At 42.5% G+C, this 60,948-nt stretch overlaps 2 protein-coding genes across 3 annotated transcripts; one reads left to right on the top strand and one right to left on the bottom strand.

Annotated features, from left to right (window-relative positions):
- The first annotated feature begins 563 nt into the window (after positions 1-563).
- On the top strand, positions 564-2,791 carry SMIM32 (small integral membrane protein 32). Its single transcript, XM_059483714.1, has one exon. The coding sequence runs from the start codon at positions 762-764 to the stop codon at positions 1,080-1,082; it is 321 nt and encodes a 106-aa protein (XP_059339697.1). The 5' UTR covers positions 564-761; the 3' UTR covers positions 1,083-2,791.
- Positions 2,792-7,566: 4,775 nt separating this feature from the next.
- Positions 7,567-29,843, bottom strand: SMAD5 (SMAD family member 5). 2 transcript variants are annotated; one of them, XM_059483379.1, is made up of 7 exons: positions 29,707-29,843; positions 19,686-20,300; positions 18,208-18,459; positions 16,949-17,068; positions 16,095-16,316; positions 13,284-13,540; positions 7,567-12,376 (listed from the first exon to the last, which is right to left on the bottom strand). In XM_059483379.1, exons 2-7 carry the CDS (start codon positions 20,086-20,088, stop codon positions 12,233-12,235), a joined length of 1,398 nt encoding a protein of 465 aa, XP_059339362.1. In that variant the 5' UTR covers positions 20,089-20,300; positions 29,707-29,843; the 3' UTR covers positions 7,567-12,232. The 2 variants fall into 2 exon arrangements, with proteins under 2 accessions (XP_059339362.1, XP_059339363.1); XM_059483380.1 differs by having other exon boundaries at positions 19,686-20,218; positions 29,707-29,826.
- Positions 29,844-60,948: the final 31,105 nt, after the last annotated feature.

The following is a 60,948-nucleotide window of genomic DNA, read 5'->3' as shown; positions in this document are numbered from 1 at the left end:
GCAGCAGCGCGGAGCCTCCCGAGGCAGAGAACCGCGACGGCAAATCCGGCCGGATCTCCGAGCAGGCAGATGCCGCTTAACCCCGGATTTATGTGCATCCCACCTCTGCAGAGCCGCTGGAAAACCACCGTGCCTCCCCTGGGCGGACAGTGAGCGCTGCCAGCCCAGCCGGGGCTGCTCCGTGCCCGCCGCCAGCCGGGCGAAGAGGCTCCCTGGTTCTCTGTCCCCCAGTCCATGCCGGAGCGGTGGCACCGGGCTCGCAGCATGCTCAGCTCATCCCTGCTCCGTGCCCGCTGCTGAAGAGGCTCTGTGTCCCCCAGTCCATGCCGGAGCGGTGGCACCGGGCTCTCAGCATGCTCAGCTCATCCCTGCTCCGTGCCCGCTGCTGAAGAGGCTCTGTGTCCCCCAATCCATGCCGGAGCGGTGGCACCGGGCTCGCAGCGCCTTCCCCGCACATCCCGGCTGACCGGCAGATGAGCCAGCGCATTTCCCCAAACGAGGAGTGCTGGGGGAACCAGGGCCAGGACACGAGGTACCTGTATCATTTTTGATTAATACTTGTGGGTAAATGCTGTAAATATGAGGCAAGAAGATTTAAAAGAAAGTCGCTGAGCCGTGCAAGTGAATTAATTGGTTTCAGACAACATGCGGCTGGGTTGCATCCTTTTACAAGCAGGAACATTGTTCCTTTCCTATGCCAAAGACTGACTGCGTTTGCCCTCCTGTTTTACTTCTGCTGTGGAAGAAATTTAAGCAAGAACATGTATAGTGAATTGCTCAATTCCACCAGTGCCACTGAAGCTCACCTAATGATTCAGACCAACACGCCCTACCTGAGCAGCACCCCGAGACCCGTGAGCTCCTCTGCTCTTTACATGTCGACAGCCAGGGTGTTAAAAGAAGGGGAAATAAATAAGCCAGACCTGGTGACTTACATCATTCTATTTTTCTTTCTGTTCTTGACTGTGACATTCATTGTGTTCTTCATAAACTGCCAGCTGAAAAATTCTTTTTTTGCTACTCTTCCTTACGACAGATCGCTCAGGGAGGCGAGGAACCCGTGGAGGACACAAGCTGTCTGACACCTCTCATGCCAGCAGGAGCAGGCACCACAAACCCTGTGCAGTGAGGAGCTGGTGCCATGTGCCAGTGCAAGGATGGGAGCCCCTTTAGAGTAGTGGGCAGGAGGAGATTGCTCAAAATTCTGCTGTATGCCAACCTGAGTCGCTGTAAATAAAAAGCTCTGTTATGAACTGAAGAGAATGCTTTAGCAAATTGATACAGTTTTTGCAAAAAATCGCCCCGTGATTCCGGATTAAGCTCTGTGTGTATGCAAATGTCATCATCCACCCATTCAGTGTCCGTACAAGGATAATTTTATTAACAACAATCTCTGATTTGGGCATCTGGTGGAGCTTGTTCCCCCATGTTTAGGAAACCAAGCATCAAATGTAAAAAAACAGTGTATTTACCTAACAACTCCACAGAGATGAGTTTACTTTCTAGACCCATTTCTCCCAACTGCATGGTGATGCTGTGGGAGGCCTGCCAGGCAGGAGGAGAAAATGAAAAATGTTTATTTAGATTTTTGATTGTCATACTGTTAAGGGTGTTTTTTGATGTTTGAATGCATCATCGATCAAGTCTTAAGTTACTACTTATGTGAAACACTTACTACCTAATGAATTTATTTTCATCTTTCATAAGCTGCAAAGGAAATTATTTGCCACAGCATGAAACCAAAATAATCAGGCTGGGAAGAAGTAGGGAAAGAAAATTAATATATTTAATATTATGCAAACTAATGAGAAGTGTGAGCAGAGTGCTCCAAGTTTGATACACAAAGTGGGTAAGTTCTGAAAGCCATAGAACACAGCTTTATAGGAATAGTAGCTTTGCTTTACCACTCCTTGCTCTTCCTTTAAACCTAACCCAATTGGAACTGTAAGTGATCAATATGACAACAGCTTGATTCAACACTGGTCACTGGCAGCCCCTACCATTTCTAATTCCTATCTGATTTTGTTCTAAAATCAGAACAAAAAAAGCTCCTGCTTAACCCTGGTAGGTGACAAGCTATTTTGTAGATGCTGATTTCTTGTAAACTTAATTACAGCACAATTCCAGATGAAGCTGCATGAATGTGGGAAGAGTGTCCATAATTCCCACAAACAGCAGGCAAAGGGCTTGGGTTTGGGGTTTTTTTGGTTGTGTTTTTTTTTTTTTTTTTTTTTAATCAAATGGCTCAACATACAGGAGAATTGCAGCTATCCAGAAGCACCTGGATACAGTGTGTTTCTGGATAGCTAAATCCTAAATCCTATTTAACTAAAAAATAGTCCTAAATCCTGTTTTAGCTGCAGTTTTGGGTATTGGATCATCTGAAATGGGTTCAAAGTGGTGTCAGATGCTGCTCCTAACCCTGTTCTTGACCTGCAGAGGAGCTGTGTGTATATATGTGTAGATAACTTATTTCATCCAAAGGAGGAAATTTTACAATGCAATTACACACACATACAGGCTTGCACTCAAGAACACAGACAAGAAGTGTATATATGGAAGTCTGTTTGCAAGCTTCTTCTTTTATAACCCCAAAATTGCACAGTTGATAACACTTCCATGTCATTGTCTTTGTTACCATGTTTTATTTTGCTCCAATAAGCTAAACTACTACATAACAGATTTCAATATTTTATTCCTTGATATGTGGCCAATATTTCCTATGAACCAAATTTAACTGCTGTAATTCCAATTAATGCAGAAAGCAACAATAAATGCAAGTGTATTTCTCTCAGCCCTTTTTGAATAAATCAAGTTTTATCAAATCAGGCATTTCTTATTTATTTTTAAGTAATGACAGCTTGTTTTCAGCTACCAGCCATAATGAGTTTGGTCTAAGAATTTCTGCTGGCAAAAGCCTCAGAACCTGACAGAGCACATGTTGCTTTGCACTCTTTATTTAAACATTCAAGAATAGCTCCAGAATAATCCTGTTTTTCTCCACAGCCTGGTTAGAGTAATACTACAGAAGAACCTGTCATGCTGAGAGCGTTAACTGATTTTCTGGGAATGCTTTTATCCATGCCCTGTGTTGCTCTCATCAATATCCAGGATCATTTCAATTGCAGAAGAAAGCTTCATTAATGATATTCAGAGTCATAGAATCCCAGAACGGCTTGGGTTGGAAAGGACCTTAAAGATCATCCAGTACCACCCCCTCTGCATGAGCAGGGTCATTTTCCAATGCCAGGTTGCTCCAAGCCCCTTCCAGTCTGGCTTTGAGCATTTCCAGGGATGGGGCACCACCATAATTTTAGCCAATGTATGAAACATATGTGTAGAAAACTTTGTGTTTTACCAGGCTCAGAATTCAAGCAGGCCAAAAAATCCACTTTCCAACCACAAGCACACCAGGGAGGGACTGACAGGCATTGTTCACTTGCTGGAACTGTTTTATTGGGTGTATGACACATGTGGGATCCTACATGGATCCTCCATCCCTTTCCCTCACTCTGCCAGTCACTGCCCTGCCCCTGACACAAACACACCGATCCCTGTGTCTTTGACCAAATCTCATTTTCTCAATGTGCCTTTTTAGAGCCTCTAACACACCCTTCAGCAGCCTCCCCCTCCTGATGGCTTTTCCTCAAGGCAGATTGGAGGCCAATACACTGAAACACGAAATATGAGTGAAACACCAGGAATCTGGGCCACGAGGCTGTGAGAAGCAGAGTGGTCCCCATTCAGAGAAACTCTTACTATTATAGGCTTTGCTTTCAAAAGATGAGCAGCCTCTGTAACACTTCGAGGAGCATTCATACACTTCACATGCACAGCTAAGTGCTCTGCTGAATCAGGACCTGAGAGTTAAAGAGGGTTCTAACCCTCCCTCTGGGCCAGGGAAACAACTCATCACTTTGAAGATGCTTTGAAGCTGATTCCACCCTTTCAATGGATCATTAATATTGTGATATTTCATTCTGTTGTGATATTTCTTTCTGTTTGAATGCACAGGCAGTGCCATGGGGAGTTTGCCACAGCCCTGTACTGAGTAACCAGGGAGGAACCAGCAGCTCTGAGCTCCTCTGGGAGAGCATTCCAAACTGGGAGCTCACCCATCCCGTTGCTCTACCTGAACACTGGGTTTGGTGACATTTGGGGCTCCAGCAGGACCCATCTTTCTTCTCACATTTCCTGCTGCAGGTGGGCTTCCCCATGAGCATTGGTCCTCCTGCATTTCCCTCTCCCCTTAAAAAATCAGGAGCTGAGGGTTTTCTGTACCCCATGCCACATGGCCATGACAGTTTCTGCTGGAAAGAGCTCACCTGTAGGACTCACAAGTCAGGGAAACTGCACAGCAAGACAAAAGGCAAAGAATAAAACCTAAGAGCTAAATACTCCATGTTGTCTGGTGTGTCAGCCTGGTAATCAAGCCAGTGCTGCCCAGCAAGGCTGTGTGGCATGATCACACTCTCCAAACTGTATTAAACCACTGGAGCCACTGCAATTTGTAACTCACTTGCTGTAAGATTTTTCTAGCAGGTTCGAGCCTTGATTTCCTGGTGACAAGCAGCTGCCCCACTCCCACAGAGCAGAGTGTGGCCAGAGCTGACCCCAACAGATCAAAAGGTTCAGTTCAGCTCTGCCAAGGCACTTTCCCCACTGAACACTGCTCTGCCCATGCTCCTTGCTCTCCTACACATTTTGAGAGCCAGGAGCTTTACTTACCTGATATTTGAAACATTTAAAACAATGGAAGATACATCAGACTGAGATGGTGGAAGGAAAACCTGGATTATGCTCACAGCATGTTTGTGTTTAGGAGGTTCTCTCTTCCAGAAACTGCATGTATAAGTAGAGAAGTTTGCTCTAAATCCATTAATCCATACAGAAAGTCTCCAGGGCAACAAGGTACACAGTCACATCTTTTCAAGGTTTTTTTTTCCTCTTCTTGCCCTCCTGGTATCATCAAAATCTTCCCTGCAGGGCTGAGCATCTGCATAGAGCACCACTGTTGAATTCTATTAATGGACACAGCCTGGTCACTCCTAAATTTGCACTTTTAAGTTCAATATACTGCATTTACCTCAATTTCTTAGAGGAAACTTAAGAGTTGCTTCTATTAATTTTTTTTTTTAGTGACACTGCTCGCCAGAGATCTGAAATCTCAGAAAAAATAGTCTCCATTTGGTTCTTACAGAACAGAGCCCATTCTGTTTTGTGTCTGAAGTCAGTCATACACACAGCTTTGAGCTGTCTCCAGTGGCTCCTGAGTTTGCCATCAGTAGTTTCTCTAAGAGACTTCAGAAAATCAGGATTTGCAGGAGTGACTGGGTTACACAGCACTTATAATTTAGTCCTGGAAATAAATTCTGTTATTGCAGACCACAAAGTTATTTCTCAAAAAGAGAATGGGATAAAATATAAACAACAAAATAAAACTGACCTTAGAACAGAAAAGCTGCTAATTTAAAAGGTGTGGGGTTTTTCTTCCAACACCTTATGGAAAAAAGGAGCCCTGCAAGAAGCTGGAACATAGAATGGCTGGAGATGACCCAACAGCTTCTATCCCCCAGAAAGTCACCCTTCAACTCCCTCACCTCACACCTCAATGAAAAAAATTCATTTTTACAGAATTTGTCTTTGGGTGGGGAAATGTTATTTAAGTACTATTAATTCTGAACACAAGTTGGAAGCTTAATTTCAAGACCTAAATCTGAAAAAAAAATTGATTTCACATTAATCTCCTGGTGTGTATAAATCCCACTTGTCTTTATGAGACTTTTACCTTGCCCCTGCTGTCCCACATCACCTGTAGCAGGAACATTTCCGTGCCATGGTCACTCTGTATGCAATCCCCACTTGAAGTGCAGCAGCTCAGTCTCTGCTAACTCAGAGCATCTCTTTGGATGTCTGAGGCAGGGGCATGCAGGAGGTGACAGTGACAGAGCTGCCCAGGACACCTGGGATGTGCTGCAGGAGGTGACAGTGACAGAGCTGCCCAGGACACCTGGGATGTGCTCCCCAGTCCTGCTGCTCCTCCCTCCAGCAGAGCAGGGGCAAATCAAACAGCACCAGAGAATTCAGCAATTAAATATGAAACTGACTGAGCTGGCAGAAAGCTGCTCTGTACTCCAGGACAAGAAAGATCTCTCCTGTCACAGGGTAAAGGACACCCAGTGTTTAATTACTTTAATTTGCTTTTCACATAGTGAACAGAAGCAGCCTCTGACTTATTTAACACATGTAGGCTGGAGAGGGGGTGGAAGAGGGCTGTTTTCACCCAAAACTTTTTTTCCATCTGTAAAAATCTCATGAATAAAGAATTTCAGATGTTGCTTTGGCTACCTACTCCCAGAGTTGTTACTGCACCTCCAAATTCCCCAGAAAGACCAGTAAGATTAAAAAAAAAAAAAAACCAAACCTTCATTTCTACATTATTAAAATTTTAATAAACTAAGTATTTTGTTTGCTTGCTTTTTGCTTAAAAGACTATTCATAAAAATCCACATAAAGCTTCTGGAAAGCCAATAAGCCACTGAAACTTCATCTGAGATCCTGCTCAAAAATTAGCCTGTATTATCTGTGTAATACTAACACAGTAAATCTTCTGGGGATTTTCATGGCAATCATTGTCTTGGAAGCAAACCCATGAAAATAGTACAGTATCAAGAGTTTAATTAAAAAAATACATTTTTACCTGAGTGACTGGATTCTCATTCAGAGGAAAAAACTCTTATTACTGGGAAAATGTCAGAATTTCAGAGCATTACTGCAGGTGACAGTCTGCTGGTAAAATTAAATCCCAAAGCAGGAAGCCCAGACAAGATAAAGTTGTATCAACATTTTCATTTCAGTTTTATACTAAAGAAATCACTTGTCATTGTGGCATTGGGATTCAGTGTTTTTGTACTCATCCCGCCAAAAAAAGATTTAATATATGCACACCACTTTTCACCCTCTATTTCTGCAGTATCTTGGTAAGCAAGGGAAATGCTTTCTTCCCCTCAATCTTTAAAAAAGAAGCTAATATACAGTTCACTAAAGTTCTAAATGTACATTTTACTGCAGCAGTACTGAGTTACAAGAGATATCTGAGCAGCCTTCAATCCACTGAAAGGCTCTTGGTCAGCAGTTCAAGCTCAACACATTCAGGCACGATGAGTTTCAAAATGTTATGGTTGGCCACAGTGGAAAAAAAACCCCAACCACCCCCAAGTCAGCAGATTGCTGAGGTCTCACAGAAATACTTCAGTTGGTAGTACAAAAAACAGTTACATAAGTACTATCAAAATGATACCATTTTGGCTGGCTGCATTCTACAAGAATAAAGAACTCTTTAAAATGAAGTTAGGAAATAATTTAAGTCTCTGTTTCTGAGAGCACAGCAGCTTTCACATTACCAAAAAGCTAGAGAAAAGAATTTTTAAAATGCCAGGATCACCTTTGTGTGAGGAGGAATAATATGGACATGGAGAAGTATCAGCAGCAAGTTACATGTGATAAATTAACCCTTGTAAAAAAATACTTGAGACACAGAATTACAGAAAAAGGAAATCAGAAGAATCTGTGGGGTTTTTGTTTTGTTTATTGAAATATGAGCAGCAGTATGCAAAAAATATCTTTAAAAACATAACATAGCAAAACCTAGTAATTTTAAAATTAACAAAATAAAAAGATGTTTAGAGTTAAATGAAAAAAACCTCATTGCTAGAACTGTGTTTTCTACAATGTAAACAAAAGCATAAAGGTTATGCTTGCAACAAACACAGAAGCAGGTTTATGGAGCAGCACAAGAAAGCAACATTATATTGTAATCTGATGGTTTGGTCTATTGATTTGAATTCAGAATGGGAAACCCTCCTCAACAGAAACTTCACAACTCCAGAAGAAAGTTAGTCACATGTTTGTCATTTGAAGCAAAACATTTAGAAAATGGTTTGGTTTTGTTTTTGGTTTTTGTTTGTTTCTTTGCCTTTCCAGAAACCATCACCAGCAACACTTTGAGCAAGTAAAACAATATCCTGAAAAAGTGACTATTTCAGACTAGTGAGGAAGCCCGACAGATTTCAATGTCCTCTAGAGTTATACTGCAAGAATCCAAGTTAATCCTACACCCAAGAATTGACAACTTTCACATTTTAATACTGTGGGGAAAAAAAAAAAAATCATTGCTTCAAGCAAAACTAAAAGAATTCCAACATTTTAAACAATTCTATCCTGAATTGTAACACCTGGGCTGTTTCATCATTCTTTTGCCTGTTGGGCTGTTCTGTCAGATTTGTCTCTCACTGGTCAGTTAGCTAGGTGGTTTTATTTTGGTCCTGTAGATTCTATAACCCAGTGTCAGCCCTTCATGCCTAATGCAGTTGATGAGTGTGACACACAAGGCACTGCCTGGCTGCCAGCAAGGCCCAGGTGTGTAAGGAACCAGAGCCAAGCTGCTGCCTTATCTCAGGGGCTGTGAAAGCACTGCCAGGAAAGCCTCCAGGATAAGCCTGCTCCAGGCTCTCTGCTGGTACTGCCAAAGCTGTCAACAGTGCTGGGGCTGGTGCAAAGCAGGAAGAGGCACAGAAAGAAGAAAATACACTATAAGAGCCAAATGAGTTTTTACAGAGGACTAACACTCAGTCTAAGCTGGGATACACTGGAAATGCTCCATGCACCACTCCCACACCACTGGCTGAGTCCATCTCCCCATCCCTCTCTCCAGACCAAGGGGTGATTTCTGGAGGTGCTGTACACCAGGAGCAGCACTCCCTGCTCTGGTGACACTTTACACTGTTGGCACCAAACAACTTTCTATCCAATCTAGCCATGCACCCAGATCTGAATATTGTATCAGCAGCACAGATGAACAAAACAGGATTAGCAACACCATGAACCAGTAGCACAAAAAAATCTGCTAACCAGAAAGCTCCCAAAAAGCCCTACTAGGAAAAAACACAGACAAATCTGACTGGGTTTGCTCCTGCAAGCCTGCCCTGCCAAAACCAGCAGTCACAAGGATATCCCAGCACTGCAGCCATTGCAGTTCCAGAATATGCACACAAGCAGAAAAATGCCAGAGCACTTCAGTACTTAATGACAGCATCAGAAGTGGGTTAACTGGATATTATTGCAGAAATTATGGTTCAGTGCATGGGTAGCCAATCTAACCACAATACTAGCACTAAACACCAGCTCTGGCTCACAGCACCCACTGCAGCACCCATTCTTGAGTCATTCAGTTGGCCACACAGAAGCATACAAGTGAACAGAAAGAAGCCAGGTGAAAAACATTTTGGATAAAGTAAAATCTTGTACCTACAACTGCAATCTTTCCTTAATTCAATGTGCCATGTCATTTATTACATAAGCTAGTCAAGAAATATAATATTCTGTAGTGTTAAATATACATATTCAGCAGCTTGACAAACGTCAGGCCCCAAGAAGAAAATAGAAGCAGGATCCTGTGGCCAACTGACTTGGCATCTTATTCAATCAAAAGAACTGTCTGTGGGCTGTAGCTCCAAAGAATGAAAGGGAAGAAACCAAAGCTAAGTGGCAGATAAATGTTACTCCCCTTCTCCTGAAGATGCACTCATCTGTTTTCACACATACTTGAGAAACTGTTTAAAAAAACAAAACACAAAAAACCAAAACAGTAATACAGAAATTCCTGTACAAGAGAACATTAGGGTTCTGCAGAAGTGTTACAGTTTATTCCTTTAAGGCAATTCATAAAAAACATTTTAATGACACGTAAACAATTCTTATCCTCTAAGATCATTTGTTACTTAGGTACCATACGATGCACGATTTCCACATTTGAGGAGAAACTGTCGTTCAACAGAAGACACAAGAACTTGTTTAAAAAATAATTTTCTCAGGATTGCAGTAATTAACTGCAACACATCTTTTAATAAGTATTTGCATAATAGTTTTCAGCCTCTCCCCCAAACACTGAACCCTTTTCTGAAAAGGTGTTCAGGAAAGAGAAAAAGCAAGGTGAGTTTAAAAAATATAATAAGGTCTTTCTGCATGCAAAATTTTGTATATAATTCACTTCTAATTCTCTTAACATGTTTCTCTCAGCCTCTTTTTTATGATATAAAGGATAGAAATATGCATATGCTATGTAATTGATTTTAGTGTTCAGTACAGTGTTTAAATTCTCTACTTTGCCAAATGCAAACATCACTAAGTTCAACCAAGCCAAGTGCAAGGTCCTACACCTGGATCCAGCAATCCCAGACACAGCTACAGGTTGGGCAGAGAGCAGCCCTGCAGAGAATGACTGGGGGGTGATGGCTGCTGAAAAGCTCACCATGAGCTGGCACTGAGCACTCACAGCCCAGAAAACCACCAGAATCCTGGGCTGCATGCCACGGAACTGGGCAGCAGGGGAGGGAGGGCACTGCCCCCTCTGCTCTGCCCTTGTCAGACCCCACCTGCAGTGCTGAGCACAGCTCTGGGCCCCCAGTGTAAGAAGGATGTGGAATTCCTGGAGCAAGTCCTGAGGTCACAATTCTGGTAAAAGGACTGGAGCACCTTCCCCTAAAGAGAGAGGCTGAAAAAGTTGGGGCTGTTCAGCCTGGAGAAGGAAGGTTGAATGGAGACCTCATGGGAACCCTCCAGCATCTGAAGGGGCTACAGGGCAGCTGGAGAGGGACTCTTTGTCTACAACTGTAGTGACAGGACAAGGAGTAACAGGTCCAAACTGAAAGAGGGCAAATTTAGCTTAGACATACAGAAGAAATTCTTTAGTGTGAGGCTGGTAAGGCACTGGCACAGGCTGCCCAGAGAGGCTGTGAATGCCCCCAACCCTGGCAGTGTTCAAAGCCAGGCTGGAGAAGGGCTGGAGCAGCCTGGTCTGGTGGGAGGCGTCCCTGCCCATGGAGAGGGGGGGTGGAACTGGGAGATCTTTAAGGTCCCTTCCAACCCTTAACATTCTGTGATTCTTTAGATGTGAGAGAGAAATTCCATTGTCATATTAACACAGTCCTTCAATCCCATAAAGATGCCAACCACAGCTACAAGTCTTCTGATTGAAGCCCTGCCATCAGGGACAGGATCAAGAGCACAGTTTTATGCAGGCTACAAAGAAGTGATTACTTTTGGTCATTACCAAGAGGTCTGAATTAAATTACATGATCTGGAAGTAAAAGCTTCTGCATTCAGTTACTCATTTGCTAAGCCACTCACAGTCTTCAAAGAGACTCAAACTCATACTTGAAAGTGAATTAAATACAGTGTAATCACTAATACTGCATAATGTCTACTGAGAGACTAAAAAGGCCTAACACAGATCAATTCCAGACAGGTAAAATAAACAGCTAGAACACCAAAAAGAAAACAAAAAACTTATTCCTTCCAAAAAGTAGTAAGCACTGCCATTTACAAATAGTAGTGTTTATGTTAAAATAGAGAAAGGTACCTAAAAAGAAATAGCCTTGGCAACCAAATCCAAACGGCATGAGTGTAAATCAAAGCAAAACAAGAATCACTACTCCAGAACTGTGCAGGATGTTTATCTTGGATCAATTACTACTTTAAATGGTGGTTAAAAGAGATATTACAAAACCAAAGTGGGAAAAGGCTAAGAACTGCTATTCTGCATTAATATACAATGTGTTTATGACAGCATTTTCCAATAGAAAATACAAGTGTTTTTACACCACTCCAATATTTGTAAAAAGTATATTTCATGTGTACATTAAAAAAAAATCACATTGTACAATCTGAGGCAAATTAGCCATAATAAAGTCTAAGTTTGCTTATGACAGATGTCAACCTTAAGATGTTAAAACATTAAGCTAAAAATACAGCTTGCAAGCTGGAGCTGCACATGTTGAAATAGTTTCATTAAAACACATTAAAAAAATCCCAAATTATGATATGTATTTATGTTCTGAAGTCAGTCTTCATTAATTCCTGTCCCTACAGGACAAAAGTTTTCCAGTTAAGACATTTGTCTGTTTAAGTTTTAAGGGGAAGAAGGGGAAAAGTGTTCTGAATTTTTCAATAGACTATTTTTTCCCTTAGGGCTCAACTGTCACTTAAGCATCACAAGAACAATTTGAAATGTAAAACTGATTAGCTATACACAATGGAATTGGTCACAAAGGGATCTAAAAAAAAAAGTTAAATCATAAGATCCATTCTCCATATAGCTCACAGTATCCACTGGAAGTTTCTCTAGAATTAGAATAAGTTCACTAAAAATAAGGCTGAAGGTGGAATTGCAGCACTATGAAACAGATGAGATGGGATTAAGAGGAGAACCCATTTGTGTAAGTACTTTATCCAGCCACTGGAGGGGCCCATGAAGATGAATTTCTATCCAGCACGGGGTGCTCGTGACATCCTGCCGGTGATATTCAGCTCCCCAGCCCTGGAAAATGAACAAAAGGGTACTGAGCAATTTGAGGACATGCTTGTCTTTTAAAATATCTACCAACCAGAAACAGGAAGTCATGATCTCAAGATACTTATCTGAAGGTAATTCTCAATCTAGTCACAGTGATCTAAAGGAACAAACCCGAGGCTGGGAAGGAGCAGGAGGGAAGCTGCACCGGGAAGCCTCAGTCATGTCTTGCATGCTACAGCCTCCTGTGGAGCTCCTGAGGATGACTCCTGGCCATGGCCACATCTCTCTTCCCTTTCACCCCCCTGCTCCCTCTCCACACTCTCAAACTCAGCAGTATTTGTCATAACTGACAAAACCAATGAGACATCTTTTGGACAAGATGCAAACAAAACACCTGGAAAGCCCAAGTTGGGACTCCACACTAAATCTGAGACAGACAACATCTTGATTAAACAATGCTCAGGAAACTCTCCTGTGACAATAACAGCACCTCAACTTCAGGAAATCAAACCATGTCTTTTTTACATATCCAGGGATTTTTTTAAACTAATAATCAATTTGAAAAAGCTGAAAATTTTCTTCAATCATTTTGCTCCTTTCTACTCCCATTCTTTTAGTGGACTTGTTATTCATTTTACTCCTTTAAATTTAGACCATGAACTTAAATCTCCTTTAACAAAATTACAGCAACCATAATGAATAAATTCCTGTCCTGAATACTAAAGTAACTGAATACACAGCCAACATTCAATATAGAATCTGTGCTTTTCCCTTCTTGCATTGATTTCCTTCTCCCTCAGTTAATCACTTTAAATATACTTATAATTGAAAAGAACCCCATCAGGCCAGAACAGCTTTGCCACAGTGCTAATGGAATTATTGCTAAATACCCAAACCCACAATAAACTTAAATACTCTCAGAATAATTTACCTTTACAAAACTCATTCGAATGGTGCACATTTTGGTGAGCTCATAGACTGCTTCAAATCCATGATTGACAGACTGAGCTAGAAGCTGAGCAAACTCCTGATTGTTAAAAATCTTCAGGCTGCATCCACTGGGAATCTTGCATACAGTTGTTGGATGAAAGCCATGGTGGTAGTTGCAGTTCCTGCTCTGTACAAATATGCTGCTATCACTTAAACACTCAGCATAGACTTCTCCACCAACATAGTAGAGATGAACTCCTTGAAAACAAAGATAAGAACATTTCAAATTACTTTGTTGTCTCTGACTTCGAGGTAGTTATCTTAAATTCTATTTTATTGGGGGAAAAAAGAATAAATTTCTGCCTGAGAGGTTTTCAGGAAAGCTTTTACTTGCATTATAACACACTGTCTCATTTCAACACAGCAGGCTCATGATACACCAGCCACTAGATGTCCTTCTCTGATCAATTACAGAATAGAATGAAAAAAAAATTACTGCCACATTTCAGTTGTTATTTCAAGCTATTTTTCTAGAGAATTTATATGAATTTATTATTAAAACCCCAGTTTTATACACCTGGCAGCTTCTGCCAGTGCCAAGTAGAACAGAAATAGGTGTGTCTTGGGAGAAGGGTCAGTGATGGGACATGAATGAGAAAGAATATCCACAGTCTGCTCTGATTTTCAGTACATTTTATCAAGCTGAAGGACAGGTAAGTCCAACTAGCTGCTCCAATTAATTACCATCAGGGTTTACACACCTTAACATCAACAAAGCACCCAGATCTATCATATCTGCCTGTGTTCAGCTATGCACATGTTTTGAAGTCTATACAATATTATTATTGGCTAAAAATTAATATACAAAAGCTGCCCATCCCATCAGCATCCAAACTCAGGTGCTCCCTGCTGCTTCACTGAGACACCTGCCTTCCCTCCCCTATCCCAGTTTTCCAAGCTTTGTTTAAGTCTTCCCTGCAATACCCTGAGAATGCACTAAGGACCATCCCGTCGTGTGCCAGAGGAGGCTGCAGCAAGTCAACAGATCAAGTTAATCTTTCAGACAGCAGCCACTGCTGTGAGCAGTGCTAGAGCCACTTGGGACTAAGGTAGGAGGGAGGTTGCAGAGGAACTGTTGGCTTCAACAACTGCAAGCAGCTGTCACAGAATCTGGGGTGGGCAAGACTGCATTTCCACAACACAACCCTATTTATTTAAAAAGACAGTGACCGCTACTTGCCAGCTACAGTAAAAAACTAGCACACAGGATTGGGTGGCTCTAAGGAGGCAAAACTTCAAGACCTTTCAAGCAAAAGCCTTAAATAAACAGTATTTTATCTTTAAATAACCTTAATTGTTGTCAGAAGAGTCACCATAAAGCAAAGCTTAAGTTCAATAATTATTATTAGAGATGCAGCCATTTTAAAGCTCATTACTATTCTACAGTATGATGATGGGTCCTGGTTACACTTCTGACCTTAGGCAGATGCACAAGATTTCTCTGCCAATACCACTAAAAGGGGTGAGCCAAAACAAAAGAGCCTCACAAACCACCCACGCCCCACAAATCACTTGCTCTCCTTTATAATATTATTTTATTTATAAATTTTTTTTTGGACAACTGCATCACAGGGCCAAATTTCCAACAGACACAAACAGAACTTCTGGTCTCCAAATTATCTGCAAAATTTTGTCATACTTATAGTTATTTCTAATTAAAAGATTGTTATGGGAAAGAATGAACTTTCATCAATCAAAACTCAAGGCCAACTTTACCAAATGTGCTTAGGTGGTAAAAAGGCTTCTAAACATGTGCAGGAGAAACAGGGCTCTCTTCTCAGGACTGAGTTAATCGCAAAAAAAAAATTCGAAAAAGTGTTCTACAATTTAAGATAATCCAGGCACATTCCATCAAAGATGAAAACAGTGCATCTCTATGTACTATCAGCCAAAACAGTACAGGAAAACTAGAAGATCTTGCAAAACCTGCTGTCTCCAGGAATCCCTCCCACACACATCCACGCCCCATGGATTCACTCAGACAAATGAGCCCTTGCAGTTTTGCATTAGCACTTCAAAGTCCTGCTGCCAACTCACCAAGATATTTGAACATACTGTAGACAGAAGGTAATACCTTACAACAACAAAACAAAAAAAAAATCTTTGACATACTGCAAAGGTGTATGCAGAATTTAAGAAGTAGATATAATGTGGAGTATCATGGCATATCATGTTATGTTTCTTGGTGCTGAAACACAGACTACTACATTTACCCTAACAAGCAAGCCCCAATGGCAATCTAGTTTGGTAAGGAAGGGGTAATATTTAGTCTTTTTAATTAATGACAAAGAAAAATGCATGCAATTCCTGACTAATTAGAATCAAACCATGCCTAAGTTGTTTTCTGATACTGCAGAGGTAGATAATGTATCACATCTCAGATTACCTCTAGCATTTTCATCTGAGAATTATCACTGCTGCAGTGTAGAGAAATAAAACCAAGGACTTGGTTCATAAGACAAACCCAGCTTTACCTTTGCCATAAGACAAACCCAGCTTTACCTTTGCCATAAGATAAACCCAGCTTTATCTCTGCCATAAGACAAACTCAGCTTTACCTTTGCCATAAGACAAACCCACTTTACCTTTGCCATAAGACAAACCCAGCTTTACCTTTGCCATAAGATAAACCCAGCTTTATCTCTGCCATAAGACAAACCCAGCTTTACCTTTGCCATAAGACAAACCCACTTTACCTTTGCCATAAGACAAACCCAGCTTTACCTTTGCAATAAAACAAACTCAGCTTTACCTTTGCCAATGTGCCGCCGAGTGTTCTCGATCGTTGAGTTGCGATTAACGTTGGAGAGCAAACCTAAGCAGAACCTGTTCTTGTTATTGGAGGGATCTGTAAAGCCATCTACTAAGACACTTGTGGAAGATGCATGGAAAGCCTCCCCAACACGGTTATTTAACTCATAATACACAATGGAACACCAGTGTTTGGGTTCTTCATAGGCAACGGGCTGAACATCTGAAAAGCAAATGGAAGGAACAGTTTAGGGAAGAGTTAAAACACTGAAGCTATAACTGTCAAGCAGACCTTCCAAAACATCAAGCTAAGTAAAATCTGAGTAAACAATTATGATGGGCAAGAAGTGTCCTGATTATAACCTTAAAGATTTTGACCTTTGTGCATTTTAGCTGGCCTGTTGATTTTAGTGTTTTTTCCAATTCTAATCCTGATATTAAACAAAAACAACCTTACACGTACACACACAGAACAGACTATGTGATAGCACGTAAAACATAACTCTTCTGCCCACTTTTAAAAAATCTGTTATAACTGGTATTAACTCAATTTTCAGAGCCTTTGTGCAAATGTTATTCCAGCAACAGGCAAACGTAGCAGAAAAGAAATGAACAAAAATTCAACTCACTGTAAGCAATATTATGCATCTGAAACTTTGAAAGGAAAAGATGAAAATAAAAAGAAGCAATTTAAGTTTATTTCTCAATTATGTCTCCTACAGCCCTAGTTTGCCTAGGAGGACTGCTTCCATCTACCAGCAAGATTTACTGGCCCATCTGAAGTTATTAATTCAGTTTGGTCATGAGTTGCAAGGCACCAAACTATGTAATTTTACACCAGACTATACAACTTACCTCTGGTAGATATATTTGGCATGATCTGAGGGATCATTGTATTGCTTGTGTCCATAGATTGTGAATTATCCTGCCCCATTTGTTCATCAGGGGGCATATATGCAGGAGGTGGAGTATCAGCTACAAACATGAAAAAAAAAAGAATAAATTTCAACAATTTAGAGTATTTATTTATACATTCTACAGTTGTAAACATACAAAAATATTCCCAAACAAGATGTTAAAAAATTTGGCCTCATTTTCAAAGAAATCTGAACACAGCCATCTGTCTTTACAGTAAACTCCTGCAATAGCTGAACCTATGGAACCAATAACAAGATTGGAAACTTGAAAAAAAATAAGAGATGCTCTTTTTTTCTTTCTTTCTTTAATACCTGCACTCCTGCATTTGGGCTTGATGACTCTGCTTCCCCGTTTTTGTCACACAAACATGAACTTTCTTGCCTACCCTCTTCTCAGTGTTCAAAAACAAAGCAGTAGAAGAAGTAACTATTTGCTTAGTGTAACAAAGGCCTAGAAGAGTTTGGGGGATTTGCTGCTCCTGCAGGCTGAGTTCATTACAGAGGTGTGGATCTGTTTTCTTCCATCAGCACAGCACTCAGTGTGGCAACACCCCACTGTGCCCCATAAATGCATCCACCCAGTGATCCCAGTACTTGGCCAACACAGATACTCTCTGACTGGGACACTTCTGGGGAACTGAGCAACCAGATTAAAAAGATTAGGCCACTGAGCTAGTGGAAAAATAAAGTCTTTACTAAATTCCTGGCTGTATAAACCACACCAATAATCAAACAGAATCAGTAAGATTTCTTTCCTTTGTCCCTATCAATTGTTTTTTCTGTATTTTTCGACTCGGTTAAACAGATTCAGTTTAATCCAACTTGTTCCCAACAAAAATGGTACTTTTTTCCAGTTAGACACCATGTTTTACATGTTTTTATTCAGTGAAAGACATCAGTAAACTTCCTGTTCAGCATCCTGTATTTGCTCTCTTTTCATTGCTAATTCTTCTTCTAAAATATGGATTAGTTAATCTGTAGTGAAGCTGTGCAAAAAAACCTCACCAGTATTACATCCATGACAAAAAGCAGTTGGAAAAATAAAACTGACCAGTGACAAAACTAGGAAATAAATCCCATAAAATACAAAAGAAAAAGCCATTTAAGGCAAACATCATGAATTCCTGAGGTCACGGGTCACAACAACATGTGACATTTCAGTGATTTTTACTGACCTGCCATTCAGGCTGCACTCACCTGGCAGCTGAAAGGGACTGGATGGGCCAGAGCTGGCTGGGGAGCTCGGGTAAGTGCTGCTGGCTGGAGAAGGGGGGTAGGGGCTGTTTGGTGAGATGGAGAATGGAGTGCTGTTGGGCTGCTGGAAGGAGTCCGGAAACGTCGCGTTGTGAGGCATGTGCGGCTCGTTGTGGCTCAGGTTCCTGAACTGAACTAGCAGGCTGTGCTGGGGGTTGAATTCACTATGTCTAGGCACTAGCACTGGAGGTAGAACTGCAAAAAACAAACAAATCCCAAATGCATTTAGGTCAGAACCTGAAATATAAGGTAAGAGATACAAATATTCTGCTCATCATGATAATTTCAACTCTAGCTGGGGTGGAAAGAGGAGGAGGGGATGAATCTGGCATGCCTTTGCCCCATCCTCTCTCCTTTATTTTTTACATCATTCTTAATGAAAGATTCAAACTTTACTCTTGCAAGAATCACAAAAAAACACACACATTTCACACAACTCAAAGATGACCTTTTTAAAAAAAATAATAAACCAAACCAGGCTACATGTGGCGCACACACTGAAACACTGATGCAGAAGTGCAAAACTTACATCTGCACACGTTGCAAATCAGAGAAAATGAGAATACAGTCTCTATTACTACAGTCAAACTATACAGTTACATATTGTCCTTTCCACTGATGAGAAACAAAATCTGCACTGCCATATATTTTAACTTCAGCACTGCTGGAGTCTGGAATTTCAGTGCTGCAGCAGTGCACTTGAGCACTACAATCAATGCAGCAGTTACAACCACTTTGGGGAGCAAGGGAAGCAACTCCTCACCACACTGTCCAGAGCAACATTCTTCATCTCTCCCACTGCAATCCCAATCCTCCTCACCTTTCCCACAGCACATTTAAAGAGCAGACTCTCCTTACCTGACACACACCTTTCTATAACTGATCACATCTCCTGCTTCTATTCATCTCTGCTATCTCCTAACTGGAAGTCATGTGGGGAACTCTACCACCCTAAAATTTTATTAATTTTATTTTTCATCTCCTCAGTTCATGTCACACATTGATTAAATAGCAAGCTCCTGAAAGACAGCCACCTTTCAAGGACTGAGATTTTGAAACAAGTTTCTCCAGTTGCAAGGACTGAGATTTTGAAACAAGTTTCTCAAAGAAAGTGAATCTGAAAGTACACATCTCTGTTTTCTATTTCACAACAAAGGAGAAGTTTGCTACTAACTTTCAGAAGTCTGTGAGTAAAAGGTGATTAATTCCAAAGAAAACAGTTCAGACCATTAGTACAGAATGGACCACACACCTCCCCAAAACCCCGCCAGTAATGTGCACTTTCAACATTCCTCTCCCAAACTGCCTCACACCACTTTCAATTGGTTGTACAGCACCAGAGGAGGAGGAGGATGAAGTGAATAGTTAAGTGGTTACCAAAGATTCTGTTCAGTTTTTCAGACGGTAACTTTCAAACATACCTGGGCTCTCCACCCTCTTGTAGTGGTATGGATTGATGCAGACTTCCTTTTGCTTGGATCCAAAAGGAAATTCACAAATATCCAAGGGCTTCAGCTCGTGGTGGCTCTGCAGATCCGGCCAGCGCCACACACGGCAGTAGATGACGTGGGGAAGGCCCTTCCTGTGAGACACCTGCAGCCGTCCATCCAAGGAGCGGGGGATTGTAACGCACTTGCTGGGCTGCCCTGGGCTGCTCAAGGCTTTCTCCAGTTCTTCCATAGCACCCTTTTTCTTTTTCAGCTTTTTTACCAAAGCATCAACAGCTTTTTCTGCCCATTTTTCCTCTTCATCTCCTTGTTTCCAGCCCAACAGACGCTTTACAGCTGGGCTAGTAAAGGAGAACAAACTGGCCATTGACGTCATTTGACACAAGTCTTCAAAAAGTTTGTTGGGTTTTGTCTGTTGGGTTTTTTGTTAACTAATTTGTTTTTTTCCAAATAAATGTCAGTTTACACCCAAAGCACTTATTGCAGCTGATGAGCCGTATTATTTCCTGGAGGATGACAAATGAACATAGAGATGTCAGTGATGAAGCCTTCGCATCAAAAACGATGATGGATTCCTCCAATTTAGTTCTAGTAAAAAGATAATTGAACAAGGAATTATAAACAAGTAAAGGCTGTGGTAAATAAAACAAAAGGCATATATGAGAAGAGTTCCTGTTTCAACCCTAGTATTGCACCTGATTTTGTACAAAATCCCAGCAGTACTATGTACACTTAAAAAAAGTGATCAGTCCCCAAAGCTTGCACTGCTGATTAGTGGGAAAAGGGACCATCAAGGGATGATGGTCAGTGGGGACAGCACAGTTCCCATTAACACTCCTTAAATTGATTACTTTCTCTCAGAAGATAGGCCTGAGGACTATGCTTTAAAAATAGCAATATATCCCTGTCATGGTGCTGTGTTAAGAGACTAAATTTGCTATGAACAGGGAAGAGGCAGGCTGGAACCACCAGTTCCAAGGCCAATACTGCATGGAAATACTCAGCTTCTCAAACAGATCTTTATTTCCAAAAAGGAAAAAAAAACCCTAAAGCATCTGCTTTTTCTTGAGCTCTAATTAGTCACCCCATGTTTCTGAGAATATGAAAAGAAATTGGGAAGAAACTGCAGACAAAGAAAACAAAGCACAATTAAAAGAAAACCCAGTAAAAAGCACAAACCAAACCTTCTCCAGCCACCCAGAGAGGTGGTCAACCTTTTTTTAGCTGTAGCTAATTTTATGCTGCACTTCCTTATATCTTTTAAGAAGAGTATTTGAAGAGCGTGATATTTTTAGCCTTGGCAAAAAAAAAAAAAAATTGTTTTCTTCTCCCCAGAAAAAAGAAGCGGGGAAAAGACATGGTGAAGTAAGCATTAGAAATGTGACCTTTACTACAAAGTGCCTCGGAAAGGAGAAGAGCAGAACAACTGGCTCATGAATGGTGTTTTACCACTCACCAGCCCTAATGCAAATCCTCCCCCCAGCAATTTAAGGAGTACCGATGACAAGAGGAAATGATGTGCTGTGGCAACGAACTGATAAGAACTTGTAAAATCCCTTGTGAATACTAAATAAGCAAGTATAGACAATGAGCAGCTGGCAAAAAGCAAGAGCAGAGCTAAGAGAAAGGATGTCAATAACAAAAGATGCTTCCTCTCTTGCTACAGAGACTGCCAAACAACATTGTCTCTCCACTTTTGATAAACCACGGTGAATTAGAACACCTACCCCAGCCCAAGACACCAAATCTGCACATAAGAGAAAAAGGGGGTGGGGGGAGCAAAATGTTAAATATCTCTGTGCTGGTTCTCTTAGACTGCTATCTTTAATCACAAAGATCTTTTTTCCTCTCATCTTTGATAAACTAAAAGTCATCTGATAAGGCTTTTTAAGTGTCTGGGCACATTTACAGGCTCACTCAGGCACTTGGACAGATCCTTCTATGTAACAAAACCATGTGCTAAGCACCAGCAGCCAAAGCTACAGCAAACATCCCCGGGCAAGGCATTCATGTCCCAAGTGTAACCATCCTATATTTTCTATTATGGAGTTAGAGGGTGAGGAAAGCAGGGAACAACCCAAGGACACCAGGTGTTTCTTTACAGGAAAAAAATCCATTATCATGTAGTAGCTTAATCCCATTGGTACTTCTTTGATTATTCAACTTTGTTTCAGTAATATGGAAAAAAATCGGAAAAGCAAAACAAACAGTCAAACTGTTTGGAGGTCTTTCTTCCTACAGCTCTCATAAAAAAACAAAATGGAAAAAAAAGAAGAGAGAATAGAAGTCTCCCACTGCTTCAGTAACTCCCTAGAAGAAGGTATTGAGAAAAAACTAAAGGAAAAAACTCCAATAATTACGTATCACCTGTTTTCTTCAGAAGTATCACCATGTCTGCACTTTCAGACTAATTTAGATCCCTTGGACTATTCCACATGAGAATCTTTGCACCCTTCAAAGTAACAGGAAATACATAAAGGGAAATAAACTTGGCCAGGAACTCAGACTGAATTTTTTCTTTTACTGAGGATAAAAGTTTACTGTTTCAAAAAGTAAAAGCTGTTTATGGTTGCAACTAACTTACTTTCAAGCCTCGCATACATTCAATAGCTGCAAGATCAGCAACTGCTCACACCCCTAGAAAAGGAAATGAACCCACCTAGAAGCTCAGACCAGAGACAATTAAAATGTTCTATTTTTGCTTTCAGCTATGCTTTCAAAGAATCTTACACATCATCAAGGCAGAAAATGCACTGGAAATTCCTCTAGTTAAGCTGAACTCAAAGGAGATCTTAACAAACATCCCCTGATCTATCCCATTACAGGAGCCCCATCTGTATTAAGAAACCAAATTTAAAGATCTACAATTCTATGCTATGATCATGTAAAATTTCATTTTGTTTTTTATTATTTGGAACATAATGGATAGACTAGGAAAGATACTTTATTTGTTTTATACAATTCCAACATCATTTAGCCACAAGCACACTCATGGAATAAACAAGCTCACTAAAAGGAAAGGAAGTTGGAACAGTTCTATAAGATGATATTTTACAGTAATTTGTATTTGAAGAGCAAGTGGCAAGGGAATTATGATAAATGACTGTCCTAAAAACTATCATTTTAGAAATAATCTGCTCACAGTAAGTAACATAATTAACTCTAAAAACTTTACATTTGAGGCCCATAACAAAAGCAAAGCCTGGTAAAACAAGTATTTCAGAAGCATCAGAACAGATCGAACTGTTCTGATCAACAGATCAAAACTGCTTCAACTTCTTCAAAAAAAGGTTCCACATACATGCTTGTAACTATAACCACTGAAAAATGAAACTGTTGAAGTCCTTAATATCATCCACTGTAACTCCATTTTGGCCACTTATGAGGCTTTAAAGACTCTTCATTAGAAGTGTATTTGAACCTGATCAAGAAAATCAAGGCCAAGAAAGAAAATGCAACAAAATACTAATAGGCTTTGAGAAGTAAAAAATGACACTGAATTTATCCCATTGCACACCTGCCCAAAGCTCATTCTGGATGGCAAAACACTGAAGGTTTACAGCTTTTGCCCTTCTTAAGAAAACAAGGCAGAGTTAAAAAGGTTCATGAATCATGAGCTGGCTTCATGAGCTATTTAAGGCCATAAAGTTGTAGGTTCAGGTATTTAAGTAGAAACCAAATATTTCCATGTAGAAATTGCAATTCATGCAGGGTTTTTAGATTTCTGAATGTGTGGCATAAACCACATCGAGAACATTTACTTGCATTTGCTGTAATTTCAGCATCTAATCTGTGAAAAGTTTCTAAGTAATCCTGCCATCTACCAGGTACAGCTTCCCCAGATCATCTGTACTTACAATCAATTTCTTCTGAGGCTTAAAAGCCCAAGTTATGAGCTGTGATTGCAGTACCACAGAGCATCACTGAGCTTTGAATACAGAAACAAATGCTTTAAAAAGTCACGTTTTCATTCAGTGGTGCACAAATTACTCTTATTGCTGCACCTCTAGACACAGCTGGTAACAACTTTCATGGGGAAAAAAGCTTGCTTAAATTTCCTTAAGAGGCAGAGGGTCTATTATGCATTACCTTCTTTTATTAAATAACTTTTCAGCTGAATTACAAGAGAATATCAACTGAAAACCACACTGTTACATTAAAAAAGCTACAAACACTTTTAGGAGTGAGTGTAATGAATTACATGGAGTAGCATGGAGGGGGCTTTTAAAGGGCAAGTATAAAAGGAAGCAATCGTTGTATCAAAATTAGAGTTTGGGGTATGCATTATTTATACTTTAAAAGTTCTTGTTAATGACTACAGCAAATGGAAGGAAACTAGTTGGGTGAACAGCTCCATTGTTTGAACCCCCTCCTTAATACTTCATCCAGCCAGATATAAACCAAGTTGGCCAACAACAGAACTTATATTTCATTTAAGCAGATGGGAGAACTCTATCACCCTCCATCTGCCATCACAAATACTGAACAACTTGACTTCCCTTTATCAATTCTTGTGAAATTTCCTTAGCCTACTCCATCAAACTGGCAAGTTCAGTAGGTCCGTTTGATGCCATACCAAGGAATCTCCTTCTGGCTAAAAGGACCTGAGCAAGAGTCACTGCAGAACAGAAAATGTCACATTAAATATGGTGAACCTATTTTCATGAGATGCATTTTGTATGTAATGTATTCTCCAATTGATTCCAAACTAATTTCCCAGCTGCAAAATCTAGGTTTGAAGTACCATTAACCAAGCAAACCATAATCTCAAACAGCAGGGCAGTGAATGATGCTTTCACATGCACAAGAATAAAATGGGTAAAACCATTTTAAAATGGGTAAAACCAATGACCCTCATCCCTTCCTACAACCAGCACTAAGGCTGTGTTCAAATTAAGGACTATTCTCTTCCCACTCATTTACTTGTTTGCAAATTCAGGAAGCCTCCTGCAGCATCATACCCAATGTGAAACAAGGAACTTCACTGCTGATGATTAGAAGCTGTTTTGAGGCTCAACTTCATACAATAAACAAAGCACCACTTATAAGCAGCAGCACAACTGGGAGTTCATTAGAGCTGCTGCAGATCTGCAGTTAAAGCTGTTCTGCAGTCAGCCCTTGTGCTCAACTTTATTGCCCTTCAAACTCAGAAATGCTCAAGTATTTTGACTCCATACACACATTAACATACATAGTCATACAGAAGGCTCAGAAACTCAACTGCAGTGGTATATTATAGTGTGTTATGCTATATACACAGATCAATACCTTCTTTAAAACTACAACCTCACACATCATTTCACTTGGTTTTATTAAAATCCTTCTTTCCTTATAAATTTCCTGACAGGAACTGTGCAGGATTGTGCTTGAGTTTTACTATCATTTTCCCAAGCTCACATTGTAGCCCAGCACACAGTCCCATGCAATGGCACATACTAAGTCTTGTCTTTAAACCAAACACAGGAGAAATGTTAGTTCCAGTTTCTCCATACACATCAAGCACAGAACAAATCCTAAGATGACACTGTGGTTAAAAACTTGTTCAATGAACTTGAAGGGCTTGCATCTTTCAAACCATTGCCAAAGCTTCTCCACAAAAAAGATTTCTCTTCAATTACCCTGTGCAACATCTCAGCCACAAGGAGTACCACCAATGAAAAAACTTCTTTTGCCTCTTATCCCCATAAGTTTAAGTAAAAGATGAAAGAGCTTTTATAAATTATATCAAAAAGGAACTTGTGGTATTTTCATGAGAACTGGCATCCAGCTGACCAAAACCTACGGTAAGTGCTTCTACCCTAGCACTTGATTTCTTGCTTCAAGCATGCCTTGTAAGGCAAAATAATCTAACTGATAATATATGTAAACAAGAAGAGAAAAGAACTATCTGGTATCTTCAAAACTTTTACTAACCGTGACTGCCCTGCAAACAGAAAAATCTACTGACAATTGCTGACAGGGCTGTCTCACACAATACTTTTGCTTTTAATTTCCACATCTGTACACCATCTAACATAGCTTAAAAAAAAAGCTGAAGCATTTAGCTCTGTCAGCTGAGAAGTATTTAACCAGTACTCTCTTATAAAAAACCTAACAAACTCTGAGGCCAAGCACAAGCAGCAAGTAATACAATGTACATGGAAGATTTAACTCAGATAGCAAAGTGATGCTTCTGCTTCTTCCTAAAGTTTTCTCAAAAAATAGTAGCAGTGATAATGATTTATACCACAAAAGAGGTCCAGGCAAAGAGATCACTAAGAGAGCTCCACTGCATTTCCAAAGCATCCTCATTTCCATCTGATGTCAATAAAAGCTCAGAAAAATTATAACTGAAGAACAGAATTTGTTCTGCATCATGGCAAAATTTGAATTTAACTCTGATGCAGGGGAAGGGAGAGGGAAAAAACACCAAAACTTGCAATGCCTAAATTGGTCTATTTCTCTAAGCATCCACATTTACAACAAAAAAATCCAATGCTCCCATGCCCCTGGTCTCTGCAGCTGCACTAATTACTGAGCAATTAGCTTATGCAGAAATACTGAAAACTATAATTTCCATCTTAGAAGCAAAACCTGTCTTCCTTAAGTGTTTTATCAGAACTGTACATTTTCTCACTTTTCTGTTTCAGCTAACTGGCACTTTCCAGCAGAAGCATTATGCTGGAAAATGCCACCATCAACAGCAGACAGCCCTGAAACTGCCTCCTGTTTTTAAGGTTATTTAAGATCTACTCTAACCAAAGCAGATAACTACAACTTACAATCCATTTCTTAATTAAAATTCCAGAGAAAAGCACTGCTACATTTCACTACATGAAAACAAAGGCCTATGCCTCCACTGGTAGGTTGGACATGGACAAGCAAGTGGGTGATTAGGAATGACCTCAGTACTACACTTGGAAACAAAAATGGGAAAATAAAGGGTATCTTGTGCTTTTCACAAACCCTAAAGTATGCTGAAAAATTAACAAGCTGGACAAAGCCTTCTAAAAATGTAAATGCTCACGTGCAAGACCTTCATTAGAGACCAAAATTCTAAATACTATGAGTTGGCAACAGAAAGTATAACCTGGAAAATGGGCCAGCCAAAAAGCTTTAAAAGAAGACAAAAAATAAAGATGTATATGTGTGTGTGTGTGTGTATACACTTCATTCCAACTGAATTGCATTAAGCCTGTGACAAGTTTACAAAAGCTACAGGATTGGAGGGAACACTGACAATAGTAATTCAGCAAGTTTTTTTTTCCCCTCGCACAGAATGAATGAATGGCAAAGTATTCTAAATTTGTCAGTTTGTGACATCCACTGACCCAGAATTCAGAGACACTACTTCATAGTTGGTGTATCAGTAGCAGGGACTCTGACAAAGATCCTCTGTCAAGGATGACAGTGCTGGCAGCACAACCTTGGTGGTAGGTCAGTGGGGAGAGGGACTTGGCAGGCAGCGCCCTGCACCGCGCCAACCCACGCTGGTCAAGCGCGCCCCAGTGCCAGCCAAACTCCTCTGCGTGGTCACAGGAGCACGGCTAAAAAGGCTTCCAGAAAACAGGGCAGGAACTTGCACTGTGACTAATGATAACGGCAAAAGTGTTAAATTACTGCTCAGCTTGCTTTTAATGAGCTGCTTATCGTTAGCCGTGAAGATATCTCAAGTGCACTCAGCTCACACCAGAATAAATCTTCTCATTTTGAACACGAGCTCCTTACCTGTTATTAAAAAAAATCAGTAAAGATCTTTAAAGAAATATTAACAGATTAAAATAAAATTCATTCCACCAAATCTAAGAGAGACATTTGAAGAAATTCGTACTTAAATTAAAAAAACCCAAACAAACATGAATATAACCAGCAAGGCCTTAACTGGAAGGAAGGGAAGACACAGGATTGCACAGAATTGCCACAGGAGTATTTCTGCAGGTATGTAATTCAGCCAAGAGCAATAAAAGAGTCCCTAGCACTTTCCTTAGACACCTATAAAGAAAACAGAGGACAGTTTTCTGCAATTAAATATGTCCTCCAAAGCATTAAAGATCACAATATAATTTGTAAAGAACTTTCAAGTAAGCCCAAAAAGTTCCTTAATTGAGCATGAGCATTCCAGCTTGGGAGACATTTTTTTCCAGCTCAAATAATATTCTGTGATCATAAAAACTCTGCACAGATCGCCGACTCCAGGTGCAAGATTAAAAATCTGACTTCCAACAAGTACAAAATAGTACAGGGTCAACAATTACAGTTGTTCCTTCAAGTTCCATTAGAGGTTAAAACTACAAACCTCAAAAAAACCCAAAAAAACACCCACCACAGCTGTACACAGCAGCACACCCTGCTGTGATCTTTTGTCACCAATAGAAAGAAATGAGGAAACCTCTCTTCCTTCTTTTCCATTTGTCAGCCCCATCATGATTGTCCATCTGGGCTTCCACCTGGAAACTCCTCTTCAGAAAAGGAGAAAATTCCTATCTCACGTGTATGTCCTCCACATTTGAAAGGAAAAGAAAGGTTTGTAAAAGGTAGGTATCCCAGTAAGCACGTGGTTTCTTGGGGTTTTATTTTGCAGAAATAAGTGGCATTAGTCACTTAGCTGCAATTTCAAGGCCAAGTGAACAAAATTATAATATCAGAGGTAAAAGTAAACCACTATCAAACGGTAGGGATTAAGACATTAAATCCAACACAGACAGGGCACTCTCAAAAGTTACAACACACTAATTATGAAACATCTTCAATTAAGTTATTTGCTGCTTCTATTAACTTCCACTACCACTAGCTGCCAAATTCATAAAGCATTACAGGTTTTGATGAGCACAGGCACATGCCTGCAAGTGTTTGCACCTTTTTCTTTACTCCAGTCAAACTGTGATTCCTCAGAGGACCAGGAAGACATTCTGAGCAGAACTTCTGTAACTGACACACGCAATGAACTACGCACATTTCAGTTTTCATTCTTTTTAAAGCCACCCATGGCAGGCTAATTACCTGAAACTAACGAAGGAATGAAAACAGCATGAGATTTCATCTAAACCCATCATACACTGACAATCTCATTTCCCGTGACAGACAAAACTTTGCTGATGCAAATTCTGACAGTTAGTCCTTGGAGGTTTTGTTACAGCAGTGAGCCCAAGTGATTCACTGCATGGAATTTCTAAATCCCTACCTATTCTACCAAGAGACTCAACAACCATTCTTGAACCTATTCAATAATACATTCAACACTACTGCTGAATCAGTTCCTCCCTATCTCACTTTCCTGTGAAATATCACTCAATCACCTTAAGGTCACATTAGAAACCCCACAACTGGAACAAAGCACAGATCATTTGATTTCCAGTCTTGTGCTTTTAACCGCAAGAGCATATTTCCTCTATTAAATTTACAACCCGCAGAAGACAAAAATTGCCATTCTAAATCACCGAAGCCGTGCATCTGTTGTCAGGCAGCTGTCAGGGCTACACGAGAAGAAGGCCAAGGTGGACAAGTGTGAGTTTGTGATCGCTGTGTGTGTGTGTTTGTGATCGCTCTGTGTGTGTGTGAGCCCGCACATCGCCTCCCGCCTCTTCACCACCGCCTGCAAACGTGTTTGTTGCTCTCCCCTCGCTCGCTCAGGCCTGACTCCAGTTAAGAGAGTCCTCGAATCCTCCCCAAAAAAACAAAAAACCCGGAAAAACCCAAACAACAAAAATAAGACACAACCCTCTGGAGCCTCTGCCGAGCCCGGCGGTGCCCGCTCCTGTACCGGCACCACGCGTGTCCGAGCAGCCCCGCGGGCGGCCCCGAGCTCTCCTCTCCATCCCGGGGCTGCTCCTTCCCCCGCAGGCCGCTCCCCGTGCCCTCCCGCCCCGCTGTAACCCCCGGTGTCACCGCGGGCCCGCCCGAGGCCTCGGCCCCGTCTCCCCCCGCTCCCCCACGGCCGCCCGGAACCCGACTCGCAGCGCCGCGACCCCGCGGCCCGCAACCTCCCCGCCCCAACCATCCCGCCGCCCCGACCCACCCGGCGCGGAGCAGGCGGCCTCCCCGGGGCGGGTGTCCGTGAGGCGCCGGCTGGGCCGCGGCCGCCGCTGCTGCTGCAGCGAAACTTTGCCGGGGGAGGCGGCGGGACGGGAGCGGCGGCGGGGCCGGCGGGGCCAGCGCCGGGACCCGGATGTGCGCGGGGCGGGGCCGCGCGCGCGCCACGGCGGCGGCGGGAGGAAGCGGGAAAAGGGCCGGGCCCGGCCCGGGTGCGTGTGGGAAGAGGCCCTGTGGGGAATTAGCCCCGCGCTGTGAAAAGGAGCGAAATAAATGTAAATAATGAATCAGTGAATAAGTGTGCGGGGTTCGGTGAACAGAAAGTAACGTGCCGCGTAACGGAGCGGTACAAAAGGCCCCCAAGGTCTCGCTGCGATGGCGGGCGCTGCTGGGGCCGAGGGCTGGCGCTCTCCCGCAGTGCCGTGCGCTGCTGCCCTGGGCACCGGGGCTGTCCTCACAGAGCCACCGGCTCACCTGGGCTGCAAAAGAGCTGGAGGTCACCGAGCCCAACCTCTGACCAGCACCGCCGTGCCAACCAGACCATGGCACTGAGGGACACGCTCAGTCTGTCCTGAAACACTTCAGGAGCAGAAGTTCCACCTCCCTGGGCAGCCCCCTGCAATGTCTGAGCACCGTTTCTGTTAAGAAATTCCTCCTGATGCCCAAGCTGAACCTCCCCTGGAGCAGCTTAAGACTGTGTCTTCTTGTCTTGTCACTGCCCAGGTGCAGAGCCCGGCTCCTACCTGGCTACAACTTCCTTTCAAGATGGTGTAAAGAGTGGGATGGTCCCCCCAGCCTCATCACTGAGTGTTAGCCACAATGTCCTCAGGCAGTTGAGGTCCTTCAGGGGGCTGTGTCTCTGAGTAAATTACTAAAATACCCAGTGAAGCTTCAAGAAAATGTGTCAGCAGTGTTCAGGATGGCACTAGAAAGGATTTCACAGATGAAGATTTTCCTGCTGGGTATAATGCCACTATGGGACAGACTCTTGCTGTCCTCATTGTGTGACATGGAAGTGAGCACTGCTGCCTCGAAGCTGCTTTTGGACTGCACCGAAGAAAAATTCAGAGAGTTATTGGGCCAAAACCACGTCCAGTGCGGCACAGCAATGTCTGACCTTGGTTAAGCATACTGCAGGCACAAGTGTTTCTTGTCATTTTTAACTGAGTGAATTATTAGATATGAGGGTATTTTAAGGAAGAATGAGCAATGAGTGCAAGGCTGACCCACACTCAACTCTGCTCTTCAGGACCAGGTGGAACCATTCACCACAAACTATTGTTGAAGTCTGAACTCCAATGACTTTGAAAAATTTAACTTTATATGGGAAACAGGAATGTCCACAATTAGAGGAAAGTATTTCACACTTCACTCATTTCACAACACAAAGGCTGCTTTCCTCGGGCTGATCATGACCAGCTTCAGACATACTACTGAACCAAGCTAAATCCTTGTCTGATAACTACAGAAATTCCTATGGAAGAGTTTCTTCCTATGGTCAAAAAAATTGTGTAGGAACAGATTTATGTGGCAAACCATTATTTGTTCATAAATTTGTGCGCCTGTTACAGAACATGTAACTACAGTTAGAAATCTGGCATGCCAATTGTATCTGGCATGCCAACTGAATCTTGCTATCAGATTCCTTTTGGAAAAAAAATAGAAGCATGCAAATATAATTGAAAGTGATCCTATATACATATAAAAATACATATATAATTAAGTTACAAAGAAGCCACATGCAACTCTGTGTTTTATTTGTGTGACTTAAAGGTAAAACATCTACCAAAAAGTAAAAAGAAATCAAGAAAAAGCAATGTAAAGTTCATAGAAATAGGGAAAAATATCAAATGAGCTGAGCTGAAATTTCGATTTCACGTATATTTGAGCTTTGAAGAAATTTTCTTCTGGTTCAAAACTACATGACTCTTGGATGTAAACAGGAGTTCTTAAGAAGTCAATTAATAGCCCAACAGGATATGTCTACTAAAGTTCACGGCAGCAGTGAAGGAGCAAGGCTTTGGTGTAATTTAGTCCCAGAACAGAGCTAACCTTTGGGGACTCCTCTGTATCTCTGCACCAGCAATTGTTCTGCTTTGGCCAGGCAGTCCAAAATATGGGACAAAAAATAAAACAATAACTGTTGGCCTTTTTCCAAATCTTTTGTGTAACTTAATTAATAAACCAAGTAACAAACAACAAATTGGCAGCAGGCATTTTAGGTGTTGTTCATGTGCCAACCATCATGTCTCTGGAAAACAATATGTTCTCCTCTGTTGAGGAGTTACAAAACACTTGTATAGTGCTGGGTGAATCTACATCACAGAGCTCCAGTGCACTTCCTGCTGTGGAGGTTTCAGGGCTTCAGGGATGAGGGAAGCTGAAGGTGTGCATGCAAGAGTGTGGGGAAGACAAGGAGAACTCTAAGATTTCCAAAATTAAGTTTTCCTAAAAATTCTCTATTTAAAACTACAGGCAATTGAGACATGTCTGCCTGCAGCACATCCTTTTCAGAAAACAGTGATTTTTAAGCACAATGCAGAGACTATTTTGAAGTGTGATAGCAAGGATTATTATAATCAATCTGAAAAGTAGGTTTCCTTTTTATTTAATGCCATTTTATCATAGACTAATGTTGAATGGGTAACCCCCAAATGTCTGAAGTCAAATTACTCTTTGATAATTGATGAGACTGATAAAATACAAAACAAGTGACATTGGCTATCTGATGATTCAAGTCTGTGTGCCCTTAAGGCCACAGGAAATTTAACATCACTTTCACCTATTCCTACATGGTCTCCATCATTTGGATCACTAGTGCCACATTCCAGTGGGTCCACTCTAATAACATATCTAATTCAATAAAAGGACAACAAGGAGACTCAAAGCACCCTGAACACATTTTCCAGAAATCATGTGATTTCACAAATTCCTGAATTTCACAACTCATGGAGACATCGATCCTATTTTATCACTGTCAAACTCAGATTTTCCAGCACACAGATATGCAGCTGTGTTAATCCAAGGAAAAATGATTACCTGAATGTTTTAATAATTAAATTATGTTAGATTCTGCAGAGACAACTGCACATGTTTATACTTTGGGGCCTGCCTTGTAAAGTCAGCTGAAGGACAAGTACATGTCTGATTCCTTTTGTGCACAGGCTAATGGCAATGAGGGCAGAAAAGCACCTTCCCACAAAGCTGAGTTACAGTAGGTGAGAGATAACCTCAAAGTCCGATCAAAGTACAAAACAACCAACAGAAGAATTGCCTACAGCTATCAGGCCTTCCATGGTTGAGAAGTGTGAAGTTCCAGAATTGTCTTAAATTCCATTATTTTCGTTTTACTCTCCAGATTTTGAATACTATTCCTATATTTCTTAATGAAATTTTTATTTGGTTAGAAGTGAATTATTAAGAAAATCAAATAGATGGTTTGAATTATAAGGAAATAGTCTTGAAAAAAAGTTGCTTTATTACAAAACTTTGGCCTTCCTGTAATTTCTTAAATGGCTGTATTGTTCAATCTCATTCTCTATCAACTTTCTAAATTGCTGGGGGAAGAAGGTGGAATGTTGTTTAAAAAAGAAAAATAAATATATGTAAACTGTTGCCATGTCTCTACCCACATTACGCATTTGCAAAGCCACTTTATGTTAAAAGAATCCTGCAGTGTGAAAGATGGCTTGGATATTTAAACCAAATCTATCTAAAAAACGGAATTGGGGGAAATGGATAGGATAGCTCCAGAAAGTTCCACTCTCACAGCTGTCAGCTGAGAAGAAATGGGGGAAGGGGGAAATGCTGAGAAAGGAATTTATTTTTTTTTTTTGGCAGTGAAGAGAGGAACATGCCATCCCTGTTTGAAAAGCTTCAGGGTGGGAAAGGCTAAGGAGGGGCTAACATACTACACATACTTTTATGTGTATTTTTGAGGCAGAAAAACAGTGTTGTGTTTAAGCAGAGTTCAGCAAGTGGAGAGGGAGGTGACATTCACTCTGGCCATTTGGTTCTCTTAAATAAGCCCACAATTGACAGCAGGCTGAGAACAGGCACAGGAGGTGGTGAGAGGCTGCCTCCCAAGAAGACAATACAAATGCTGTGTACCTTGCATCACATATGTAAGAAAATGGAAATAACCTTTAGTGTCTGGAGGAAAGATATTAAAGTGTTTATCTGCAAGGCCCTCAGAGGTGCAGGCTCCTGTGAAGTTACACTCATGGCTCACAGCCTTTGAATCCCCAGAGCTAATTCTCAAATTAAGTAGCCTGTTATTGTTACAGCCACACTTCTGGGTACCTTGCATGACAGCTCACAGAGAGAAAGGGAGAGAAGAATTAGCCTTGTTTCCTGAAGCTACAGATAGAAGACATTAACATGAAATTGCAGACCAGGGGAGGGAAGGCAAGCCAAAAGTATTCTTCTGAGCGAGTTTAAAGCTGCAAACTTCTCTTCCTAGACTGAAAGAAGAACTGGGCTGAGACACATACCTGAATAATGCTATGGGACATCTATGGAGATGTTAGAAACAAAGACATAATTATGTAAAAGTTTTGTAAGTTCAGCTCCACTGCACAGAATAAAATTGTGAATATACTGGGTATGGTATATCCAGTCCAACAGACCTGAGAGTCACTTAGGATGCAAAACCGAACACATAATTCAAGAAAAAAAGCCTGAAAAACATATTAAAAAGAAAGGGAAAAGGACACTGCAGGAAGAGTAAGATGTGGATGAAGGTATGAATAAGAGCATTTGCTTGAGAACTGTCACAAAGTCCACATCAGAGTGGGAACCACCATTCGTTGACACCTGTGGATAGAGTCCAGTCAGGGCAGAGTAGTCCTAAATCAGATCTTCTTCTTGGAATGGGGTGAAAACCTTCCCAGAGAAATGGAAAAAAATGTCCCAGCTGATGAGCACAAAGTATTATAGTGCTCTCAGAGAGGAAACAATAAAGAAGATAGTTTTAAACAGCTCAAATCCTTTGAATATTCTTCTGGTGTTATTTTTCTGGACCATCCCCAGCTTGGCCTCACCATCACATCAGCAGCACAGAAAAATGCAGTGCTCTCATTCTTCTAAATCAGTGATTTTCAACTATTTCCAGAATATGACCTCACATTACAAGAGCACTTTCTGGAGTCTGACACCTGCTACTAAGCTCAGAAAAAAGTTGGCCCTTGTCTCCTCAAAGCTGTCTGCAACAACCAGACCATTTCCTATGGATAACAGAGAAGATGGAGCACGGAATTGGGATAGAATATGTAGTACAGAAATAAGATGAATCTGACATCACAGTGAACTCCTTACATGTACCATAACCCTGTGAACACCATGAGCTTTTTGCTTTGATGGAAACAGGCTTCAAATTAGCCATGAAGAAAATTGTGTCTTCCCTTCCTAAAGGTTTACTCCATTCCCTCCATTTGTTTTATATCCTACATCATTAGCCAGACATGGAGATTTCTGGGTGAATTCCTCAGCATTATCTCCTACATGGTCCCAGTTTTTCCTAGGGCTTTTCAGTGTCCAGCCCAAGCACTGCCTTCCAAGCATGGTCCCTTTTGGTGGTCCCTGGCATTTGGGTGGGACACCTGCTCACTCCAGGACAGTGAGATCTGACATGCAGCCTCTCGTAATCACCTCACTCAACATAATCATCTGCCGACACAGTCATGAGCTGTGTCATCCAGCAATAGAAGGACCCAACATCCACAATAACTGTGCACTGAAAACTTGCATTTGTGGCTCCATGGCCAAAACCACAGGAAAACTATTTTTAGCACAACGGAGCTCTAAATAGTGGAAGCACTGAAAATTTAGCTCACATCATGAGCCAAATTCTTCTCCTGGTTACACCCACTCTATGGAGAAGCTTGAGTATAGTAAACAGAGACACTCTGAAACAGAAATTAATTTTTTTAAGTGAAATTTTGCTTATGAGCAAAATAAGTATTTAAAACTTTAAATAAAGAAGGGTATGCATCCTCCAGCATTTCCTCTGGAAATAAATGAAAGGAGAAAGGAACTGTTTGAAACAGAAGCTCTCTATTACAGTAACTGTATCTGTTGTGATAAAGGTAATTCTTCCCACCTGTATATTTGTGAACCATAGAGCTGACATCTCTCCATTCATTACACAGCCACTTTTGGCCTAGACCAGTGAAAAGAACACTGAGTTTATCTTCAGAGAAGGCAACACTGATGAGTGTAACCTATGAGTAACAAATCAGGTTTTAATAGCTAGACCTACACTTAATTACTCACAAGCCAACTTTCTAACAGCCGTTTTATCACCTCAGGATTTCCCAACACAAAACAATTAGTGATGGCATTGCAGAGCACTCGGGCTTTCTCATGTAGGAACTGACAGGACCTGACTTTCTCCTTCTGGGTGTAATTCCAACGGAGTCACCAAGTTACAGGGTGCTGAGCCATTATAACATGCATTTAAATTTTGTGGCACACTTAGGGACACAATTTTGTTTTCCAGCCTCATGACCAAATAGTTTGGTTTAATAATTTCCTCTGCCATATCAAGATCTGCATATACAAGCATAATAATGTCTATTGTAAATTAGTGCTTTTGGGCATAGTGTAGTACAGGTTTTGGACAGTGTGTTCCAAGCTATTTACTTTCTCTTACCAAAATTTCCACCGATTTTTTGTTGTTTTTCGGGGGGTTTTTTTTGTGGGGGTTTTTGTTGTTTTGTTTTGTTTTTTGTTAGGAGAAGAGGGAACTATATCATCTTCTAAACCCAAAAATTTTTGGAAAAGCCAGTAAAATGAGAAAATCATAAAACAGTAATATAGTAATGATAACGTTATTTCTCACTCACTATCTTATTGTTGATGAGTCGTCTTGCACTCTTTAAGCACTGCCCTATCACATGTGTTTTAAAAGGAAGTACAGGAAGGAAAATCAAAAGGCAAACAAGTTTTTAATTTAGTTGCATTTTTTCTAATCCAATACAAATTAGTATTGTTGTTGTCTAAATACCTTCATATGTAACACTGTAAAGGGCAAAAAATAAATTCATAAATGCTCCAGCTGCTTAGCCAGCCCTGTGTAAGGCACTAAAATAGTTCACAACCATAATTACAATTCGCCACATCTTGGGAATGACATTTAGGATTCTCGAGGCGCTTTTAGATAATTTTTAGACTCTGCGTAGAAGTTCAGCTGTCACAAAGTCAGTTTTATTTTGTAACAGATTTTATCCTTTGGAATGTTGTGTTTGGAGTGAGCTGAAGATATGGAAAAATACATGCAATATAGTTTGCTTACCCGACTGAAATATAACTCCTAAAACAAAGCTAAAGTGTTTTTTTTTTTCCCCTTAATGTTCGTATTCCAGCCTGTGCTTGTCCACAGCTATTTAGACTTGGAAGTGGGGGCGATGGGGAGGGCAGGAGAAAAAACTTTCCCCTACTGCACTGCTCTGACTCCATTAGTGGAGTCAACGAGAATTCCTGCTCTCTCTGCAGTAATTAAATAAATATTTAACATTGCGGGGTTCAGCTGGAATCCCAAAAGTTAACAATAGCCTGAGCTATCGGTGTCGCTATCTCAGGGGTTCTGCTTTCACAGGGGTATATTTAGATCTCGGCCACATTACGAATAGTCGAATAGTACAACCCCCTCTCCTAAAAAAAAAAAAAAAAAAAAAAAAACGAAAAAAAAACCAAACCAAGAAGCTCGGTAAAATCTGGAAACTTTTATAAAGTGACGCCATCTCCGCGGATCTCCTTCCCTGCTGCACAACGCACTTCAAAGCGGAACAAATGGAGTGGCAGCCAGGCTCGCGTAAAAAAAAAAACCAAAACAACAACCAACCAACCAACCAAAAAAAAAAAAGGCAAATCAAAAAAAAGCAGTAAGGAACGAACCCAGCATTACCTTCCAGCAATTACTGCAGCTCCATTTCCTCCCCCTGTATTTTGTCCCTATCTCCCCTGCAGGGAACCCCGGTCCCCTCTCCCCGTCCCTGCGGACGGGCCCGGCGCGGCGGCACCCCCGAGCTGCCGGCGGAGAAACCTCGTCCCCGCTTTGGAAACTTTCTGCAAAACTCGTGTGTCAGGTCTTTTTTCCCTTCCTTCTTTCCTGCTGTAATACCGCCCTTCGCTCCGATGCAACGCAGCCATCTTTTGTGCTGTGCCTTTCCTACAATCCCTGGGTTTTGCCGGTGCAAATCCTGGCTTTGCCCCCGAGCACGCTGATCCCCTTTGGTGATTAATTTATCTGGTTTGCAAAACGGGAACTGCAGTCACGGTGTATTGATTCTTTGCATTGAGTCTCTCTGCAGAAAAAGAATAGGCACAATCTGAGTTTTTAATGGATATAAATGTGTATATGCATGTATAATAATATAAATACATATGTATACACATATTTAAGGTATTCACATGCTATGTCTGTGCTCACGTCAACACATACACCTCAAAATTGGGAAGTTTAATCAGGATAATGGTGCTTTTCATGTAAAAATTATAAAGCATGAATGATCTTTATACCAGGCCTATGTTTGCATTTTACTACTCTGTATGTATAAGCAAGATGGCAGAAATGGAGAGTAACATTTGTAAATGAAAATACAGGTCTGCAAAAGACAGATTGTTCTGTGTGTATCTACTGAGCTAAACACCATAAAAACGGGTTAGTCTTGTTGACAGCAGAGCTCACAGGGGTTCCAAAGTCCAGTCAACAGGAACAGTTTAACAGCTGCACCCCCTAGAAGAGCCGCTTAATACAGAACATCAAATTTATGCAATTAGATGCTTGCAGAATCAAAACATTTATTATTAAAATAATGCTAATCATTAGCCCTTGCTCTTCATGAAGATGACGAGAGCTGTGAATGACCAGCTCAACCCTCTCATACCTCAGTTTGGGAAAAACATTGTGTCTCCCTCACACTGCAAGCTTGAGTTCCCTTGCCAGAACATCAATGTTCTGACAAGATTTGAGCCAGCAGTGGAAAGGAAGGTTATAACCCCCTGTGAGGTGTTGGCTTGTCAAAGGAAAGTCAGACTTTGCAGATTACTGCTGGTTTTCTTTGAAGGATTCAGCCAGAGTGTGAGAAAGATAGCATTCTTCTTGATGTATTCAACCTGGATTTCTAAAAGGTTCTTGGCAACATCTCCCACTTTTCTTAGAGGGAATTATCTGCCAGGGAAGAGGAGGTAACATCTAATAGGTATAACTGGTCAAAAGGAAGGCAGCAAAGAGTGGTGGTTTCTGGTTCATTTTCACAGCAAAGGAAGGGGAATTTGGCAGGGAAGAGTGCCCATTGGTGCTGCTCAGTGTGCCCCTGGGTGAGCGGGAGAAGGCCCTTAGATGAGCTGTGGATAACGCAGTCATGTATGAAAGTGAAGGTGAGGACTTGGTGTGAAGAACTGAAGGACGAGTTTCCCATCCTGAGTGGGAAATAAAAGGTAGATGAAATCCAGTCTAGATATAAATGCAAAGTAGCACACGTGGGGGTGAAGTAACATCCCCGATTACATGATCTAACATATTATCACCCATGCTATGTTTTGTAATAGTTCAGTGCAGGTATTGGATGAATTTTCGATCACCAAGGAATGCACTGAACATCAGAAATTGCTACAAAAGCAGTAGCCAACAAAGAAAAGATTGATTCCATGCTGGGAATTCCTGGTGCACCTGCATCACAGGTTCCAGACAGAGGGCCAGTTCTCCATCTCAAGGAAGGAATGCTACATCTGGTAGAGATACAGACAAACCAAAAGGAGTGGTCTGAAGATCAGATGGGTCACATGCAGGGCAGGCCTAAATATTCTCTTCCATCTGGAAAAGAAACAGCTGAAAAGAGGTATTAAAGATATCTGCACAAAGCCCAGATTGAAAAGGTGAAAGAAAAGCCTTTGTCTTCAAGTTCTGGAAGAAGAAAACTTAGCTGCAGGCTTTTGAGAAGAAAAAGGTCTTTCTTTACTCAAAGTGTAATAACGAGTTCAAATTTCTGCCCCCAAACATTGTGGATATTAAAGCTTTACATGAGTATGAGTTCAAAAATCAAAACTGGTGACAGAGTAAATTCACGAAAGCAAAGCCCATTAAAAGTCATTAAATACAAGACACTGGTCTCTGGCTCTGGAAGTCCATGGTTGCAGATTGATGGGTGAGGATTCCAGGCCATCACTGGAGAGAAAATGGTAGCAGGCAGAACAATTATTTGGCATTTGAAGAGTTTTGTTTGATGGAAGAAAAATCCTTTTGAAACAGTAGTGCCAGTGAGGAACATCGAATGGAAAAGCAACTTCCAAAACTTGAATTTTGACAATGATGAGATGGGATTGCAGCTGAACTTCTCCTTTTGTCCATTCTCCTCCTTCTCTAAACTGGCAGTAAAATACAATGTATTTCATGAGATACTTCAACAAATTTATATAGACCCATCTCAATTTATGACAATTTATATAGACACATCTCTTCAGTGGAAGAGATGTAGGCCACAGATTCTTTGGTCCAACTCAAAAGGATATCTACTTGCACATATACATATGTACTGTATACATACTTGAGGAATATTTGATTATTAAACTTTCTAATAGGAAAACATTTTCATTGCGATTAGAAATACAAAGAATATTAGGTTCAGCTAGAAAATGCCACATGTCCAAAATCAGTCAGATATATCAGGGGCAATTTCAGGGCTCAAGCTTTAAATTCAACCCCTAATTTTGATTCCAAAGACTGCTCTAATGCAGAGGATCTTGGGTGTATAAACACAGAGCAGTTATAGTTGCTCTGCAGTTCTCATATTTCTCTACAGTTCTCTACATTTTGGGTTTTTGTTGAGCAAGGAGGTTTTTCCATTCTAGATTGCCAAAGAGCTGTTTCTGAGAAAGCCACACAATTCAACTTGAAATAAGCTCTTTCCTGCCTTTCTTATACATAACTCATCACACCCAGATTTTAATATTTGTGTTCTTGTTTCAAACCTACTCTTCTAATTTATTGCATGAGCAATGTCTTGATTTTCATGCTGTTGAATGAATTTTTTGGAAAAATTCTGGTTTTAGTGCCAGGTATTATTAGTGGGATAGTTGGAACTGCTGATAGAAGGCTATAAACTTTAGTTTTAGGAAAATACTGATTAGTGCTTACATTTAAGCATAAGAATAATCTCCCATTTATTCAGTGAAGTATTTATGGCTGTGCTTTACTTTAAGCCCACGTTTAAATTCAATTAACTTCATTTTAATAATGGACTTAAGTGCTGTGCTCTCTCAGGATAATAAGACCATTGGCATTTCATTTAGCTGGCTAGGCTTGTTTTTAAGTAAATTTTGTACTCTCAAGCACAAACTGACAAACATGCAAATAAGAGTTACCTTTTTGCCTAAAGACAGAAAATGATAAACCAAGTAGTTTTCCAGTCCATGAGGGGAAACACCTAGGCAAGGAATAGATTTTCATTTCCCTGATACTATCATATTAATTGTCTGGAAGTGAAACACTGCCTTGCAAGGAGCCTTTGTGCCATCTTTGATCTCCTTCTGTACTTGAGCAAAGAGAGACATAAGTGTTGTTTTCCATTGAAATGAAGGACGTTTGTTTGCTTGTTTTCTAGACAAAAGCAAATGTCTTTGAGACATTGTGGGCCATAGCTCCACTTGATAGAAACTGGCACGTCTCTCTCATTCCAGGGGAATTACACTAATTTTACACCTCAGAGTACATCTCAGAGACTTTCCACGTCATGTATGAACTTGAATAGAGAGATTCTGTATCATGAGGTGAGATCCTAATATGCAAGTGTTTCACAGACATAAAACTATGAGGTCTGGGAATGCTTGACAGTAGCTAGTAAATACAGTATGGTCTAGTCATTAAGTGGGACCAATTGTTTATAAGCAGAATAAACCAGTTGGTAGGCAGAGCCAAAAAGCAGTTTTCTTTACCATGGCACTCCTAATTAACAGCTTTTCCCCACTGAAGCAATAAAATGAAAAATTATGGTTTTATTAAGTCTTATGTGGCTCAAAAAAACCCTTTCAAATGTCATTAACACTTGATCCGTTCACCAGAGAAGTTAACCGTTTTAAAAAAGAAGTAAAAGAATAATTGAAAAATTTGAGCATAAACCAGCTTACAGAACTGGCAAGGCTATTTCTGATGCAAATTGTGAACTGGCCTAAAACAATGCCAATTTTACCACCATTCAATGTTAAAGGAAATAAATTGTGTTATGTTGTCATAGTTACTTCAATTAATGTGAAATAAAAGACTTTCAGTATTTTCTAATGCTGTTAGTGTTTATGGAACCAGACCAAAAGCAAGCCCAGCAAAATTGGAATTTCTGGTTTTCATACAATTACTTCTATGAATAATATTAGCAAAGGCTCAGTATGAAAAAATACCTTGAACACATGAAGCACACTTCCATTTTTATATTATAAACATTACTGCAATTATTTTCACATATAGGAAAATATATTCCTGGCTGAAGGGCAACAATACTGAACAGGTATTGGGAGAATGTCGGACAGGAAACTTGGTACCTTCAAAACCAAGAGTTCTGAGTGATTCACAGCCAGTTTAGAGCAGCTCACCTCTGCAAGAACTGGCAGGTGGCTGTGGGTACAGCCAGCACCTGAGCTGCCACAAACACTTGGGCATATCCATTGTGTACCCCAGGGAGATGGTCCAGCCCAGAAAGGTGGAAGGACAGTGGCCTTTCCCTCCTCCAGGCCAGTGTTGCTGCAGGAAGTTCATAGACACAAAAATGAAGTGAGACTGAGAAGTTGGCATGAGCACTTGTGGGTTTTCCCTCAGATTACAGCATATTGGTGCTGCTGGTGGCTCACAAATTTACAGACAGCATAATGCTAAGTAGGATGGCTTCCCCATGTCCTGCCCTTCATCTGACTGATGAAAAACACCTTTTTCTAAGTTGAAGGAACACTGGGTTTGGTTAGAAGAGGTCCCTCTGGCTGACTGCTCCCCATTGCCTGCCTTTTGTCCTTTCCCCTTACTTTCACAGGCTTTGTATAATCTCCATATAAGCCCTAAAGATATTGTTTAGTCTTTTCTTTTAAAAGGTAAAAAAGTCTGAGGACAGAATGATTTCAGGCTGTTCAAATTCCTGACATGGAAAACCCTGTGGTTAGTCAAAAGTAATCCTGTTATTTCCACCAGTTTTACAACACTATAACCATCACTTCCCGTTGGGTGGTTTTGAAGCTACATCAATGCAAACGGAGAACAAAGTTAAACCATCCCATTTTCTGAGTACAGAAGGGCTTTGGAACCTCCATAAAACTTCACTTCCTTGTTGTAAATGATAATAATTCAGGACAATTCTTCATAGGTTCTTTGCATTTAAACATCAAATGACATGCAAGGCTTCAGAAGCACTCAAAATCTGTGCTGTGAATCAGAGGAAAATAAAGCAGTAAGAGTTAATAACTTCTTTGGAGCAAATCATCATTTACATCTGGTTCACCATTAATGTGTACCTGCACCACTCTGAGTTCATAAAGTTCAGTGGATTCAGTAAATTTAAATGAATTATTGTATATTAAAGACCAAGTCGTATGTGTTTTTATGTAGGCAAAAGCTTCACTGTTTCTTTCTGAATAGGGCCTGATTAGCAACAGAATTCAGCTCTATGTTAATGCACTATTTATTGCCCCACTTTTGCACACTGCAATTTCATGTTCTCAGCTGAGTTAAAAGCCAAAAAGAATAGATTGAAATGCTGCATTACAAGTATGTCACACATAGTCTTGCTTATAAACTGAATGGCTTTTTTGTAACCAAAAAATGGCCTCCTTTCCTGACTGAAGGCCTTTTCTAAATCTGAATCTGGCTTTTAAATTCTTTATGATAGCAAAGAGAAAAACCCCATCATCTACATTGCTGTTGTGCTTACAGATTGTCCTCCTTGCACAGGGCACAAAGAGCTGCCTGGCCAGTGCGTGGTTCTGGGAGAATCATCCATTTTTATCACTTTCAGTTATTGTTTCCTTCCCTGGCCACAAATATTTCCCACAGTGCCACTGTTTTCCCCTGGCCTCCTTGCTCATCCAAGCTAATAGTTAGGGGCACACTGGGCATTTTGTTATGCTATTTTTTTTATGTTCTGGTAAGCATGAAAACACTCAGTAGGGATTCCATTATGTTTTAGCACTTGTGTTGAAGGGGTGAAATAACTTCACAGCCTGTCAGAGGAGTGATGCATCATGAATAGTTCCTTCCTTTATTCTACATATTTTTATTTAAACATTCCTAGCCATGTTTTCTAACAAGCTGCTTTCACTGTACTAGACTGTCCAGAGGAGGAGGAGGATCTGTTTTAACTTTCAAATGACCATGAAAGATTGGAGAGAAGAAATAAACAAGAACATCTCTATGTAAAGTTATCAAACTTTTTGCAGGCATCTGAGGCTGGAGAGCCAAATGTTAGCCAAGAATTTTTACCTTTGTTCAAGGTTTTGCTACCCTTGTTTTCAAAATTTTTTATTGTTTTCACCTGGGTATTGATTCTCAAACTGTAACAATTTTATCTTTTTTGTAATTTCTTTGAAGGCTGAATATGTCAGAATTTAGGTGGAGAGAAAAATGGCCAAACAAGTGTCAAAACCCCACTGGGTACCCTTTTTACTGAAAATCTTCAAATTTTTCTCACAAAATTCTGTGTCCAATACAAGAAAATGTCAGCTTTGACATTTTTGCTCTGTTGCAAGAATTCACCTCATTATCACATCCAGCTAAATAACTGCACCAAGCCTTTTATTAATGAACATCTCTGATGAGTGAAATACTCAAACCTCTCTTTAGGTTCTCAAATTTGTGAAGGTCATTTCACCTTAGCCTGTGGCCCTGCCTGTAAGGGACTGTGACACAGTCAGGAATGGATCATCAGGGAGAAGAGGAAAGGGCATTTTCCTCCCCTCAAAGCTTTTCACAGTGCAGTTCAAGCCTGAAGTTACTGAGTATTTCTGACTCTTCCTCATCTCTAAAGCAAGTACATCAGCAATGAAAGGGTTTTGTATATGCACACGTTGAAGTCAAGTGACAGAAAGGTTGCAAAGTCTTCTCCATCTGAGAAGTTTCTTTCTGGCTTACTCATTTCCCTTTTGCATTTGCTTTTGGAAGTTCTCAGGGGTTGGCCAAAGCTAACCAGCTCTGATGGTGCATCAAACCAGGAGGACACATGATCAGCACTACAGCCTTCATTATCTTGCCTTATGCACTGACCTGTGCTTGCTGTTAACATTGCTTAATTAAGCCACAACATGATATATTATTCCTCCAGATGTTCACCTTTAAACCAGTCTAGATATAAATTATTGAATGCTAAGTTGAAAACCTAAAGCAATATCTTCACAATACTTGAATCTGGAACATCTGTTGTCACTACGCCCTAAACACCATTCATGGTGAGCATGACACATGCTGCCCAGAGACAGGCTGAGACTTAGATCATGACTCAGAGTGCTGTTCATCTTCCTTCCTTAGGGTTTCCTTCCTCCCTGAGTCCAGGAAGTGGGTCCTACACCAGCTTTCTGCCTGGAACAAAGCGTGGCTCCATCTCGAGCTAACCTCTGGCAAAGGAGAGGAGTTCACTGCACACAGCCCCATCAGTCCCTGTGAAATCCAGGGGAGGGACAGAGCTGCCCTGCTGAGACTGCTCACCTTGGTGCTACCCTTGGTGTTCTGTCAGGAGCATCAGGAGCAAGGAGCTTGTCCAGGGATGCGCTTAGCAAATCCAGACCTGGCCAGGTTTGAGCACTGTGTGCGAATTCCTTCATTTCACTCAGCATCACTCAGGATGCTGGTAGCCAGCAGCTGTGAAAAGCAGGGTCCTGGCATGCAGAGACTGCAAACTGTGCTGGCTGTGCCTTGTCCAAAGTCACAGGGCCACCATGACTTTGAACAAGGCACCACCATGATGGACCTCTGGAAATCAATGGTCTCACATCAACCCCCACACTGAAACCAGAGCTCTGCCTCCCAATGGGTGCACAGCAATCTGGCTGGGATAGTGGGCCCCAAAGTACCTACATGCAATGACAAGCTTCCCATCTCACTTTCTGCTCCTAAAGCAAAAAACTAGGGGGAGGAGGGGCATGGCACAGTTTTTAAATCAGTCCATTACTCTTTGGAAAAGATGGCAGTGAACTGGACTTAGGCATCCTGCACAGAAACAGGAGACTTGGGAACCCTCTTCCTAAATCTCTGTAGTTCTGTGCTGATTTGCAAGTCCTAAAGACAAAGTTTATTAACAATATTCCCCTTATGACTTGAATTGGGAAAATCCTTTTTCACCCTTGTCTAGGACTATAACCTGAGAATAACACAATATTATCTAATAAAACCTAAGCATGGTAACACAATGTTATCCTATTGACACAGTAGAAAAAGGTTCAGGACTGATTAAAATAAATGGCTGTGTGGATTCAGTGGCACAGATGTGCAGCTAAAGGGTAGCACCAAAATAATACCAGAAAGCTTTAGAAAAGCAGTAAAACATTTTGGATTTATCCTCAAGCTGCATTGCTATTGATTTGCTATAATGGGAAGAGTCGAAAAGAACTTTACCCTCAAAACCTGAAGGAAGTAATAATGAGGATCCTAAAATATAATAGCAAATTTACATAAAATAAGGAGAAATTCTGGGGAAGTTCTTCACCATGTAGCCAGGCTGCACTTTTAAGAAGTCCACATAGTGTCTGGGGTTTGCAAAAGCTATTCAGTAAATTTAGCAGCATGAAGGTAAGAGTAACTTGGGGATTTTTTCAGTTCCACAATGTTGGTAACAAATCCCTTTTCTTTTTTTTAGTTTTATGAGAATTTTGAGAAAAAATCAATTGTTTCAAATTTTCCATTTTTTCAAAATAAAATCAGCTTTTCATTTCTGATCCATTTGTTATGGATGTAACTGTGAACAGCATGAAAAATTACTGACTGCATGCAGTGTGTGCTTAAAGGACACAGACGAGACTCCAGGCTCCCTCCTGCCTCACAGACGTTTTATCAGTTGGAAGTAAATGAATAAAAACCCAGAACTGATTTGCATTTGCAAGCTCAACAAAAGAGAGAGAATGCAGAAAAAGTAATCACAGAGGAATGTACAGAGCATTAAAACCAGCAGCAGAAGATAGTGTATAGTCAAAGCACAGGTGCTTCATCACCATATTTTCACTCAAGTACCCCTATCCTAAAATAACCTGCACAAAAATCCTTGAAAGAGGTGGTGGGAAGACTCTGGAAGAGGAAGGAAACAGTCTGAGGAGAGATGGAGCTGGCACTGAAGGATCACAGGCAGCAAAAACTTTTTGGGTTAAACTTCTTGACATCAATACAAAGCTGCCCAGTTACAGGCTGGGCTCTCTGCTGGGTGACCAGAAGAACAGATAGGACCTAATATAGAAAATGGACCTTTAAGGTTTTCTTGGTTGTAAATTTTACAGTTAAGTCAACATCAGGTTGAGAAGCAAACTCTTGGTGAAGAAGAGGAGTGGAGAGGGCAGGGCTGGACACCCAGAGCTCAGCAATGCCAGCTGCCATAGTGAGTGGCATTCCTCATGCTGAGCATGCTGAAACTAAATCACAATGAAGCAGGTGCCATAAGTGTAGAAGTGTCTGTGTGGTGTCACACACTTCTCTCATCAGGGCAAGAGTGGTGCTTGGACGGCCAGAGCCATTGAAGACATGTCTTGTACACACTTTTGCCATCTCTGGTCAGAAGGAACCATGTATACCCCCAGTTACAAACCAGGGGCCTGATCCACAGTCTATTGAAGTGCACTGAAAGGTTTCCATTGATGTCAGCAAGCTCTGGATGGGCCCCTGGAGCTTCACTGGGTGCTCACAGCATCGTGACTAATGTCAGCTGGAGCTTTGCTGGGTGAATTTCAGGACTGGCTCAGATGCCCAGTTTCCTCTCCTGCTATGATGGGTAAAAGGCCCGCCTGCAAGGACAGGGCTGCAGGTCTTTAGGCTGGTTCTAAACAAGGACCAATGTTCTGCATATTGTGCAGCAGCCTTGGGCCGTGCTAAATTAATGCCATCTGCTCCTGGCCTTCCTCCCCTGGCCTCCTCCCACCTCCTCCCTCAGGGGGCTTCTGACAGTAGAGAATAGCTGGAGTACAGTCACAAGCATCACGCCTCTTCCTGTCCCTAACACACCCTTTGCACCCTTTGTTTCTCTCTAAGTGTCATGGGTGGAGTAGGATCCCAGCACGCTGGCTCCAAACCAGCTGGCAGCATCTGGCCAGGCTCAGCCCCATTTCTCCCAGACTTGGAGGGCCTGAAGCAGGCAGACCCTCAGCTCTACAATCTCCAGGGGTTAATGAGGGTTTTTTTTTCACCCAGGAGAGGCGTTATTTCCAGTGATGTCACTCCCAGCTGAAAGCTTATGAACTTTCCAAATTCAGAGGAGAATTGCAAATACCGTGTGAAATCTTTTCTCACCCGAGGTTGAATTCCTTGCCAAGAGCCCTGTCAGGGCAAGGATCCCACCACTAGTCTGAAAGTTCAAAAGGTAGGAGCCATTTCTCACTATCAATGTTTGTGAGACCCAGCTGAAAGGAAAGATCCTAATTACATTTGGCATTTCTAATAGTCGGTCTCCCGCTAAACAAATGACATCATTTGTGGCCTTGGCAGTAAAAGAGTCCCCTGTAAGGGACTGTAAACAACAGCCCATCCAATCTCATTCTACTCTAACAAAGGAAAGTGAAAGGGGGGAATCTTGCTAAATGATTGTGATGTCCTCTTTTTTTTTCAAGGATTAGATGTGTCCTGATACTTCTACAAAATGGTTTGGAAATGGTGGATGAAGCACACCCAGAAACTGGGACTTCTGGCAGCCCTGGGAAATCCCTGCACCCTGCAGTGTGCAGCAGCTCAGGCTGGGACTTCCTGGGCCTGAATTCTGTGGGTCTTACAGATCTGAGAGGTTGGTTTGAACCTACCTCTGACCATGGAATGCTGTATTTGATATTTCCCTGGGATGCATTTTCCAAAACAGTATTTATATTCTCAATTCCTCTTGGAAAAATATGTGCTCCTTCCTCTTCACCCGTGGGGGTCACAGCTCACCCCTGTGTTCAGGGGGGAAGCGATGGTGGTATGTAATTCTAGAGGGAGCTCCCTCTAGACAGGAGCTAATCAGCTCTTTTGGGAATGAACTTTGCAGGATTTAGGCCTTACCAAGGAAATACCATGATGCAGGAGCTGTGCACAAATCACAATTAAAGGAACAGACAAAAATCTCTACACATTATATGTAAGACTGCTGAATTTCAGTCTCAGGTTGTATATTTTCTGTTTTTTCTCTGCGGCAGCCTGGGAATCAGGACAACGCCAGCTCAGAGTGACCCGTGCTGCCAACGCAGGAGGATTCTTCAGAGCTCTTCTTTCCTTGTAATGATCCTGCTTGACTCTGCTTAGTTTGTGATATTTGAGGGCATTGCAGCGTGAGGAGGTAGGAACACAGCCCATTAATTGTAACAGGATGAGGGTAAGGGAGGTTTGATATCTACATGCCCGTAACTGTAACCTGCATCCAGCTATTTTCAGCCCTTCATGCAAATAAAAGCAACATTTGCATTCAGATTGCCCTTAGTGCATAGATGTGATGGATGATAAATTCAAAGTGCAGTGCAAGGACAATACTCATCTGTTCCATGGCAAAGAGTTACTTTTTTTTCCTTGCCAGGTTCTGTAGATGGATGCCTTTTGCCATATTTTTTTTAGGCACTGAAAAACAACTGTTCATCTGGGCTGGGAGCTGGACTATTATCTTAATACTTTCCCACTACTCAGTTTTTGAAACCTTCTTCCTAGCTGCCCTTCAGATAGCTTCCTTATCCTAAAGAAAGTACTTCACTTTGGTCTTTTTTTTTCATTTGCAAAAGCATGGGATACATTCTTGGTCCAAGCCTATGGGAAAATCCCCTCACTTATGAAAGGGGATGTGTTCATAATGTTCCTTTCTCTTATTAATTTAGTTACAAGGCGCTCTCTGAGTCCTGTGCAGTATCACCATGCAAACCCTTTCACGCTAGTTAGGCTTCATTCACAGGAGCACTCGCCTTGCAGAGTGTGAAAGAGCCCATTTATGCTTAATAATGATAATAACCAGCAGTTGGAGACTGGGGAAAGAAAGGAAAATAAAACCCTGTAGAACTTTACAGGAAGGGACATTGAGTGTTGCCAGGAGGGTGAGGAGGTCAGACATCTGGTGGTTAGTCTCACCCTGGATTGCAGGCAGGAATGCTTGGCCGTGGAGGTGGGGCTGGGCTGGCCACCCTGGCACAGGCTCGTGGCCCGTGGGACATTGGGGTGCCCCAGTGTTCCCCCCATCTGCACCAGACCTCTTTTGTTTGGGGGTGCAGAGCACACAGTGATCTCATTCTGCATAGCCAAGCTCCCAGGGAATTGTCAGCAAGGAGAAATTAATGCCCTGGAAAAATTTAGGAGATTAAGCAGGGGTAAAGACTACCAAGGAAATATTTAGGAAATCCCTCAGAAATCAAGTCATATTCATCCTTGTTCACCATGAAAATGCCCAAGACACAGGATTCCAGAGACCTGGGTGCCCTCACTGGATGGTCCCAAGCTTTCTGGGCACAGAAGCCAGTGACCAACCCTTCCCGTAAGGACCCCCAGGCATTGCTGCTTCATTCCACTCCTGTAAGGAAGAAACGCTGTGAGAGTGCTGCACCTGAGAGTACCAAACCCCTGCAGAGTGCTCCTGAGGGGGCACTGGGATGGAGAACCCCTAAGGTCTGCTCTCATTTGGCCAAGGTCACTTAAATGTAGAGAGTAAACCTAGAATAATGCTGAGCCCACAGGTTGTACATTAGTATCCAAGTGTAAGATCTCACAGTGCTTTTTCTTTTGCTGCTGCAATCTCAACCCCCCCAGCATTTCATTGTAAATTATCTCAGACATTCACTGTGTTGAGTTTATGTTCATCTCCATCTATTTTTAACAAAAAATAAACTCAAATGCACATTGGAGCAAGACATTATTTCTCTGGAGTATCATGAGACTGCTTGATCACATCTTTTCCTGGCACTTAGTCCATCAGTTTATGAATTATTTTGTTACACTGAGTACATAGTTGATAGTTTAATGGCTGGGAGTGATTGTTCTCAAAATGTGGATGGAGTTGTCATGAAAATACATAGCTAGGGTTGCTAAGGCATGGTTAAATTAAGGCATGCATTGAATTCTCTGTTGTTTTAGCTGTTCTTTCCTTGCCATGTTTGGAGAACATCCTATCTAGTGCAATCCTCCAGGACATCTTACTGGATTCCCCATCAGGCTGTGACTAACTCAATGCTTTGAGTCACCAATTTGCCAGCCCTGGGCTCTGGCCAGGCCCGTGCAGCAATGGAGGGGCTGTGATTGGCCTCCAGCACTGCCTGCTTTGCAGTACCAGGAATTCCTTCCGGCCCCTTTGAACTAAACTCTGAACAGGCTTGCACTTCAACAGAGCATTTGGCTCCATGATACACAGGAAGGTTTTCAAGAGCATGGAAAAGTTCAGACAACAGTAAGAAATGGTTTTCAAGAATTTGATTTTTAAGGGTTTTAAAAGCAACAGACGGGGTCCAAGGAGATTTTCAGAAACACATATTGAAAGTGTCACCCTGGGTTTGCCTCCACAGGCCCATGCAGCAATTTGTTCAAAGAAGGGCATCCCAGCAATTCCAATTAGAAACTCAGATAAAGAAGATTTTCATTGAGTATCTCTGTACTTCTGATAGACCACAGCATTTCTGGCTGCTCTTGAGAGGGTTCAGCTGACACTAGTTACATCTCTGGTCATGTGTGACCTGTCACTGGGAATATTTTTCATGCAGCCTTACTGACAGACATCATGTGTGTGGGTGGGGTATGGGAAGCATAATTACCCTAAAAGCAGCTCCCCATAACCAGCCCACTTCAATATTTCAGTAGGTTTAGTCTGTGGCTCCCCATCTACACACAGTGAAAAAGAATATGTACCAAATCCTTATTTTTGAGGAAATATCTGTGGGAAAAGAGCATTATTGGCAATTCCATGCGAGGTCTTAAATCCATGTGGGTATTTGAAACATGAGTAAAGGGAAACCTTCAGACTGAAACTCAAGGAGAAAAAAAAACCAAAACAACCAAAACCAACAAAAAACATGACCCAAAAGAATCAAAGGCCAGCCTATGAACATGTGGAAATAAAATTTTCAGACTTGCTAAGTGAAACAGAAACAGAAGCCCTATATTTATCTCAGAACATCCTATTGCTCTGGACAAAGGAAATTCACAGCAATAAGAGCTAGCAAAGAAAATACTTTATCATGAAATCTAGTGACACAGACTAATAACTAATCATGGTAACTGCAGTCAGTACCTTCCTTGTAAATCCAACAAATAAATATTCAATGCCCTGCAAGTGATCTTCAGCCTGCAGTGAAGATGACCCCAAGTACATCCCAAGCACATGGGAAAAGGATCAAAACAAAAAGGACATGATGGTTCTTAACAGAAATGACACTATCCGTGGAAGGGACAAACACACATGGCCTTCAGATTTGTGTAAAACAATACCAGGGCTGCAGCAGGGCTGGGACTGGGAAAAGCAGATGCTGCCCAAAGCAGGATCTGCTTGTGAAGTTTAATGTGCACAACACACATCAGGAAATCAGAGCCCTTTCATGAGTCAGAAGAGCTCATGGAAAGTGCATTTCCAGCAAGCATCAATGAACCAAGTGACAGAGGCAGAATTCAGCCCAGGAGCCCTAAGTTCACTTGGCCTGGTTGAGTTTGCCTGTATGTTCAGCTTCTTGTGAGAAAGGAGCCAGCTACAGAAACAAGGCCTGGCTTAAGGTCAGGAGCTACTGAAAAATGTAGGAATAATCCTGCAGCATTTCCTCTTAGAGATGCAGTTATCCACAGCAAGGAGCAGAACATTTCAGCTGGTGCTCATTCGTGTAAAATTAAAAACTCACACAAAGCACAAGAGTCCCTGAGACACATGGAGGGGGGAAATCCTCCCCCAAGCCAAGTGTTTTTTACTCCTCCAAAGACAAATTTAGTTTAATCCTCAAATCTAGAGCTGTTTATGCAAATGTAAGAAAAACTCCAGATTTTAATATGTGCCAAATCCATTGCTTTGGCTAGAGACTCTGATTAACTTTGGGCCAGTGTAACAGACTGAGTGATTTACTGAAGTCAGCTTCACAGTGCCTGCCATAATTTTATAAACCAAATACAAGATGCAAAGAGTTTTAGAAGCATCCAAAGGCAATATTGGCCTCCTCATACAGTGCAAAGCTGTGCAGACCACATGGAAGTCACCAGCATTGTTTCTGACAACTAAAACATCTTAATTATTTTAGCATTAAAGGGAGTTAGCAAAAACATCTTCATTCTTCTGCATTCAGAGTAACAGACGTGGAAAATTTAAGCCATGTTTACAACTGAGTTAGAGCTAACACACAGCTCAGCCATGAAAGAAAGACAGATAAATCTCACCAGATAAAATAGACAAATATTGGTGGTGTTTACGTTCATGGTGTTCATGAGCATCTCCAGAGGAATTATCTCCATGAATGGTCCTTGTGGAAGGCATGGAGCTTCCCCTGTGTGTGCAGCTGGGAATTCATTGTTTTCTGTGCACACAGCTTACAGATGGGAGAGAAAGAAACCTCCACACTCAGCCACAGCTGCCTGCAGGAATAGGAAAGGTCAGGTCACCACATTTCAGGTCCTCTATTCCTCTCCCACACCAAGGTATTTGCAGTGAAATTTTGGAGCTCTAAGGAGGTGGCTTTTTCTCACCTGTCACTACCAAGCACAAAGAGATGATGCTCAGAGCCTCCGCAAGGAGCTGCAGGCATCTGCATCCTCATTCCTCACCACTGCTTCACTCCCAGCCTCCATGGATCTCCTGTGGGATCCTGTGCAGCCACTGCTGTGCCTTGTGAGCAGGGTGAGGTGAACAGCAAAGCTCAGGCCAGAAGTGCCCTGGGAAGCAGCTGGGTCCTGTGCAGGGAGGTGGCCACAGCACCGGTGTTGCTGTTGGCTGCCTGCCTTGCCCAGGGCATCCAAAGGGCATGCAGGGAGTGCAGGGGCTGCAGCTCCCAAGCTTTAGGATGTGAATGAGTCTGTCAGGGCAAAGGAAAAGCAGCTTGTGCCCTAAAGCTGTTCTTCCCCTTCCTTTCTAAACAAAAAATCATCTTATTCCAAGGCTCAAAAGATTATTAAGAGCACAGGGGTGACACCTTCTCTAAAAGGATTTTTAAAGAAATCCTGTGCTTTTTCAGAGTGTTATCTTAGGGAGTTATCCCATGAGCATCACGTGAGGCTGAACCTCCCCTCCACCCCCAGAGCAGCAGCCCTCACTCCCAGTGAACCCAGCCCTGGCACTGGCACACGAGCTGCCAGCCAGGGAAACATGCAAAGCAGCCACTTGAAAAACAAAATTCCCCACTTTCTTGTGCATGTGGAATGAGCATGATTTATCTGGGAAGGAATTTGCCCTCAGTGTTGATCTCCTTAAAAGAGACTGTAACTAAAATAGCTACAGGCCGCTTGAAAATTAACCAGTTGTCATGTGCAGTGGCCTTCCCATTATTTCCCCTGATGCTAAACCCAAACTCTCAGCCCAGTATTCATGTCAGTATGTCCTTAGCCCCTCTCCCCAGCAGACAGGGCAGGGATGGGTATCCCTGCAGGGTGGTTGCTAATTCCACAGAGGAGCTGGAGCACCACTGGCAGCTGGAGCAGAGGAGCCATTCCCAGCCTGCCTGGGCAGAGGGCTTCCCAACAGTGGGAGAGTTATTTGGGAGGCAGGGAAGAAGCCAACTGACACAAATTGCTCACCCAGACAAACAGTCAGGATTGCAAGTATCAGGAAGCAGGATTAGAATCACAATTTGTTGGCACAGACATTATTGGCTTAATATTGTTTGTGAAACCTAAAATGAATTGACTGGGGGGGAAGGAGGGGAATCAACCACCCACCAAAAAAACCTCGCAAACAAAACAGTCTGTCCTTTGTAGGTTCGTATACAAACTCTCCCACACAGCCTGGGACCAAGTTTTGGATCAAGGCCTCAGCTTGGCTTTCATTTACTGGCCAAAAACAGCAGAGTGGATTTGGGGGGGGCAGGGCTGCCCATGCGAGGGAGGTTGTCATCTCCTTGTGCTGGCTGGGCTGCTTCATGTTTCCCTGTCTGCATCCCAGCTGCAGCAGCCTTTGCAAGGAGCAGGGAGAGGATTCCAACTCACTTTGAAAAGGTCCTCATTCCTGATGAGTGCTCAGAGCTGGGTAGGCTTTAACCCCTAACACCTACCACTGTCTGTCACCAAAAGTGATATCAAATCTGAAGTGCCTGAGGCATGTGGCACACCTTGGGCAGGAGAGCTGCTGAGGGCAGGGAATGCCTGGGGAAGCTCCAGAAAATTAGGTGCTGTCCCACACTGAGACATCATCAGCGTGTTTGTTCCAGCATCATAAAGATGATGATGTACTACCTGATGCAACAGCAGGTTTACCAAGTCTTTTAACTCAGGTAATTAGTCACAAAAATCTTTGGTTCAGTCTTTTGTTTAGAAAAAAACCAAGAGGTTTTAATGACCCTTTAAAGACATCAGTACAAGGACTGCCAGATTAACTTGCCAAAACAGCATTATTGAGCTCCTGGAAATTCATGGCAAGGAAACGTGGCTTTAATGTACCTCATTTAACTCCTCTTATTCAGAGGAGTCAGCAGGTGTATTTCTGGGAAGCACTCGAGATGCTAATGGAGACAGCATGCAGTCAACAGCCTGTGCCTTGCTAGAACTGGAGTTACACAGCTGGAAGGAAAAATACTCTTTCTCTTCTCCCCAGAGGTCTGCAGAGGCAAAGGGATTTTTTCAGTCTCTCAAAATCCAGGCTTTTTATTCCTCTCCACTTCTTCAGCCAGAATTTTTCCCCACCTCACTGTGCACTTCACACAGATACCCCATTCCAGCAAACCTCCCTTGATGGACCAATGCCTAAATATAGAGGCACTTATTTATGTACTATTGCAGAGTCAAAGTAAATACTAAGTGATGTTCTGGAACACAGCTTGAGTATCTGCCCTGAAGAGCTGATTATTGCTCTTGGAGCAAAGCAGCACAGCCTGGCTCAAGTGAACCAATGTCCACAGGGGCAAAATCAGGGCAATGTCACAGATGAGACAGGACAGGTCTGTGTTTGAGGCACAGAAAACCTCACTGTCTGCTCACTCACCTGCTTTAACACCTCACCTGAAACACCACTGTAATTTCTGTACTTGCCCAAAGCTGTTGCAGGTGCCATGACCCAGCACAGCCTCTCCCATTTTCCTTCCTGCAGACCAAGCTCCCCACGAGGTGCAGTCACTGCCAGCCCCACACTCACACACCAGTCAGTGCTCCAGGATGAATTCCTGTTTTTTTACAAGAAGAAACTGAAAGCTGCCTCTTGCACTTCCCAAGAGAGTGAGTACTCACAGTAACTTGTGAGCCCACTGTTTTAGCCCACAGATAAAGGCTCTCAAATAATTGAAGATTCCCTGATCTGAAAGCAGGATGCTATAGCACTACTTATCCTGGCCTCAGGCAGAGTGCAAGTGGAACAATTCTGATCTTTGCTTCCAAAACTGCTCCATCTGATGGTGAATGGATGTAAAACATATCCATAACCCTAGAAATGCCCTTTGCTCTAATATTCCAGCCCATACCCCAGCTCCTTGGGCAGCCTTGCAGCAGGGTGCCAATGCCCACACCCAGCTGTTCAAACACCTCTTAGCACAGAGGCTCAAGTGCTTAGAGGGGGATGTTATCAAAGTTCCAAGCACAGCTACCTATGGAAGGGACCCTCCTGATCCCCAACTCCAGTCCAACACCCCCAGGGCAGCAGCCTGGCACCTGTGTGAGGGTTTAAGGTGAGGTGATGCCTATCCCCTCCTCCTCAGCCTGGCAGTGCCCCCAGATGCAGCCTGGCCCCATCAGAGATGCTGCTGGTGAGTGTGCAGAGAGCAGCACCACCCCCAGATGCTGCCAAAGGGACATCCTCTGCTCCTGGGACCACAACAGCAAGGGAAGAATGACAGGAGAGCAAGAGACAAATCTTTATAGCTTGCCTTGGTGCTCCCCAGGCAGAGCAGTGCTGGGGGGCTCTCCCAGCTGCCCAGGGCTCACTCTCCCTCTTGCTGCTGGTGCCAAGTGTGTGGCAGCAAAAATCAGTGCAAACAATCGCTGCTGGGCTGGGTGCATCCTAACACCAGACAGGAGACAGTTGGAGGAGATAAAGAGGGAATTACTCTGCTATTTCCCACAACAGAAGTCTAGATTGTGCTAGTGAGAGATGAGGACACCTTCTGCAAGCAGAGCAGTTTGAAGTAATGATGCTGTTTCCCTTGTTTCATTAGACCTTCCTGTCTGAAGAGCACAATCCTTCCTGATGTCCTGCATCTGCTTTGCTCCATATCCATGTTCCTTTTTCTCCACTTATTTTCCTTCCCATGCAGGTATTTGTAGAGCACTGCAGGCAGCAACTGATGGGCATGAACTCCCCAGCCCCTCTGCCCTCCTTTTCTCTCTGTGCAATGGATTTCTGGAAACAATGTTGGATTGCTCCTGCTTACTAAATCAGTCCTGGTTTTTACAGCACCATTTAAACTACTTCCTCAGGAAATTTCACAGGCACACTGGCAGGCATTGATTTCAAGCAGAAAATATCCCCGCAGGAAACTTAAAAAGGAAAGATGTGCTGTAATTATATCTGTTCTGGGCTTGCAAGACAGAGGAAGACAAGATATAAACTAACACATGCACTGGAGCTATAAGGTGCAGTAATGCTGTCATTAATACAATCAAAGCACTCCAGAGCACAATTCAGAGCACTGTTCTTGCAAACAGAGTTTTGAAGTGCTCAGCTTTCTATTTGGTCACACACATGATCCCAACAGCATCAATGCTAAATGGCACAGACCATCTCATCTCATCACTCCTCAATCCAGTTAGACAGACACAAACTGTTGAATAACCCTGAAAACTTCTGGTTCACAAAAAGAGTGGACATGCAAGCCTAGCCTTTCAGCCAATTTCTAGAAACAATAAATGCTTTAATAGAAGAAAACGGCACAATGAAAGGGGATAAAGACTCTGCGACATATGAAAGTACTTCACACTGTCACAACAGACATTCATTTTACACAGCTTCTCTGAAACTGCCTTTTTCTCAGCCATATTAGGATCTGCACAAACAGCCTGCCCTTTACCTAACTGAAAATTTATCTGTGGTGCCTTTTTCCTTCAATGCATACATCATTTACAAAGTACGGATGGGTTTTAGGGTGATACTTTCAAGTGAAATTCCCAAATGAAGATATGAGAGTTGGGGTAGGGGATGACTAGATTTACAACTTCTTTTGTTTCAATTAAACTGATTTCAGGTCTGTTCTCTGAAAGGAGAACCCTACTAATCAAAAGGTATATTCTGCTCTGCTAGTGTCCCAAAGCCAACCCCCTGAGCTTGGGCAACATGGACAGTCCAGAGGCAGACAGTATCACATAAAGGTTTAGAGAGGGATTAACCCTGTTAGGCAAGATCATTGGGGATGAGATTGAAACCACAGACCTCATAGAACAGGCTGCAAGTGGGCTCCAGGAGCCACTGAACAAGAATGTTTTCACTTTTAATGCCCTTGAACCTGCACTGGTGAAGACAGCTCCCTGCAGAGCCAGTCCTTCTCCAAAGCAGCAAAACCAATAACTTCACTCAAGAGATGAATACAGTGAGGATTTTGCTGAGGTTTAGCCATGCTATTCAAAAATATATTAAATCACTATGTAATTCTTGTATCTGAAAACCTGTCAAATAGAAACTTAATTTTTTTTTTCTGAACCTGATTTTGAAGTAATACTATGGTTTGTATTTGTGACATAAAAATATCACATTTATTTATATCAGGGGAAAACACATTAATTATTTTACATCTCTGCTCAGAGCAGATTTACCTCTTGCAGTTTGCAGGAGAAAAAAACCACCTTATTACTGGTGCAAACAGGAAATTTGGGCAAAACTGTATAACAATGTTTAATCCATCTGCTTTGTGGACAGGGCATTCCTGGAGACGCTCCTTTCTCTCCTGGTGACTTGTTCCACTTTCCTCACCAGAGAGCTGAAGAAGAAATCAAGTTTTGATTTCCAGGCTGGGTTTTGCGTTGTTACAGCCCAGCTATTTATACTCTCTGGAACAATAGGTGACCTTGGCCCGGCACTTGCGCAGCCCGTGCTGCATTGTCCGCAGCATTCCCACCCCGCTCCTGCCTCCCTGCCCTCCCGAGGCTGCCAAGCCCTTGGACGCAGGGTGGGGACATCGCAGAAATCATAAACAAAGCCAGGCAAGCCACAAGGCTCAAGGCTCCCCCGACAGCGCGTCCAAAGGCGGGGAGAGGTGATTTCTCCCTTCCACGGCAACAGGGATAAACTTCCCTGCTGACCTCTGCCACGGGATTGTTTCTGTGCTACCCACAGCTGCTCCATCCAGCGCAAACCTCTCCCTGGTGGGTTTCTTCCTGGCAGACAAGCCAGGTGTGCTGGTTTTCCTCCCGGGATGGTTTTGCGCTAAGGGAGCTGCAGTTGGAGATGTGCTGGGCGGACCCGCTGCCCTCACCCTGTGCCGCAAGGAGGGGATGCTGCCGGCGCCACCGCCCTGGGACGGAGCTGGAGGTGCGGGAGAGCCTGGCAGGGCTCTGGGCACATCGCGCTCTGTGCCACCCTGGGATGGAGCCTGGAGGTGCGGGAGAGCCTGGCAGGGCTCTGGGCACATCCCCGCTCGGTGAAGGCGGAGCCGCCATGGGAGATGAGGAATCCATCCCCCCGGGCAAGGCCAGGGAGAGGTCCAAGGACCTGGGCAGGAAGGGCTGGCAGGAATCTTTCCCTCTCTTGCCGTGCTGCCATGGGGCACTGGGCACGGGAGATGCTGCCCAGCGCCGCCCGTGGGGAGCCCAGCCCGAGCGGTGCCGGTGCTGCTCCGGGCGGGCTGTGGAGCGGAGATCCCCACCAGAGGGACCCATTGCCCAGGGCTGGGAGCGCCGGGCTCGGGCCGTGGGCTGGGCAGCGTCCCCCGTGCCCCTGGGCAGAATCCCCCGTTCCCAGCGCCTCGTGGCAGCGTCTCCCGTGCCCCTGGGCAGAATCCCCCGTGCCCAGCGCCGGGCTCCGGCCGTGCCCCTGGGCAGCATCCTCCGTGCCCTGTGCCCAGCGCTCCGGCTGTGCGGCTGGACAACATCCCCCGTGCCCAGTGCCCCATGGCAGCATCCCCCGTGCCCCCGGGCAGCATTCCCCGTGCCCAGCACTTCGGCCGTGCCACTCTGCAGCATCCCCCGTGCCAGGCGCCCCGCTCCGGCTGCCCAGAGCCGGCTCTGTGCTGTCCTGCTCCTCCCCGGCTCACGCCTGGGTTCAGCTCCTCCAGAGCCAGGATTTTCTGGGTGGAGTGGGAGGCTCATGCCGGCAGCATCTCATCCCCCGCAGCACGGGGGAGAGGGCAGCCCCACCTGGGCTGAGCCCCCTCCGCACGATGCCATCGGAGCTCCCCTGGAACAGGACTGTTGGCTGGAGTCAAGTTCCCGCAGTGATGGTGAGGAGCTGCAGCCCTCACTTTGGGCTCGGTGAATATCTCTGGATACAACGGGCAAGCCCCAGGAGAGCAAAGCCCTGTTCTCATTTTCAAAGAAAAGACACATGCTCCTTGTTCCAGCATCAGCTGCCCCAGTGCATGTGAGGAAGGAGGTGCAGGAGTCACAAGGTGCTTTTGGCCTCACAGCTTGGCAAAGCTGCTGAGGAGCCACCACTGTGAGAGCACAGGCACTTAAACATGTCAGCAACTTCTACCCTTCCACACCCATCCCAAACCAAACCTTGGTGGGCAAGAGAAAGTGCGTGAGATAGACCAAAATCCAATAACCATTCACTGGGAATCACATTCCTTTTCTACCCCATTTAGACCACAACCTTGCATTTGCAGTTTAAATCCAAGGAGAAAGAGAACATTTACTCCCACCATAACATTTGTGTAGGGATTTCATTCTGATTTGCAGACTGGAATTGAATCAGCACATTTGCATACAAGGGTTTAAGTAAATGGATTCCTCATCTCCCATTAAAACCCACTTTCTTGTGGGATCTTCCCATCCACACCTTGGAGGAGAGGTGGAACACCCATTAATGCTCAA

Source organism: Ammospiza nelsoni, chromosome 16 (genome assembly GCF_027579445.1).
Source record: "Ammospiza nelsoni isolate bAmmNel1 chromosome 16, bAmmNel1.pri, whole genome shotgun sequence".
Classification (NCBI taxonomy): domain Eukaryota; kingdom Metazoa; phylum Chordata; class Aves; order Passeriformes; family Passerellidae; genus Ammospiza; species Ammospiza nelsoni.
This window is presented reverse-complemented; position numbering and strand designations above follow the sequence as displayed.

Excerpts from the sequence above, each read along its gene's own strand:
- SMAD5 (XM_059483379.1), bottom strand. The coding sequence starts at position 20,088 with ATGACGTCAATGGCCAGTTTGTTCTCCTTTACTAGCCCAGCTGTAAAG. Across the intron at positions 16,317-16,948 it reads GCCAAATATATCTACCAGAG|ATGTTCAGCCCGTTGCCTAT; the intron begins GTAAGTTGTATA and ends TTTGCTTTTCAG. Across the intron at positions 12,377-13,283 it reads TTCGAATGAGTTTTGTAAAG|GGCTGGGGAGCTGAATATCA; the intron begins GTAAATTATTCT and ends TTCATTTTCCAG.
- SMIM32 (XM_059483714.1), top strand. The coding sequence starts at position 762 with ATGTATAGTGAATTGCTCAATTCCACCAGTGCCACTGAAGCTCACCTA.